The 71811-nt window shown below is 46.7% G+C and overlaps 2 protein-coding genes across 4 annotated transcripts; one reads left to right on the forward strand and one right to left on the reverse strand.

Moving 5' to 3' along the window:
- Window positions 1–12235: 12235 nt before the first annotated feature.
- TMEM203 (transmembrane protein 203) lies at window positions 12236–19542 on the reverse strand. The gene is made up of 2 exons (XM_040324600.1): window positions 19457–19542; window positions 12236–12817 (listed from the first exon to the last, which is right to left on the reverse strand). Exon 2 carries the CDS (start codon window positions 12735–12737, stop codon window positions 12327–12329), a length of 411 nt encoding a protein of 136 aa, XP_040180534.1. The 5' UTR covers window positions 12738–12817; window positions 19457–19542; the 3' UTR covers window positions 12236–12326.
- NDOR1 (NADPH dependent diflavin oxidoreductase 1) lies at window positions 19535–58509 on the forward strand. 3 transcript variants are annotated; one of them, XM_040324597.1, is made up of 15 exons: window positions 19535–19616; window positions 20042–20176; window positions 23039–23116; window positions 25625–25722; window positions 28373–28471; window positions 29103–29204; window positions 32064–32267; window positions 34367–34488; window positions 36909–37129; window positions 40590–40697; window positions 41925–42039; window positions 45449–45592; window positions 45676–45794; window positions 48024–48118; window positions 58057–58509. In XM_040324597.1, exons 1-15 carry the CDS (start codon window positions 19596–19598, stop codon window positions 58199–58201), a joined length of 1806 nt encoding a protein of 601 aa, XP_040180531.1. In that variant the 5' UTR covers window positions 19535–19595; the 3' UTR covers window positions 58202–58509. The 3 variants fall into 3 exon arrangements, with proteins under 3 accessions (XP_040180531.1, XP_040180532.1, XP_040180533.1); XM_040324598.1 differs by lacking the exon at window positions 19535–19616 and adding an exon at window positions 19647–19743; XM_040324599.1 differs by lacking the exons at window positions 19535–19616; window positions 20042–20176 and having other exon boundaries at window positions 23038–23116; window positions 25611–25722.
- The last annotated feature ends 13302 nt before the right edge of the window (window positions 58510–71811 follow it).

Consider the following 71811-nt stretch of genomic DNA (forward strand, 5'->3'; position numbering starts at 1 on the left):
CATAAGGGGTACCGACTAGCTTTCTTGACTGAGGTGTAGCCCCATGTCTTCGGTACCGACAGAGCCAATCCCTGGGTCAGTAGCATCGAAGGGCGCTGAGATATGGCCTCCAAGGCAGAGTGTGTTTTCCCATAGACTCCAATGTTAAACCTCTGCCAAACTGGCCATACTTTGGGAAGCGATTGACGGCCTTCCAGAGGTGGTACCGGGCCCAAACTCGGTGGGTGTCTTCCCCCATATGTCCCCTACAACACCCATAAGTTTGGTGAGTTTGTGACCCTTGGTTCCTTGGTTGCGAATGCATTGAGTGGAGGGTACCTTTCTGGTGGTTTCTTCCAAAACACCCAACTTTGCACGCCTGTATCTCCCGAAGCATAAGGGGTACCGACTAGCTTTCTTGACTGAGGTGTAGCCCCATGTCTTCGGTACCGACAGAGCTAATCCCTGGGTCAGTAGCATCGAAGGGCGCTGAGATATGGCCTCCAAGGCAGAGTGTGTTTTCCCATAGACTCCAATGTTAAACCTCTGCCAAACTGGCCATACTTTGGGAAGCGATTGACGGCCTTCCAGAGGTGGTACCGGGCCCAAACTCGGTGGGTGTCTTCCCCCATATGTCCCCTACAACACCCATAAGTTTGGTGAGTTTGTGACCCTTGGTTCCTTGGTTGCGAATGCATTGAGTGGAGGGTACCTTTCTGGTGGTTTCTTCCAAAACACCCAAATTTGCACGCCTGTATCTCCCGAAGCATAAGGGGTACCGACTAGCTTTCTTGACTGAGGTGTAGCCCCATGTCTTCGGTACCGACAGAGCCAATCCCTGGGTCAGTAGCATCGAAGGGCGCTGAGATATGGCCTCCAAGGCAGAGTGTGTTTTCCCATAGACTCCAATGTTAAACCTCTGCCAAACTGGCCATACTTTGGGAAGCGATTGACGGCCTTCCAGAGGTGGTACCGGGCCCAAACTCGGTGGGTGTCTTCCCCCATATGTCCCCTACAACACCCATAAGTTTGGTGAGTTTGTGACCCTTGGTTCCTTGGTTGCGAATGCATTGAGTGGAGGGTACCTTTCTGGTGGTTTCTTCCAAAACACCCAACTTTGCACGCCTGTATCTCCCGAAGCATAAGGGGTACCGACTAGCTTTCTTGACTGAGGTGTAGCCCCATGTCTTCGGTACCGACAGAGCCAATCCCTGGGTCAGTAGCATCGAAGGGCGCTGAGATATGGCCTCCAAGGCAGAGTGTGTTTTCCCATAGACTCCAATGTTAAACCTCTGCCAAACTGGCCATACTTTGGGAAGCGATTGACGGCCTTCCAGAGGTGGTACCGGGCCCAAACTCGGTGGGTGTCTTCCCCCATATGTCCCCTACAACACCCAGAAGTTTGGTGAGTTTGTGACCCTTGGTTCCTTGGTTGCGAATGCATTGAGTGGAGGGTACCTTTCTGGTGGTTTCTTCCAAAACACCCAACTTTGCACGCCTGTATCTCCCGAAGCATAAGGGGTACCGACTAGCTTTCTTGACTGAGGTGTAGCCCCATGTCTTCGGTACCGACAGAGCCAATCCCTGGGTCAGTAGCATCGAAGGGCGCTGAGATATGGCCTCCAAGGCAGAGTGTGTTTTCCCATAGACTCCAATGTTAAACCTCTGCCAAACTGGCCATACTTTGGGAAGCGATTGACGGCCTTCCAGAGGTGGTACCGGGCCCAAACTCGGTGGGTGTCTTCCCCCATATGTCCCCTACAACACCCAGAAGTTTGGTGAGTTTGTGACCCTTGGTTCCTTGGTTGCGAATGCATTGAGTGGAGGGTACCTTTCTGGTGGTTTCTTCCAAAACACCCAACTTTGCACGCCTGTATCTCCCGAAGCATAAGGGGTACCGACTAGCTTTCTTGACTGAGGTGTAGCCCCATGTCTTCGGTACCGACAGAGCCAATCCCTGGGTCAGTAGCATCGAAGGGCGCTGAGATATGGCCTCCAAGGCAGAGTGTGTTTTCCCATAGACTCCAATGTTAAACCTCTGCCAAACTGGCCATACTTTGGGAAGCGATTGACGGCCTTCCAGAGGTGGTACCGGGCCCAAACTCGGTGGGTGTCTTCCCCCATATGTCCCCTACAACACCCAGAAGTTTGGTGAGTTTGTGACCCTTGGTTCCTTGGTTGCGAATGCATTGAGTGGAGGGTACCTTTCTGGTGGTTTCTTCCAAAACACCCAACTTTGCACGCCTGTATCTCCCGAAGCATAAGGGGTACCGACTAGCTTTCTTGACTGAGGTGTAGCCCCATGTCTTCGGTACCGACAGAGCCAATCCCTGGGTCAGTAGCATCGAAGGGCGCTGAGATATGGCCTCCAAGGCAGAGTGTGTTTTCCCATAGACTCCAATGTTAAACCTCTGCCAAACTGGCCATACTTTGGGAAGCGATTGACGGCCTTCCAGAGGTGGTACCGGGCCCAAACTCGGTGGGTGTCTTCCCCCATATGTCCCCTACAACACCCAGAAGTTTGGTGAGTTTGTGACCCTTGGTTCCTTGGTTGCGAATGCATTGAGTGGAGGGTACCTTTCTGGTGGTTTCTTCCAAAACACCCAACTTTGCACGCCTGTATCTCCCGAAGCATAAGGGGTACCGACTAGCTTTCTTGACTGAGGTGTAGCCCCATGTCTTCGGTACCGACAGAGCCAATCCCTGGGTCAGTAGCATCGAAGGGCGCTGAGATATGGCCTCCAAGGCAGAGTGTGTTTTCCCATAGACTCCAATGTTAAACCTCTGCCAAACTGGCCATACTTTGGGAAGCGATTGACGGCCTTCCAGAGGTGGTACCGGGCCCAAACTCGGTGGGTGTCTTCCCCCATATGTCCCCTACAACACCCAGAAGTTTGGTGAGTTTGTGACCCTTGGTTCCTTGGTTGCGAATGCATTGAGTGGAGGGTACCTTTCTGGTGGTTTCTTCCAAAACACCCAACTTTGCACGCCTGTATCTCCCGAAGCATAAGGGGTACCGACTAGCTTTCTTGACTGAGGTGTAGCCCCATGTCTTCGGTACCGACAGAGCCAATCCCTGGGTCAGTAGCATCGAAGGGCGCTGAGATATGGCCTCCAAGGCAGAGTGTGTTTTCCCATAGACTCCAATGTTAAACCTCTGCCAAACTGGCCATACTTTGGGAAGCGATTGACGGCCTTCCAGAGGTGGTACCGGGCCCAAACTCGGTGGGTGTCTTCCCCCATATGTCCCCTACAACACCCAGAAGTTTGGTGAGTTTGTGACCCTTGGTTCCTTGGTTGCGAATGCATTGAGTGGAGGGTACCTTTCTGGTGGTTTCTTCCAAAACACCCAACTTTGCACGCCTGTATCTCCCGAAGCATAAGGGGTACCGACTAGCTTTCTTGACTGAGGTGTAGCCCCATGTCTTCGGTACCGACAGAGCCAATCCCTGGGTCAGTAGCATCGAAGGGCGCTGAGATATGGCCTCCAAGGCAGAGTGTGTTTTCCCATAGACTCCAATGTTAAACCTCTGCCAAACTGGCCATACTTTGGGAAGCGATTGACGGCCTTCCAGAGGTGGTACCGGGCCCAAACTCGGTGGGTGTCTTCCCCCATATGTCCCCTACAACACCCAGAAGTTTGGTGAGTTTGTGACCCTTGGTTCCTTGGTTGCGAATGCATTGAGTGGAGGGTACCTTTCTGGTGGTTTCTTCCAAAACACCCAACTTTGCACGCCTGTATCTCCCGAAGCATAAGGGGTACCGACTAGCTTTCTTGACTGAGGTGTAGCCCCATGTCTTCGGTACCGACAGAGCCAATCCCTGGGTCAGTAGCATCGAAGGGCGCTGAGATATGGCCTCCAAGGCAGAGTGTGTTTTCCCATAGACTCCAATGTTAAACCTCTGCCAAACTGGCCATACTTTGGGAAGCGATTGACGGCCTTCCAGAGGTGGTACCGGGCCCAAACTCGGTGGGTGTCTTCCCCCATATGTCCCCTACAACACCCAGAAGTTTGGTGAGTTTGTGACCCTTGGTTCCTTGGTTGCGAATGCATTGAGTGGAGGGTACCTTTCTGGTGGTTTCTTCCAAAACACCCAACTTTGCACGCCTGTATCTCCCGAAGCATAAGGGGTACCGACTAGCTTTCTTGACTGAGGTGTAGCCCCATGTCTTCGGTACCGACAGAGCCAATCCCTGGGTCAGTAGCATCGAAGGGCGCTGAGATATGGCCTCCAAGGCAGAGTGTGTTTTCCCATAGACTCCAATGTTAAACCTCTGCCAAACTGGCCATACTTTGGGAAGCGATTGACGGCCTTCCAGAGGTGGTACCGGGCCCAAACTCGGTGGGTGTCTTCCCCCATATGTCCCCTACAACACCCATAAGTTTGGTGAGTTTGTGACCCTTGGTTCCTTGGTTGCGAATGCATTGAGTGGAGGGTACCTTTCTGGTGGTTTCTTCCAAAACACCCAACTTTGCACGCCTGTATCTCCCGAAGCATAAGGGGTACCGACTAGCTTTCTTGACTGAGGTGTAGCCCCATGTCTTCGGTACCGACAGAGCCAATCCCTGGGTCAGTAGCATCGAAGGGCGCTGAGATATGGCCTCCAAGGCAGAGTGTGTTTTCCCATAGACTCCAATGTTAAACCTCTGCCAAACTGGCCATACTTTGGGAAGCGATTGACGGCCTTCCAGAGGTGGTACCGGGCCCAAACTCGGTGGGTGTCTTCCCCCATATGTCCCCTACAACACCCATAAGTTTGGTGAGTTTGTGACCCTTGGTTCCTTGGTTGCGAATGCATTGAGTGGAGGGTACCTTTCTGGTGGTTTCTTCCAAAACACCCAACTTTGCACGCCTGTATCTCCCGAAGCATAAGGGGTACCGACTAGCTTTCTTGACTGAGGTGTAGCCCCATGTCTTCGGTACCGACAGAGCTAATCCCTGGGTCAGTAGCATCGAAGGGCGCTGAGATATGGCCTCCAAGGCAGAGTGTGTTTTCCCATAGACTCCAATGTTAAACCTCTGCCAAACTGGCCATACTTTGGGAAGCGATTGACGGCCTTCCAGAGGTGGTACCGGGCCCAAACTCGGTGGGTGTCTTCCCCCATATGTCCCCTACAACACCCAGAAGTTTGGTGAGTTTGTGACCCTTGGTTCCTTGGTTGCGAATGCATTGAGTGGAGGGTACCTTTCTGGTGGTTTCTTCCAAAACACCCAACTTTGCACGCCTGTATCTCCCGAAGCATAAGGGGTACCGACTAGCTTTCTTGACTGAGGTGTAGCCCCATGTCTTCGGTACCGACAGAGCCAATCCCTGGGTCAGTAGCATCGAAGGGCGCTGAGATATGGCCTCCAAGGCAGAGTGTGTTTTCCCATAGACTCCAATGTTAAACCTCTGCCAAACTGGCCATACTTTGGGAAGCGATTGACGGCCTTCCAGAGGTGGTACCGGGCCCAAACTCGGTGGGTGTCTTCCCCCATATGTCCCCTACAACACCCAGAAGTTTGGTGAGTTTGTGACCCTTGGTTCCTTGGTTGCGAATGCATTGAGTGGAGGGTACCTTTCTGGTGGTTTCTTCCAAAACACCCAACTTTGCACGCCTGTATCTCCCGAAGCATAAGGGGTACCGACTAGCTTTCTTGACTGAGGTGTAGCCCCATGTCTTCGGTACCGACAGAGCTAATCCCTGGGTCAGTAGCATCGAAGGGCGCTGAGATATGGCCTCCAAGGCAGAGTGTGTTTTCCCATAGACTCCAATGTTAAACCTCTGCCAAACTGGCCATACTTTGGGAAGCGATTGACGGCCTTCCAGAGGTGGTACCGGGCCCAAACTCGGTGGGTGTCTTCCCCCATATGTCCCCTACAACACCCATAAGTTTGGTGAGTTTGTGACCCTTGGTTCCTTGGTTGCGAATGCATTGAGTGGAGGGTACCTTTCTGGTGGTTTCTTCCAAAACACCCAACTTTGCACGCCTGTATCTCCCGAAGCATAAGGGGTACCGACTAGCTTTCTTGACTGAGGTGTAGCCCCATGTCTTCGGTACCGACAGAGCTAATCCCTGGGTCAGTAGCATCGAAGGGCGCTGAGATATGGCCTCCAAGGCAGAGTGTGTTTTCCCATAGACTCCAATGTTAAACCTCTGCCAAACTGGCCATACTTTGGGAAGCGATTGACGGCCTTCCAGAGGTGGTACCGGGCCCAAACTCGGTGGGTGTCTTCCCCCATATGTCCCCTACAACACCCAGAAGTTTGGTGAGTTTGTGACCCTTGGTTCCTTGGTTGCGAATGCATTGAGTGGAGGGTACCTTTCTGGTGGTTTCTTCCAAAACACCCAACTTTGCACGCCTGTATCTCCCGAAGCATAAGGGGTACCGACTAGCTTTCTTGACTGAGGTGTAGCCCCATGTCTTCGGTACCGACAGAGCCAATCCCTGGGTCAGTAGCATCGAAGGGCGCTGAGATATGGCCTCCAAGGCAGAGTGTGTTTTCCCATAGACTCCAATGTTAAACCTCTGCCAAACTGGCCATACTTTGGGAAGCGATTGACGGCCTTCCAGAGGTGGTACCGGGCCCAAACTCGGTGGGTGTCTTCCCCCATATGTCCCCTACAACACCCAGAAGTTTGGTGAGTTTGTGACCCTTGGTTCCTTGGTTGCGAATGCATTGAGTGGAGGGTACCTTTCTGGTGGTTTCTTCCAAAACACCCAACTTTGCACGCCTGTATCTCCCGAAGCATAAGGGGTACCGACTAGCTTTCTTGACTGAGGTGTAGCCCCATGTCTTCGGTACCGACAGAGCCAATCCCTGGGTCAGTAGCATCGAAGGGCGCTGAGATATGGCCTCCAAGGCAGAGTGTGTTTTCCCATAGACTCCAATGTTAAACCTCTGCCAAACTGGCCATACTTTGGGAAGCGATTGACGGCCTTCCAGAGGTGGTACCGGGCCCAAACTCGGTGGGTGTCTTCCCCCATATGTCCCCTACAACACCCATAAGTTTGGTGAGTTTGTGACCCTTGGTTCCTTGGTTGCGAATGCATTGAGTGGAGGGTACCTTTCTGGTGGTTTCTTCCAAAACACCCAACTTTGCACGCCTGTATCTCCCGAAGCATAAGGGGTACCGACTAGCTTTCTTGACTGAGGTGTAGCCCCATGTCTTCGGTACCGACAGAGCTAATCCCTGGGTCAGTAGCATCGAAGGGCGCTGAGATATGGCCTCCAAGGCAGAGTGTGTTTTCCCATAGACTCCAATGTTAAACCTCTGCCAAACTGGCCATACTTTGGGAAGCGATTGACGGCCTTCCAGAGGTGGTACCGGGCCCAAACTCGGTGGGTGTCTTCCCCCATATGTCCCCTACAACACCCATAAGTTTGGTGAGTTTGTGACCCTTGGTTCCTTGGTTGCGAATGCATTGAGTGGAGGGTACCTTTCTGGTGGTTTCTTCCAAAACACCCAACTTTGCACGCCTGTATCTCCCGAAGCATAAGGGGTACCGACTAGCTTTCTTGACTGAGGTGTAGCCCCATGTCTTCGGTACCGACAGAGCCAATCCCTGGGTCAGTAGCATCGAAGGGCGCTGAGATATGGCCTCCAAGGCAGAGTGTGTTTTCCCATAGACTCCAATGTTAAACCTCTGCCAAACTGGCCATACTTTGGGAAGCGATTGACGGCCTTCCAGAGGTGGTACCGGGCCCAAACTCGGTGGGTGTCTTCCCCCATATGTCCCCTACAACACCCAGAAGTTTGGTGAGTTTGTGACCCTTGGTTCCTTGGTTGCGAATGCATTGAGTGGAGGGTACCTTTCTGGTGGTTTCTTCCAAAACACCCAACTTTGCACGCCTGTATCTCCCGAAGCATAAGGGGTACCGACTAGCTTTCTTGACTGAGGTGTAGCCCCATGTCTTCGGTACCGACAGAGCCAATCCCTGGGTCAGTAGCATCGAAGGGCGCTGAGATATGGCCTCCAAGGCAGAGTGTGTTTTCCCATAGACTCCAATGTTAAACCTCTGCCAAACTGGCCATACTTTGGGAAGCGATTGACGGCCTTCCAGAGGTGGTACCGGGCCCAAACTCGGTGGGTGTCTTCCCCCATATGTCCCCTACAACACCCAGAAGTTTGGTGAGTTTGTGACCCTTGGTTCCTTGGTTGCGAATGCATTGAGTGGAGGGTACCTTTCTGGTGGTTTCTTCCAAAACACCCAACTTTGCACGCCTGTATCTCCCGAAGCATAAGGGGTACCGACTAGCTTTCTTGACTGAGGTGTAGCCCCATGTCTTCGGTACCGACAGAGCCAATCCCTGGGTCAGTAGCATCGAAGGGCGCTGAGATATGGCCTCCAAGGCAGAGTGTGTTTTCCCATAGACTCCAATGTTAAACCTCTGCCAAACTGGCCATACTTTGGGAAGCGATTGACGGCCTTCCAGAGGTGGTACCGGGCCCAAACTCGGTGGGTGTCTTCCCCCATATGTCCCCTACAACACCCAGAAGTTTGGTGAGTTTGTGACCCTTGGTTCCTTGGTTGCGAATGCATTGAGTGGAGGGTACCTTTCTGGTGGTTTCTTCCAAAACACCCAACTTTGCACGCCTGTATCCCCCGAAGCATAAGGGGTACCGACTAGCTTTCTTGACTGAGGTGTAGCCCCATGTCTTCGGTACCGACAGAGCTAATCCCTGGGTCAGTAGCATCGAAGGGCGCTGAGATATGGCCTCCAAGGCAGAGTGTGTTTTCCCATAGACTCCAATGTTAAACCTCTGCCAAACTGGCCATACTTTGGGAAGCGATTGACGGCCTTCCAGAGGTGGTACCGGGCCCAAACTCGGTGGGTGTCTTCCCCCATATGTCCCCTACAACACCCAGAAGTTTGGTGAGTTTGTGACCCTTGGTTCCTTGGTCGCGAATGCATTGAGTGGAGGGTACCTTTCTGGTGGTTTCTTCCAAAACACCCAACTTTGCACGCCTGTATCTCCCGAAGCATAAGGGGTACCGACTAGCTTTCTTGACTGAGGTGTAGCCCCATGTCTTCGGTACCGACAGAGCCAATCCCTGGGTCAGTAGCATCGAAGGGCGCTGAGATATGGCCTCCAAGGCAGAGTGTGTTTTCCCATAGACTCCAATGTTAAACCTCTGCCAAACTGGCCATACTTTGGGAAGCGATTGACGGCCTTCCAGAGGTGGTACCGGGCCCAAACTCGGTGGGTGTCTTCCCCCATATGTCCCCTACAACACCCATAAGTTTGGTGAGTTTGTGACCCTTGGTTCCTTGGTTGCGAATGCATTGAGTGGAGGGTACCTTTCTGGTGGTTTCTTCCAAAACACCCAACTTTGCACGCCTGTATCTCCCGAAGCATAAGGGGTACCGACTAGCTTTCTTGACTGAGGTGTAGCCCCATGTCTTCGGTACCGACAGAGCCAATCCCTGGGTCAGTAGCATCGAAGGGCGCTGAGATATGGCCTCCAAGGCAGAGTGTGTTTTCCCATAGACTCCAATGTTAAACCTCTGCCAAACTGGCCATACTTTGGGAAGCGATTGACGGCCTTCCAGAGGTGGTACCGGGCCCAAACTCGGTGGGTGTCTTCCCCCATATGTCCCCTACAACACCCAGAAGTTTGGTGAGTTTGTGACCCTTGGTTCCTTGGTTGCGAATGCATTGAGTGGAGGGTACCTTTCTGGTGGTTTCTTCCAAAACACCCAACTTTGCACGCCTGTATCTCCCGAAGCATAAGGGGTACCGACTAGCTTTCTTGACTGAGGTGTAGCCCCATGTCTTCGGTACCGACAGAGCCAATCCCTGGGTCAGTAGCATCGAAGGGCGCTGAGATATGGCCTCCAAGGCAGAGTGTGTTTTCCCATAGACTCCAATGTTAAACCTCTGCCAAACTGGCCATACTTTGGGAAGCGATTGACGGCCTTCCAGAGGTGTACCGGGCCCAAACTCGGTGGGTGTCTTCCCCCATATGTCCCCTACAACACCCAGAAGTTTTGTGAGTTTGTGACCCTTGGTTTCCTTGGTTGCGAATGCATTGAGTGGAGGGTACCTTTCTGGTGGTTTCTTCCAAAACACCCAACTTTGCACGCCTGTATCTCCCGAAGCATAAGGGTACCGACTAGCTTATTGATGAGTGTAGGACCTATGGGCGATCCGGAGTTGCACCGGAAAGGACACACCTTTTTCAACCGGCCACCGGTAACCGATTTTCGGCCCTAAAAATCTGAGGGTGGTCTCATTTTGTTGGAAAGGCTTGGGGAAATCGAATGAGACCCCCTGGAGCTGTCTGTGGTAGACAGTTTTTGAGCTATACCGCTTCAAAGTGCGGATTACCAAATACCGGAAACTTCCAGAGGTGGTACCGGGCCCAAACTCGGTGGGTGTCTTCCCCCATATGTCCCCTACAACACCCAGAAGTTTGGTGAGTTTGTGACCCTTGGTTCCTTGGTCGCGAATGCATTGAGTGGAGGGTACCTTTCTGGCGGTTTCTTCCAAAACACCCAAATTTGCACGCCTGTATCTCCCGAAGCATAAGCGGTACCGACTAGCGTTCTTGACCGAGGTGTAGCTCCATGTCTTCGGTGTAGCTCCATGTCTACCGCAGACAGCTCCAGGGGGACACATATTTCATTTAGGTACAGTGTTGCATGACCGCGCAATTGTCATTTAAAGTGCAACAGTGCTAAAAACTAAAAAATGGTCTGGCAGGAAGGGGGTGAAAATGCCCTGTATGGAAGGGGTTAAATCCAGTATTTGGAAATCCAACGGACTGTTCACATGTTAAAATTTTAAAAGCAGCAGCAAACCTTACATGCTTGCTAATGTGACAGAACACCTCTGATTTTCACATTTAGTTAAATGTGAAAATCAGAGGTGTTCTGTCACATTAGCAAGCATGTAAAGTCAAAAGAAATGTAACATGTAAACAGTCCGTTGGATTTCCAAATACTGTATTTAAGCATATAAGCTCCATTTTGTGTTGAAAATAACTGTGAAATCTAAAACTCCGGTGGGTGTAACAAGATTACTGATGCGAAAAATTATCCGATCCGTGACTCTGATCCAAGGATCGATCCGATCCGTGAGTTTTTTGATTTGTTGCACCCCTATTTGCAGCTATCAACTTGTAGTTGTCAATGAACTACCCCAGTGTTGTGGAACGCTCTGGTAGGTCATTGTTTCTTCCTGTCAGTGCAAAACTGCCTGCCCCATGACAGCTTACAGTGCCAGTCTGCAGGAGTCCTGATCTGCTGATCGCTGGTGCAATGCTTTCCAGGCCCCTAAAACAAAAAATTGTAAATGCACATTTGTTTACCTTCAAAAAATGTGCATTTTTTGGGCCAGATTCAGGAACGTTTTACGCCGGCGTATCTATTGATACGCCGCGTAAGTTAAAAGATGCGCTGTCGTATCTTTGCGCGGTATTCTTAAAACAAGTTACGCCTGAATTTTGGCTTAATACGACCGACGTAAGTCTCCTACGCCGTCGTATCTTAGGTGCATATTTATGCTGGCTACTTCCGTTGATTTCCGCGTTGAATATGCAAATGAGCAAGATACGCTGATTCAGAAACGTACTTGCGCCCCAGTCGGATTTAGCTACGCCGTATGTCAGTAAGTTTACCCCTCATAAAGCAGGGGTAAGTCATGTTAAGGTATGGACGTCGGAAAAGCGTCAAATTTTTACGTTGTTTGCGTAAGTCGTACGTGAATGGGGATGGGCGTAGGTTACGTTCACGTCGACAAAGCATTGAGCCAACGTATCTTAGGGAGTATTTGCGACGTGATTTTGAGCATGCGCGGGCATGCGCCGTTCGTTCGGCCCCTCATTTACATGGGGTCACGGCTCATTGTAATACAACACGCCCACTGCCTTGATCATTTGAATTAAGCGGGCTTACGCCGGCCCATTTACGCTACACCGCCGTAACTTAGGGCGCAAGTTCTTTCTGAATACTGTACTCGCCTCTCTAAGTTACGGCGGCGTAGCGTATATGAGATGCACTACACCCGCCTAAAAATACGCCAGTCTTTCTGAATCTGGCCCATTGTTTTTTGTAAAAAGGTGAACTTATCATTTAACACTTATTGTGGTGCCCACCCCTCTCCCAAGTCATATACTCAGCCTGTCAAAATCCAGACAATGTGGCCCCCTCTGTATTATACAGCCTCTTTATTCCACCACAATCTCCACTCATTCCTATGGGGAACTCTCTCTCACATTTACTACATTTTAAGTGAACAAGCAGAAAAAAAAAGCACATTTAGTGTGATTCTATAGGTAAGGTTTTAATAAATAAACATACAGGAAAGGGTACTAGAGGGGAGGAACAATATAATACAACTGTGTTTCTCCCATTTAATTGACCCTACAAGCTCGGATCATGAGCAGCTGGAGAAGAATGAAGATGGGAGACATGATGAGTCCAAACCACAGTTCCTTGGCCTGCTCCACCAGCTTTTGGCATAACAGCATTTCAAAGACAAACTTGAGGCTGAGAATGGTGAGGATCCAGAAGAGGCGCAGGACAGCCTGGCGCTTCTCTCCTTCCTGGAACAGCCGCACGGTGACGATGGAAGTGAAATAGGTGCTTAGTCCATCGGCGGCAAAAAAAGGAATAAAGACGTTCCACCACCCTAGGCTGGGGACCAACCCATCCACTTTGATGGCCAGCAGGACGGTGAATATCAGCAAGGCCAAGATGTGGATGAAAATCTCAAACTGGGCAAACCCCAGCCATTGGACCAGCTCCCGCAAGGAGAACAGCATGGCGCTGGATCAGGAAAACGACCTCTCTGACTTCAGCATTGGAATACAGCGCCAGTCTGGTGTTCAGGTCATTGGTGAACCTAAGAAGACAATAACCAAATATGAGCATCTCCGCTAATATAACATACAAATACACAAATGGTGCAATTCTGGGCATTTCAGGGAACATGTAAACTATTTTCCCTGCCAAGGGATAAGAATTCTGCACAGCTGGTCTTATGGGTCATAGACCTCTGCCACACTGCACAGTACTAGTTTCTGGTTCAGCCTTATCGCTTCCTACTACATAGTCATAGGTAATTGACATTGTCTAACACAACCTTTTTCAACTAGGGTGCCTTGAGGTTTCTTCAGGGGCGCCTTGGCAAAAGGCCTAAAAATTGCCCAAAAAGTGTATACCAGCCGGCGTGCAGATGAGGGTTGTCTTTTAGTTACACAAAGACACGGGTTTTCATTGTGAACCATTACAACCTTCTAGCTGCCGGCGTCCCTACGTCCAATGGCATCATCAGCTGATAAAGAGGATGTCAGTCACCTGCACAGCATCCTTGTATGCCCCTTTTCTGCCCCTCTCCATCAGCTTTGGGGTCACATTAGCTGAGTGATGGAGAAAAGTTGAGGGAGAAGAGAAACATTGGGACACTAGTCAGTACCAGTTTGCAAAAGTAGATTTGCTTTAGAAGAATAAATGACATCAAACGTTGGGTGTCCTACTTTGTGTGGATGTGGCTGCATTATGTAAAACTATTAAAATCGTTTACATTTTAGAATGGGGCGCCTTGAGACTGTCCATCATTTTAAAAGGGTGCCTGGACTGAAAAAGGTTGAGAAACACTTGGACCGGCCCAATAAGCAGATAGGTGGGAAGTGACAAAGCAAGCTGCAAAGATAAACCATAACAGTAGAGTGTCTGGGCACAGCCGCTGGTCCCAATCTGACATCTGTGCCAGACAGTGTGCGTTTAACCGCTTGCCGACCAGCCGACGTCATTATACTGCGACAGGTTGGCTCATTCCTGCGAATCGCCGTAGATGTACGTCGGGAGTCAATCGCAGTGACAGTACAGGGATCTTGTGTAAACAAGGCAGATCTCTATTCTGACAGGGGTGATCACACAGATCCTGTCTTTCTGCTATGGAAGACAGATCTGTATGTTGTCCCAGGCAGCCCATACAGTTAGTAAACACACCCAGTTAACCGATTAAAGACCAACGCGCAACGATATACGTCGGCACATTGGCACAGCTGGGCAGATTGATGTACCTGTATGTCCCCTTGACGGCTACAGCGCGGACCCCAAATGCCAGGAGAACATCAATAGACGTTCTCCCCCTCGCGCACCCCCCGTGCCCCTGCAGGGCGCGCGCTGTGATCACCCGAGTCACTGAGACTCAGGTGATCACATATCAGAGTAAGGGGCCTCCTCTGTGCCGCCAGTACCCCCTGCAAGTGCCCACTATCAATGCCCACCAGTGCCACCTAGCAGTGCTGCCTATCAGTGCCCGTTACTGCCACTTCTTATGCCTTGTACACACGATAGGTTAACCAGAGGACAACGGTCTGAAGGACTGTTGTCCTAGGTTAACCTATGAAGCCGACTGATGGTCCGTCGTGCCTACACACCACCAGTTAAAAAAACGATTGTGTCAGAACGCGGTGACATAAAACACAACGACGTGCTGAAAAAAACGAAGTTCAATGCTTCCAAGCATGCGTCGACTTGATTCTGAGCATGCATGGATTTTTAACCGATGGATTTCCATACGAACGTTCGGTTTTCGGTTACTAGTCCATAGGTTAAATTTTAAAGCAAGTTCTCATTTTTTTAACCTAAGGTTAAATAACCTATGGGGCCCACACACGATCGGTTTGGACTGATGAAAACGGTCCTTCAGACCGTTGTCCTCTGGTTATCCTATCGTGTGTACGAGGCCTTAGTGCCCACCAGTGCCACCTATCAATGCCCTTCAGTGCCACCTCTCAGTATCACCTCTAAGTGGTGCCTATCAGTGCCCACCAGTGGTGCCTTATCAGTGTATATCAATGAAAGAGAAAAATTACCCATTTGCAAAATGTTATAACAAAATATAACAAAAAAATATAATATAAAAAAAAAAATTGTATTTAAATCTTTTTTTAACAAAAAATAAAAACCACAGAGGTGATCAAATACCACCAAAAGAAAGCTCTATTTGTGGGGAAAAAAAATAAAAATGTCATTTGGGTACAGCGTTGTATGACCGCGCAATTGACATTCAAAGTGCGTCATTGCTGAAAGCTGAAAATTGGTCTGGGCAGGAGGGGGGTTTAAGTGCCCATTAAGCAAGTGGTTAAGATGCAGCATTGTGGGCGCGCGCCCGCCATGAGCTCCGCGAGTCCACGGGGATACCTGCGATTGTCTCACGGTGAGGTAGAACAGGAAATGCTGATGTAAACAAGCATTTCCCCATTCTTCCTAATGACAGGACACTGATCACAGCTTCCTGTAATCGGGAGCGGTGATCAGTGTCATGTCATGTCACGCACAGTCCATTCCCCCTACAGTTAGAAGCACTCCCTAGGACACACTTAACCCCTTCAGTGCCCCCTACTGGTTAACCCCGTCACTGCCAGTGTAATTTTTACAGTAATCATTGTACTTTTTTTAGCACCGATTTCTGTATCAATGACAATGGTCCCAAATGGCATCAAAAGTGTCCGATGTGTCCGCCATGTCGCAGTCACAATAAAAAAATAAAAATAAAAAAATTGCTGAAAATCTTGCAGGTGTTACTTTTTCTATTTTATTTCAAAGTGTGTTCAAAGTGGAGGTCCACACAATATGGAACCTCCGCTTTTCGGAACACTCCCCCTTTCCGGTGTCACATTTGGCAACTTTCAGGGGCGAGGGGGGTGCAGATATCTGTATAATACAGGTATTTGCACCCACTTCCGGTCATAGAACCTGCAGAATCTACAGGGGTCTACGTCACTCCCCCCCCCACCAGTGAGGATGCGCAGCGCGACTCACACATGCGCAGTAGGGAATCGGGATATGAAGCCACAACGCTTCACTTCCCGATTCCCTCACCGAGGTTGGCGGCGGGGGCAGCAGAGAGACGAGCGATTGTTCGGCTTCGACAACCGACATCGCGGGCGCCCTGGACAGGTACGTTTTCATTTATTAAAAGTCAGCAGCTGCAGTATATTAATATTTTTTTTTAGGCGGATCTCCGCTTCCTGCATTTACACACAGAAGTTTTATCCCATAGATCTAAGAAGGAAGAGTTACAATGTTTCTACTTATCTTCTAGCACAGACAACGTTGTTAAAAGAGTGAGCAGAGAAGTCTCTACACTTGTTACATGAAAGAATCGGGAAACTCTGCAATAGAGATCATGATGGGGGTTCAATCGAGATCGCGATTTTTTAACGATTAATAGTTCAGCTCTACATGCCATCCAACATTTGTCCGTGGAAAACCCGACACCAATTGTCCGATGGAGCGTACAAACAGTCAGATTTTACACCAACAGCCTGTCATCACACAATTCCCTTCGGAAAATCCGATCGTGTGTATATGGCTTAACCCTTTCACGCCCACGGAACGCATATATGCGTCCTCGGCTTTCAGGGGTTATACCGGGATGATGCCTGCAGCCGCAGGCATCATCCCGGTACCGTTGTTTAGAGCGGGCGATCGGCTTTCCAAACATAACAACCGATGCGGCTAAAAGCCGCTCGGTTGTTATGCCGGAGGAGCGGGAGGGGACATCCCCCCCCCCTCCCGCCGCCCTGACCGGGCCTCCCGTCCCACCGGGAGACCCGATCCACGATCCGGCGCCTCCAGCGTCTCGGCGTCATGACGTCACTTCCGGGTTTCTCAGATGCCAATGGCGCCGGATTTAAAAAAAATACACAGTATTCAGAATCGCCGTTTTCGGCGATCTGAATACTTTGAAGTGCAAAGGAGGGCTCGGGGGTCTTTTAGACCCCCGATCCCTCCATAAAGAGTACCTGTCACCACCTATTGCTGTCACAAGGGATGTTTACATTCCTTGTGACAGCAATAAATGTGATCAAAATGTAAAAAAACAAAAAAAAAAAATTTAATATTAGAAAAAATAAATAAATAAATAAATAAGAAAACAAAAAAAAAATTTTTTAAAGCGCCCCCCTCCCCGCGAGCTTGCGCAGCAAAGAAAGCGCATACGGAAGTCGCGCCCGCATATGAAAACGGTGTTCAAATAACACATGTGAGGTATCGCCGCGATCGTAAGAGCGAGAGCAATAATTATAGCATTAGGCCTACTCTGTAACTCTAACCTGGTAACCGTAAAAAAAGTTTAAAGCGTCGCCTATGGAGATTTTTAGTTACCGTAGTTTGTCGCCATTCCATGAGTGCGTGCAATTATAAAGCGTGTCATGCTTGGTATCTATTTACTCGGCATAACATCATCTTTCACATTATGCAAAAAAATTGGGCTAATTTTACTTTTTCATTTTTTTTAAATTCATGAAAGTAAATTTTTCCCAAAAAGTTGTGTTTAAAACACCGCCGCACAAATACCGTATGACATAAAATATTGCAACAATCGCCATTTTATTCTCTAGATTCTCTGCTAAAAATATATATATAATGTTTGGGGGTTCTAAGTAATTTTCTAGCCAAAAATATGGATTTTAACTTGTAAACACCAAATGTCATACATAGGCATAGGCATGAAAGGGTTAAAGCGGAGGTTCACCCTAAAACAATTATATACCGTTACATCCAACATACTGCTGACATCTACAGTATGCTGGTATTTTTTTTATTTCCGCTGTACAAACCTTCTTATAGTTCTTTTCACCCGGCTTCTGGGTTCTCACTGCCCCGGGGAGTAGGCGTTCAAAGAAGATGCGTAGATGATTGACGTGCGGATAAGGCGCGTCACGAAAATAGATGAACTGGGACTCGGCTTTATACAGTGCCTGCGCAGTCAGCTCTACACGGCAGGCGCCGTATAGCGCCGAGTCCTAGCTCGTCTATTTTCGGAACGCGTGACGCGCCTTATCCGCACGTCAATCATCTATGCCTCTTCACAGGAACGCCTATTCCCCGCGGGAGTGAGAACTCGGAGCCGGGTGAAAAGAAATATAAGACGGTATGTACAGCGAAAATAAAAACCAGCATACTGTAGATGTCGGCAGTATGTTGGATGTAATGGTATATAGATGATTTTTAGGGTGAACCTCCGCTTTAAAGTGGAGATTCACCCTAAAATAACTATGTACCATCCCATCCAGCATATTTGCGTCAGCTACAGTATGTTTTTTTTTTGCGCTGTATTTACCGTTTAATCATTCGGTTTCTTTTCAGACTCCCGCGGGGAAATAGGCGTTCCTATGAAGAGGGGAACATGATTGACGTGCGGCTATGGCGCGTCACGCGTTCCGAAAAGAGCCGAAATAGGACTCGGCTGTATACGGCGCTTGCCCAGTCAGCTCCTAGTCTGTGCGCAGGCGCCGTATAGCGCCGAGTCCTAGTCCGGCTATTTTTGGAACACGCGACGCGCCATAGCTGGATGTCAATCATGTTCCCCTCTTCATAGGAACGCCTATTCCCCGCTGCAGTCTGAAAAGAAACCGAACGATTAAACGGTAAATACAGCGCAAAAAAAAAAAGCATACTGTAGCTGACGCAGGTACGCTGGATGGGATGGTACATAGATGTTTTTTAGGGTGAACCTCCGCTTTAAGGCTCCATTCGCACTTGTGTGACTCCAAAGTCACACGATTTGGATTGCGACTTTGATCCGAATTTACACTCTCTGGCGCTCACTTTAAAGAGGAAGTAAACCCTCCTGTCCAAAAAAAATTAAAGACAACCTGCAAGACAAAGGCATAATGAGCTAGTATGCATAGCATATTAGCTCATTATAAATTACTTACATGAGATCGAAGCCCCCGCAGCGGCCCTCGTTCGCCTCCTCCGACGCCGCCATGATACCCGGACTGACTTCCGGGTATCGCTGCTCCGGCGCTGTGACTGGCCGGAGCAGCGATGACGTCACTCCCGTGCATGTGCGCGGGAGCCACCACTAACTGCATGATGCCGTTAGTAGCGGCACGCTCAGTGCGCCCGATGGCATGCGCCATAGACATCTGTGCCGCTATTTTTTGCAAATATCTCCTAAAACTTTTCGGTCTGTGAGATATTTCTTGCACCTACAGGTAAGCCTTAATCTAGGCTTACCTGTAGGTTAAAGTGGTTGTAAAGAGTTTACAACCACTTTAAAGGTTTGCATCAAATTTGTGCAGGCACCTTTTCTAAGTCACACCGATCAGGTGCCATTAATAACAATGGGGTTGTGACTTGCCATGCGACTAAGTGTCCAAAGCTGCATGACAAGTCGCACAAGTGTGATTGGAGCTTTACTAGAATAAGCCAAATGTGGTGCAGCTGTGCATGGTAGCCAATCAGCTTCTAACTTCAGCTTGTTCAATTAAGCTTTGGCAATACAACCTGGAAGCTGATTGGTTTCTATGAAGAGCTGCACCGCATTTTGCACTCCCCAGTATTAGTAAATCTCCCCCAATGTGTGCTGGGGAGGAATATACACTGGTGAGGGGGAGCTCTGGAAAACCTCCAACCCTGAGCACATGCTGCCTGTACAGAGGGAAACCCTCCCGCCACACATTACTGTACAGACAGCACCACGGGAGTTCTCCGGCTACACCGCAATATTCCTTCTCACCGATCTGCAGAGCCGCTCCGCTCCTCTCACTTCCGCCATCACTGGCTCCCTACGTCATCTCTATGCGCCGGACGGCGAAGTCAGCGGCTATGCAGGGGGAGGGGCTAGTGTCATTCTGGGTGTACTGAGTGTGTGCGGCATGGAGGGGTCAGGGGGACAGGTAAGGGACAAGGAGAGAATGGGAGAGGACCGAGGGAGCTGTATTACAAGGAAGCTGTATAACAAGGGAGGAATAAGGTGGGGTACAGGAGGAGATTAAACCTGGAGAAAGGGAAACACGAGTACAGGTGAGGGGTACAGGAGGAAGGGGGGAGAAGACTGAGGTGGAGGAAGGGTGACAATAGAAGAATGGGATGGGGTAGAGTGAAGGGGGCACTAGAGAGGAATTGGAGAGAGGGAGACTTGAGAACTGGAATGGGGAGAAGGAAAACATGGGGGGGGAGGGAGGTTGCAGTTTTGTGGGCCAACAAAAATAATTTGACGCTTGAAGCAGACATACATCTTTTTTGTTAAAGTAGAACCCCCCCCCCCCCCCACCATAAATAACTGTTGTCTGTAACTGTTTCTTATTTCCTGGCACCTCAGATGGCGGAGAGGAAGATCCTGGTACTCTTTGGAAGTCAGACGGGGACGGCGGAGGACATGGCAGAGCGGATTGGTAGAGAAGCCCAGCGCAGACACTTTGCCTGCAGAGTGGAGGCTTTAGATAGCTACAGTGTGGTTAGTGCTGAATCCTGATATCATACCGGGGAGGGGGGCAGAACCTCCTCCTTACAATGGAATGTACTGCGATAATATTTGGTGGGGTAGACATGTTACATAAACTTGGTGCCTGAAATCTGAATGTTTCCAAGGACACGTCCCTTAGAATGATCTTCCATATCTCAGCCCTGATATCACACGCCAAGGGAGTCCAAACAAAAACATTCCACATGGAATACTATAGATCAGTGCTTTTACTGTGCTCTGTGATTGACACCGGTTACTTCTTGCAACAAACATTTTTCTGTTCAACAGCGAATTCTGTAATACAAGGTGATATGGTGGTTAGTCTGTGAAGGTTCGCCCAGGTTTTGAGGGTTTCCACCATCACAAAGATCAGTCAGTCTTGTGATTGGCTATGGCCGGCCAAAACATTCTGGACAACAAATTGGTTCTTTGTGCAATCCTATTAAATTTCACATTGGGGTCTCTAGTAGAGGTCGGCCGATATGGGTTTTTCTCTGGCCGATGCCGATATTTAGAAATCTGGGCGGCCGATATATGATGCCGATATTTTAGGCCAATTTTTTTTTTTTTTTGGTGGCACTGGCTCATGGCACTAATTGGCACTGGACAATGGCACTAGCAGAAGGCACTGATTGGCAGATGGCACTAATTGGCACGTGGCACTGTCAGGTGGCACTGACTGGTAGGTGGCACTGAATGGCAATAGTAAGCACTGGCAGATGGCACTGGTTGGCATTAGCAGGTGGCACTGATGGCTTTAGTTGGCACTGGCAGGTGGCACTGGATGGAAGGTGGCACTAATTGGCACTGGTATTGGCACTGGATGGCAAGTGGCACTGGCACAAAAAAAAATGGTGTCAGACCCCCTCTCCCTCCAGTATAGACACCCCCCCTGCCTCCCGTAGTACAGACACCAGAGAGCGGTGTGTGTCCCACGAGCGCAGGCCCCTCCTCCTCTGTGGGTGTAAACAGAGAGGAGGGCCGCCGCGCTGGGTGTACCAAGATGGCTGCTGCTCCGGAGCTAGGCCGAAGCCGCGGCCTTTCTTGATGCTGTGACCGCTGAAGGCCGCCGCGGTCACCGCATCAGGAAAGGCCACGGCTTCGGCCTAGCTCCGGATCCGTGGCACCGCTAGCGGCCATGTAAAATATCGGCCTAATTTGGATAAAAATCGGGCAATGCCGATTTTTTTTTCAAACGGCCAAATATCGGCTGATATATATCGGCCTGCCGATATATCGGTCGACCTCTAGTCTCTAGTAAGGGTGAGCTCTGGTGTGTTCGCACACTCCATGTGCAGAGCCCGCCAGGAAGTCGGCACAGCGCTAATCACAGGCAGGGAGACATTTCCCGATCTCTGCACCGGGACAATGTCTCCCTGCCTGTGATTAGCGCATCGCTGTGCCGACTTCCTGGCGGGCTCTGCACTTGGACTGTGCGAACGCACCGGAGCTCATCCCTAGTCTCTAGCAGCAATCTGTCAATAGCAGATCCTGTAATTTGTGAGCATTCGCTTGTTTTCCCGGCACATCCCACAGATTTAATTGAGATTTGGAGAATGTGAAGGCCAAGTCAAAACCTCAAAATCATTGGGGTTATTTACGAAAGGCAAATCCACTTGTAAGTGCAGTCGCTGGAGATCTGAGGGGGACATGCAGGAAAAAAAAAAAGCATTTTAGCTTGCACATGATTGGATGATAAAATCAGCAGAGCTTCCCCTCATTTCAGATCTTGCCCTCAGATTTACAGTGACTGCACTTCCAAGTGCACTTGTAGTGCAAAGTGGATTTGCCTTTCCTGAATAACCCCCAGTGTATTCCTAAAATCATTCTTGAATAATTTTTGCAGTGTGGCATGGCACATTATATTGCTGAAGGAGGCCACTGCCTATAGGGAACACTGTTTCCATGATGGGGTGTACTTGGTCAACAACAATGTTTAGGAAGGTGGTACATGTCAAAGTAACATCCACATGAATGGCAGGACACAAGATTTCCCAGCAGAACGTTGCCCAAAGCATCCAGCTTGCCTTCTTCCCATACTGCATCCTGGTGCCATCTCTTCCCCAGGTAAAGGACACACACGCACTCAGCCATCCACGTGATGTAAAAGAAAATGTGATTCATCAGAACAGGTCACCTTCCATTGCTCTGTGGTCCACTTCTAATACTTATTTCCAGGTGCTTTTGGTGTGGACATAGATCTGCATGGGCACTCTGATGGGTCTGCAGCTACACTGCAACATACACAACAAATTGCGATGCCTTTTTTTTTCTGCTTCCAACACATCAACTTCAGGGGCAACCTATTCACTTGCTGCCTAATATATCCCACCAAATTCCAGATGTCATTGTAATGAGATGATCAATTTTATTAACTTAACCTGACAGTGGTCATAAAGGTATGACTGATCGGTGTGTGTATGTGTGTGTGTGTGTGTGTGTGTGTGTGTGTGTGTGTATATATATATATATATATATATATATATATATATATATATATATATATATATATATATATATATATACACACACACCGATCAGTCATACCTTTATGACCACTGTCAGGTTAAGTTAATAAAATTGATCATCTCATTACAATGACATCTGAAATTTGGTGGGATATATTAGGCAGCAAGTGAATAGGTTGCCCCTGAAGTTGATGTGTTGGAAGCAGAAAAAAAAATAGGCATCGCAATTTGTTGTGAGGGGCAGGTCAAAATGTAACCTTGCACGGCTTTCCTTTCTCCTGCTGCTTTTTTTTTTTTTTTAATGCTTCAATATGTCTTATTTATCTCCGATATTTTCCTATTTATTAATTTTTTCTTGCAATGATTTACTTATCATTTTCTGCAGGTAAATCTCATTCATGAAACACTTGTCATCTTTGTTTGTGCAACAACAGGGCAAGGTGACCCACCAGATAATATGAGGGTAAGTGTCTTGATGGTATATCCCAAAAAAAAAAAAACACATTATTTTAACCACTGGATGGTTTAAAAAATCCCCCCCCCCCTTATGACCAGGCAGTTTTATGCGATACGGCACTGCGTTACTTTAAGTGACAATTTTTACCACAAATATTTTATAAATATTTAAATTATATAAATTCTTGATCGGTTTAGGCCAATGTGTATTCTGCTCCTTATTTTGGTAAAAAAATAAATAAAAATCCATATATATATATATATATATATATATGACTGTGTGTGTGTATGTGTGTGTGTGTATATATATATATATATATATATATATATATATATATATATATGATTGGTTTTGCGCAAAAGTTATAGTGTCTACAAAATATGGGATATTTGTATGGAACTTTTTTTTTTTTTTTTATACTAGTAATGACGGCAATCAGTGACTTATAGGGGGACTGCGACATTGCGGCGAACAAATCTTACACAAAGTGACCTATTTGGTGACCAGTGACACCAATACAGTGATCGTTGCTAAAAATATTCGCTGTCACTCGACTAATGACACTTGCAGGGAGGGGGTTACCATCAGGGGGCGATCAAAGGGTTAAATGTGTCCCTAGGGAGTGCTTACTAACTGTGTTGGGGTGCTTGTACTGTGGGAAGGCAGAGAGCCATGGACAGGATCTCTGTCTTCCCTTGTCACAGAATGGCGATCTTCCTTGTTTACATAGGCAGACTGCCGTTCTGCCTCTGACGTGAAGGATTGGCGGGTCCCGGCAGACTTCGGGTCAGCTGGACCCACTGATTGGCTCCCGTTGTGTCCAGTCATAGCAGGAGCTGGTTGCAGATGGTGCGCACCGCAAATCTGTAAGTAAAGATAACGTACAGGTATGTAATTTCGTCTGTAGGAGCCACCGCCCGGCAGTACTTTTACGTGGGATGATCGGCAAGAGGTTAAACTAGAAGTCATTGGAAACCTTTTTAAGCTGAACTCCAGACATAACAAAACACAATTTGGTCCAGTTACTCTTTCAATCAAACACATTTTTAAGCAAAATGAGCCGGGCACCCGCGATCGCTCGTGACAGAGCGAGAACCAGGGGGAAAAATGACAGATCGCTGTTCATACTTTGTTTGAACATACGATCTGTCATTTTCCCTAGTCAGTCCCATCCATCCTTTAGTTAGAACACACTTTAGGGAACAAAATTAACAAAATTAACCCCTCGATTGCCCCTAATGTTAACCCCTTTTCTGCCAGCGACATTACAGTAATCAGTGCATTTTTATAGCACTGATCGCTGTAAAAATGCCAATGGTCCCAAAAATGTGTCAAAAGTGTCCGATGTGTCCGCCATAATGTCGCAGTACCAATAAAAATCGCAGATCGCCGCCATTACTAGTAAAAAAATTAAATTATTAATAAAAATGCCATAAAACTATCCCCTATTTTGTAGACGCTATAACTTTTGCGCAAACCAATCGATAAAAGCTTATTCCGATTTTTTTTTTTTTTTTTTTTTACCAAAAGTATGTAGAAGAATACGTATCGGCCTAAACTGAGGAAGAAAATTGTTTTTTAATATATATATTTTTGGGGGGATATTTATTATAGCAAAAAGTAAAAAATATTGCCTTTTTTTTTTTTTTTTTCAAAATTGTTGCTCTATTTTTGTTTATAGCGCAAAAAATAAAAAACACAATCAAATACCACCAAAAAGAAATCTCTATTTGTGGGGAAAAAAAGGATGTCAATTCTGTTTGTGAGCCATGTCGCACGACCGCGCAATTGTCAGTTAAAGCGACGCAGTGGCGAATTGCAAAAAGTGGCCTGGTCTTTGGCCAGCCAAATGGTCCGGGGCTAAAGTGGTTAAAATGCGATTTCCAGTACCCACTGCCTTTAACACAAGGTTATTTATAAAAGCAGTAAAGGTTGTTCACTTGGCAAAATAAACTTTACCTGAACTTGGTAAATAGGGTGAAGCTGTGTTCGCTGCAATAAATCAATCATGTCCTAGAAAAAACTCTTAATTGAATTCCCCTCAAGCATGATTGAATATTTGCTTTGAATACTAAAATGTGTGTTCCCCTTAAACAGCCTCTTTTTTTTTTTAATAAATCAGCTTCTATAGGGGGTTATTTACTAAAAGGGAAGGGTGCAAAAGCTGGTGCAGTTCTGCATAGAAACCAATCGGCTTCCAGGTTTTATTGCTAAAGTCTAATTGAATAAGCTGAAGTTCTAATTGAACAAAGCTGACTGGTTTCTATGCAGAACTGCACCAGATTTTGCACCCTCTTGGTTTAGTAAATCTCCTGCTATGTGTCTGTGACTGCACACCTGTCTCAGCTACAGAGCTGAACATTGGGCCATGGTGTGTTTTGTCCAGCCAACCTAAAAGTGACATGGCTTTGCTTTACAATATGGCAATAATGTATGAAAGGAGAGGAAACTTTAAGTTACTATGAAACCTGTTGGTGCCAATCTTTTGATATCTTATCAGCCGTCTCATTTCAGAACTTCTGGAGGTTTATTTTCCGTAGAAATCTTCCTCAGAATTCCCTATGTCGGATGGATTATGCTGTTCTGGGTCTTGGAGATTCTTCCTATCCAAAGTAAGATTGCAGGTTTTATACGTGCCAATAGTTCAAGTGATTGTAAAAATAAAAACAATTAAAGATAAAAAAAAATAAAAATTCGAAATAACAAACATGAAACACTTGCATGCTCTGCGCAGTGGTTTTGCACAGAGCAGCCCCGATTCTCTGGGGTCCCCCACCAACACTCCTGGCTCCTCCCTCTTGCTGTGTGCCCTTATAGCAAGCCACTTGCTATGGGGGCATTGGTGCTTGCTTGCTCCCGAACCCCGCTCTGTGTGTCCATAAGACACACAGAGTGGGACTTGGTCCCACTTCCTGCTCCCTCTTCACTGGCTGTGATTGACTCCCGCTGCTGTATTTGAGCCAATGAGGAGGGGGAGAGCTGAGAGAACCTCTGCTCTCGTGCACATCACTGGATCGAGATCAGGCTGAGGTATGTATTTAACCCCTAATCGTCGAGCACACAAAACTATGTCGCCTCTCAGTGGCCGGGCCTTAGCCCTGCATATTTGCATGCATTAGCACTGATCGAGCTGTGATCGGCGGCTCAAGAAAAACTCCTGATCGCTTCTTACCATCAGGAGTTTTCTGATCATGTTACAGCCAATGACGGCGGTCACATGGACACAAACCCCACATCCCGGAATGCCAAAACCCTTAAAGGGGTTGTAAAGGTTTGTTTTTTATTTTCTAAATGGGTTCCTTTAAGCTAATGCATTGTTGGTTCACTTACCTTTTGCTTCCATTTCCCTTCTAAATGTATTTTATTTCTTTGTCTGAATTTCTCACTTCCTGTTTCTTCTCAGTAAGCTTGCCCCCATCACCCGAGCCGTTCTGGCTGGGGGGTTAGTCAGCCAGAACAGATTACTGAGGAGGAACAGGAAGTGGGAAATTCAGACAAAGAAAAAAAACATTTAGAAGGGAAATTGAAGGAAATGGTAAGTTAACCAACAATGCACTAGCTTAAAGGAACCTATTTAGAAAATAAAAAACAAACCTTTACAACCCCTTTAAAGGTCTGGCAGGAGCCAGCGCAAATTAATTAAAGGGGGGCTGCGGGGGGATCTGCATGCAGAAGTTTTTTTTTACCTTGCTGCATAGACTGCAGTAAAATAACAAAAATCCTTTACAACCAGTTTAATGCTGAACTCCTGGTACAAAAAGACAGCTTAGCTGTAAAGTGGAAGGTCCATAATAGCTAAAATATATTGTGATCATTTTTACAATGCTGTAGGTACCCCAAAAACTTCACAGCTGTAATACCGTCTCAGGACTGACCCATTTTAGAACCACAACAGATCAGGACTTTGTGTGTGATAAAAGATGGGCAGTGGCATGACAGTCAGCACTGTGTAGTGCTTTTTTTTTTTACCCTGTCGTGCCCCATGCTTGGCGATTGACCTCTAAACCAAGCTGCTGGGCTCTCAGGTCCACCCAGAAGTAATAAAAAGCAGTAACAGGAATGTTTTCTGCTGTCCCATCAACTTCCTCTCACCACCCACATCTCTTCCCCCCAGAATGGCATGGACCTAACAGATTCCAGGATGTTGTAGTCTTGTAGCTGGAGGCTACATCACTAAACAGTCACCTAGCCCTTTCATCCTTGTCCCCCCCATCCAGCGGTGCTGTACCAAAGGACAGTCCCTGAAATTCATAAAGACAGGCACAGATAAAGTGGCGCAGTGTGCGCCGAATTGATGTACCTGTCTGCAACTTGTTCTTGGATTTTGGTGCATGCTGCACCACTGTTAGAACATATGTAAGACACTTTTGCAAAATCTGTCTCTGTACCCCAAAAAGAAAGTTGGCCTTTAAAGAGGTTCTAAAGACAAAAGGTTTTTTAACCTAATGCATTCTATGCATTAAGATAAAAAACCTTCTGTGTGTAGCAGCCCCCCTCCCCAATACTTGCCTGAGCCCCATCTTGATCCAGCCATGTTGCATGAGAGCCATGAAGTCAAAGGACCCTCCCTCCTCATTGGCTGAGACAGCAATGGGCACCATTGGCTCCTGCTGCTGTCAATCAAAGCCAGTGAACCAATGAGGAGAGAGAGGTAGTAGGCCCGAGCTGCGGCTTTGTGTCTGAATGGACACACAGAGCAGCGGCTCGGGTCCCCCGATAGCAAGCTGCTTGCTGTGGGGGCATTTGGGCTGCTCTGGGTAAAACCACTGCACAGAAAAGGCAAGTATAACACTTTAATTAGCTCCACTTTTGTAAGATACAAACTGAGTGTTCTATTTTGGATTTGGTGCAGCTGTTGCGCCACAATGTAAAGTGCAGCAAATTAGAACTACCGGTACCTGAATTTGTCCCTTTCAGAACCAAAACTGTTACAGATGTTTTTTGAATTGGGCACAATACATTGGCACGGCAGCTTTATTGAAACCCCCCCCCCCCCAGTGCTTGCAATCAATTGCTGGTATATGTAAAGTGTTTTTCAGAATTTAAACATATTCAATTATATTTCCAAGAATGGGTCAACAGTATGGCTGGTTACTGGTACAGAGTTTGGGTTTATTTCGTTTTTCTTGCTTTGTCTTAAAGAGTTAAAAATACAAGTTCCTATAAGAATTGAGGTCCTGTAGAAACCAGTAGAAGATCTGATGTTGGCATTGTTTGTCCCTTGTCAAAATTTAATATTTATACCATTTCATAATACACCAGGTTCAACTTTATCGCCAAGAAACTACACAAGCGGCTTCTCCAGCTGGGTGCTAACCCAATTCTCTCACCTGCTTTAGGAGATGACCAGCATGATCTGGGGTAATTATCAGACGCTGGGTTATATATGCTGTGATCTGTCCTTGGGGGAAGGAACAATGGCATGCTTACTTTGGAGTTCCAGAACAACGGCCTTAAGGTGTGCAAAATACTACTTTAGGACACTTTAGCATGCCTTAAGGTTTAGGATATCCTAAGTACTATTAGCGTTTGATGACCCAAAGTTAATAATACAGTTGTAGTTGAAATCTCAAAATGATGACACGTTTGGTGACAGAAATACTTGAAGGTTGCAGAAGGGTGACACACTGACACTTGAGGGCAGCACAATGTAAAACTGATGCTTGGAGGTCCCAGAACAATGGCACACTGACCCTTGGGTGTCCCAAAAAAATGTTACATGTAGGTTTCGAGAATATGAACACAATTACAGTTGATGGTCGTGACTTCCTGACATTTGGGATCCCAGAACAATGACACCTAGCACTTGTAGTCCCAGAACATTGACGCGCTGACACATGGGGGTCCCAGAACAATGACACATAGCACTTGTAGTCCCAGAACATTGACACACTGACACATGGGGATCCCAGAACAATGACACCCTGAAACTTGATGTCAAAATCGGTGTGATTATTATGACTTGATACTTTGTGACTGCTTTCTTCTATAGTCCAGATGCTGCTGTGGATCCATGGCTGAAAAATCTGTGGAATAAGGTCCTCTCTCTGTACCCCTTACCTCCTGGCCTCAGCCTAATCAGTGAAGATATCAGGTCAGTTCCACCAGGCAGGGGAATTTCTATTGTAGGATATGAATCGGATCTGCTGGGTATTCTTCATAGGATTGTGTTGAATTCAGGGGCAGATTTTTGTTGTTTTGCCTTGATGATGACTTCGTTTTTCAAACTTCATTTTCAAAAACGATGGAGCATACACACCATCGTTTTTTTCCAAATGCTCTAGCAAAGCGCGGTTACGTTCAGCACGTACGACGGCACTCTGTTCCCTTCAAACTCGCTTCATAACTTACTTCTGAGCATGCGCGGGTTTAAAAACGTTGTTTTAAACGTCGTTTTGCCCACACACTATCATTTTAAATGACACAAAAAACGAGGTTTTGAAAAACGACACAAAAAATTCAAGCATGTTCGAATTTTTTTTTTTTTTGTTGTTTTTCAGAAGACATAAAACAACGTTTTCCCCACACACTGTCATTTTAAATGACGTTTTCAAAAATTTTGGTTTTTTTTCATCACAAAAAACGACCGTGTGTACGCAGCATTAGGTGCCGAATTGGAGAGTGATGGTGGGGAGTGTCATGTGTTCACAGCTACCTGGATGTATTGAAAGATTTACTGGGGTGTCTGGTGGTGGGTTGGGGCATTGCATAGAGTTCAAATATCATCATTGCTAGCATACAGTACAGTACAACCTTGGTTTGAGAGTAACTTGGTTAAAGAGCGTTTTGCAAGACAGGCAAATTTTTTTAATACATTTTGATTTGATATACAAGCGATGTCTTGATATAAGAGTAGCATCATGTCACAACTGAGTATAAAAAAGAAGAGAGGCGCCTCTAAGTGTAGCAATATGGTTACATTTATTGAAGGTACAACATTTAGCATCTTATTGCTACACTTAGAGGCGCCTCTCTTCTCTTTTATACTCTGTAGATTCTGTTGGATTTTGCTTCTAATCCCTTCATGGAGGCTTCCATTTGTGGATGGACATTTTATGGTTACACAACAACCAATCACATTGCTATAATCGTTTTATATGGACAATAAACTGAAGGACCTATGAATAAATGGTTGTGGAACAAATTATCTGAGTTTCTATTATTTCTTATGGGGAAATTCACTTTGATGTACAAGTGCTTTGGATTACAAACATGTTTCTGGAACTAATAATGCTTGCAATCCAAAGTTTTACTGTATATGTATCTAAGGGCAAGCATAGAGAATATTTTTTTTTTCAAACATCTTTTTATTTAATTTAGATATAAAATATAAACAAAATTAAGGATAAAAACAAATGATGCAATTTCTCTAGAAATAATTAGGTGGTCTGTAGAGTAAGGCCCCGTACACACGATAGAATCCATCCGCAGATAAATCCCAGCAAATGGGTTTCTGCGGATAGATCCTATGGTGTGTACACGCCAGCGGATCTGTTTCCGCGGAGAAATCTCCTCTGGGATGGATTCCAGCAGATCGGATATTTGCTGTGATGCACAACAAATCCATCTGCTGGAATCCATTCCAACGGATGGATCCGCTCGTCTGTACAGACTTACCGGATCCATTCGTCCAAAGGGATTCCCCGCACGCGTCGTAATGATTTGACGCATGCGTGGAATTCCTTATATGACAGCGTCGCGCCCGTCGCCGCGTCATAATCGCGGCGACGGCGCGACACGTCATCGCCAGAGGATTTCCGCGCGGATTTCAATGCGATGGTGTGTACACTCCATCGCATAGAAATCTGCGGAAATCTTTGAGAGGATTTATCCGTGGAAACGGTCCGCTGGACCGTATCTGCGGATAAATCCTCTCGTGTGTACGGGGCCTAAGGCTGCTGTCAGTTGAATTGTAACTGAACTGTAAATTAGAAATGGGTTTAATAATCTTGTTTTCAATTTATTTATATTGGTTATTTTCTTAAATACAAAAACATTTAAATTTATTCAAGATTCTGTCACAGTATATATCTATTTTCCTGCTCATTATCTAGTAGTAGCACTGTAGTACCACTCCACTCAGTATATATCTATTCCTTCCTATTTTTCCAATATACAGAATCTGATCAATGCCTATAAACCACCTTTATAAAATAAATCTTCACCATAAATACCTCCATATATTCTACTATCGTACCTTCTCATTCATCCTATCTCACATTCATCACCATCAACCACACCAAAAAAAAAAACAACCCTCTCTAATCTCTCCCTTTCGATACCTTTTTGAAACCTTCAAATTCTTCCTGATTTTTCCATTTATAAATATTCATTCATTCTATTTGAGAGCCGAAATTCATCCAATTTTTGCCATAATTCTGGCATCTGATTATTTATATATCCTTCTTCTCTTATCTGTCTTTCGATATATTGTATTTCATTCACATCACATATCCAATCTGCAATGTTGGGGCTTTTATTTTTTCTCCAATTACGAAGCTATTATTATTTTAGCTGCTGATGTCATATGGTGAAAGATATCCTTCTTAATACTTTTTATTGATTCTGGCATCCGGGATAACAATGAGATATCTATTGTAATAAATAAGTCGTGCTGCGCTGTGTGATAGGGTAGATGAATTAAAGAAAAGACAGTTGCTATAACTGATATGTAAACATCAAAAAATATTATTATTGATTAGATATCTGATATAATATATAATGAGATATCTATATTTAAATTCCTTTCTATTCCTGATACTTTTTCATATATCTCATGTATTATTTTCCAGAATTCTCTCACCTTTTTAATAATCTTGTTGGCTATTGGAGCCAAATTCCCAGAGTAATATTGGATTTTGTATGTTGTCACCTGTAAGGTCACAAGCAGCATATGAACTATTTAGACTTTAGAATTTTAAACCAAGAGTATAATGTATTCTTGCTTTTGCAGGTTACCTCCAAAGTTTGTTCTCCGTTTCTTGGACCAAGAAGTGACAACAGAGGACAGTATTTTAAAGAAAGTTGATGCTCATGAGATTCCAACAGAATTGCACCCATTCCAAGCTCCATTGGTGTCCAACCAGCAAGTAACTGCAGCTGACCACTTCCAGGATGTGAGGCTAATTGAGTTTGACATCAGCAGGTCTGGCATCCAGTAAGTTACTAAACTGACCAATCATGGCTAATTAGCATGCAACTGTCATTTGGTGTCTAAGTACCTCGATCAGTGCTTGGATATTGTGTTAAAAGAAGGAGCTGCTAATATAACTAACTGCCGCAAAATAGTTCTTACCGCCTGTGGTAAAGATGCTAATGGCAAACCTGGTTTAACCACTTCCCGTCTGCTGTACGTTTATAAACGTCTTCGGATGGTGTGATATCTCGGTCACAGCTATAGCAATGATCGAGGTATTCTTTAGGGTCATAAATTCTGCACAAAATAAAAGTAATCCAAGCCACTGGATTACTTTTACAGGAGGTAAAAGGGGGTCCAAACTCTTGCGATCGCACAGGAAAGCCCAGTAAGGATGGGACCAGTGGTATCCAGCTCTGAGCACAGAATGAGAGGAATGATTGTTGTTCCTCCCACTGTGTGATGTCTGAAAGGAAGCAACAAGAATTGTTTCACTTCCTGTTTCTGTTCTTTGTTTTCTGTCATCCTTGTTATAAGGAGGACATGTCAGCCCATGCTTTTTACAAAGGATGTTGTTCATCCCTTGTAATAGCAATAAAGTTGAAAAAAAAGTTAGATACAGTGGGAAAAAAAGAAGTAAACAAAAAAAAAATTGCCCCTGTCCTCACGTGCAAATGCGAACACGCAGGTAGGTCCCGCACAAATATATAAGCAATGATCCCACCGCACATGTGGGATAACATCAGGACGAGTTTTAGCAATCAGACTACTGTGTAACTCTAAGTTGGTAAGGCTTTGAAAACGTTGCCATGGGAGATTTTTAGGTATTGTAATTTGGATCCATTCCACTGGCAGACACAATTTTTTAAGCATGAAATGTTTGGTATCTACACGGCGTAACATCATCTTTTATATTTTACCAAAAAATTGGGTAATATATCATGTTTTTCTGCAGTAAAATCCATTAAAGTGTATTTTTTCCCAAAAAGTTTAATAAACTGCTGTGCGAAAATCGTGTGACCTAAAAGAAAAAAAAAATGCAATGCCCAATATTTTATTTTTTAGATCAGGGGTGTCAAACTCCATTTCATTGTGGGCCGCATCAGCATTATGATTGCCCTCAAAAGGGCCGGTTGTATCTGTAAGGCCTTGTACACACGACCAGTTTTCTCGGCAAGAACCAGCAAGAAAACTGCTGCCGAGAAAACCATTCGTGTGTACGAGGCTTTCAGGTTTCTCGTCGGGAAATCTAGCCAGAATCTCGACAAGAGAAATAGAGAACCTGCGCTCTATTTTCTCACCGAGATTCTTATCGGCCTGTTTCCCGAGAATGTGTATACTTGCCTGTCGCTGTGGAAACCCGCGCATGCTCAAAATGACTTTGACGCATGCGCGGTAGCTTCCACGGCATAGGTAGGGTGAAGCAAGATGGCGACGACAGCATCGAATGTGACGAGCGCATGCTCGTCTTAGGCGATGACGTCACCGCATTCTTGTCTTTCAAGAGAACTGCGGTTCTTTTGAAAAGGTCAGTGTGTACACTCGGGCGACAAGAGATTCTTACCAAGAATCTCGTCGGGAAAAACTATGTTTTTTTTTTTTCCTGACGAGATTCTTGCCCGTGTGTACGAGACCTGAGATTAGATGTCCAGCGCATCCCCTTCCCATATATTAGATGTCAAGAGCCACCCCACCATCAGAAGTTGAGTCCCCCACTCTCCCTTACATCACAGTGCCATCCCCCTTTCCTTATGCTGCTGCTGGGAAGAAGCTGGATGCATTGCTTGAAAGCAGAAAGTAAAGCCTTGTGTTTGACACCTGTGCTCCAGGGCCTCTGCTTAAAACAATATACATTGTTTTGGCAGTTTTAAGTTATTTTCTAGCAAAATAAATTAATGATTTTTTTTTTTTACATGGCGGAGAGGAATATCAGAATTGGCCTGGATTTGGTTAACGCCCCCACCCCTGCTGCATTGTGCTAGTTGACAGCATGAGTTTAGTAATATGGGGGACATTTTATTCCTTGTTTGATCGTGACATGCTGAAGAAGAGCACTTGACACACATTCAGCTACAAATAAAATGTGTCTAGTTGGTATATAATGATCTCTCTCTCTGCAGATTTTCTCCTGGGGATGTGGTGATGATCCAGCCACAGAATTCTCCGCAGGATGTAGAGAAATTTTGTACACTTCTTCAGCTTGATCCAAAAAGAGTGTTTCTTCTGGAGCCCCAAGATTTAGGTGAGCATTGACCCTGGGATTACAAAATTAAAATAAAGTGTTTGTGATTTTAATAAAAAGGTAGTGTGTCCATTTCTGGGGTCACCTTTAAAGTCTCTTATTCATGGTTTCCCTTTTGGTATTTACTTTCAATTTTGGGATGTGGTGCCATTTAAATCCATGTTGCATCTCTTGCTTGTATTTGAGTCTGTGATTGAAGCAGGGCAGCCTAGGAGAAAATAAACAATTTTACAGTCAGTGGACAATTATCTGACAGTGCATTCCAGTTATCTCCTAGATGGATGTGCCTACAGTGGCTTCTTGGGGAGCCTATGGGGCAGTGGCACATGTATAAGCTTTGTTCTAGACCAGGGGTATCAAACTGGCAGCCCTGCAGCTGTTGCGAAACTACAAGTCCCATCATGTCTCTGCCTGTGGGAGTCTTGTTTTTAGCTTTCGGCCTTGCAATGCCTCATGGGACTTGTAGTTTTGCAATAGCTGGAGGGCCACCAGTTTGAGACCCCTGGTCTAGACACTAGATAAGCATCACTCAATCCAGCCAAATACGTGTGTGTGTGTGTGTGTGTGTGTGTGTGTGTGTGCGCACAGATTGAGGCCTAAGGCAGGCAATACAATAATATATATATATTTTTTCATTCAACCAGTGGGATGAACGAAAATAAATGACCTGAATTCCCCACCCACACACTCAATGTGGATGGAGGAATTCTTCCCACTGAGCTATTGTATTCCTACACCTGGGAGAATTCCCCGCTGTCAGAGTACACTGGTCAGCGCTGCCGGCCATAACAAGTGGCACTGATCAGTCAGGAAAAACCCAACAGGCTGGTTGTACAGAAGTCAATCGGTAAATCAACTTCTGTATAACCAGCCTACCTATACATTTTTTTTTGGGCTGCATTTTCGATTTCCAGGTATGGCTGGCTCAATAATTTGAAGGAATGCCAGCTCTATTCTAAGGTATTGTTGGACCACTAATATCATGAAGCCAAAGCCCATCAATTTTATGGAGAAACCCCTTTATATCGCTGGCACCTGCCTCACTTGTATAGAGAAAAAACAAAAAGACGGCTTAATCAACCTGTAACTGGTCAAGGTGTACACAGTTGGGTAACTGGTTGTAAATAAACAATACAAAAATTCTCCAGGAACTTTTTCCATCCTTCTAGCAAGCAAGGAGATACGGTACCTTAGACATTAAAATAAGGGTTTCACTTGCATACATTCCATAAAAAAGTGAAATTCTTATGCTCCTCTGTGGTCCTGAGCAATGTTTTTTTGTAATAATATATGACTTGCTGGTATTGGACTTTAATGGAATCCCATGAGACACAGACTATTTAAATAAAAAATATTTAATATTTTATTAGTAACAGTTAACATCCAAAACGGGATATAAGGAAATACAAAAATATTAAATCATCAGGAGATTTATACTATGATGTGATGCAATAAACCATCTAACACCTTCTATAGTGCATAGCATATAAGCTTGAGGTGTAGAGGTAGCTCAATACTGAAAGGGTCAATCCTACCTCTACACCTTACAGTGGATGTAAACCCACTCTCTTCCTTTCTAAACTACTGCCATGGTGCTGATCTATAAGGATATACACGCCTCCTGCATGCATCCTTACCTGTCAAATGTCTCCCCTCTGTCTGTTATACAAATTGAAAAACTGCTGATTCTGTGGGTGGATCTGTTGTCTGGAGCTCGGTGGGTGGAGTCGTGATGTCAGTTGACTCCCCACCCACCTCTGCACTCCCCTTGCACTAAATTCTGCTATGATCACCAACATCCAGTCAAAATCCAGAAAAGTAACCACATGACTTCAGAAAAGGAGTGGGGGTGGGAATTAAAAAAATAATGCCTGTCTCCAGGCTAGTGCATGAGATATGTAAATTACCTGTCACTCACAGCAAGGGGGAAGAACGGACAAAAGTTTTCTCCTGTTTATTTTACTGAAAAGATAAGAGGATTGCTCAGAGCTGGATTAACTCTTTGTGGCAAGACTGGGCACAGATGAGAGGAAATCTTATACTCTACATTGCGACAGCAAAAAAAAAAAAACATTTCGGGTTTACATCCACTTTGAGCTTATATGCTATGTACTATAGAATGTGATAGTTTATTGTATCCCATCATAGTATAAATCTGATGATTTTTTATTTTTTTGTTTCCTTATATCCCATTTTGGATGTTAACTGTTAATAATAAAATATTATATATGTTTTATTGAAATAGTCTGTGTCTCATGTCATGCCATTAAAGTCCCAATCCCAGCAATCCATATACTTGCAAGCCTTTTTCCCTCTTCACTCATTTTTGGATGTGGCGTGGGTAGAGGTCATCTTTTTTGTAATTAAAGTAAGAATTGGCTTGTGTATTTATTGCAGTGTGTTCTTCCGATGTCTTGCAGATACCCCGCTTCCCCCACAATTGCCTCAGCCCTGTACAGTGCGCCATCTGGTGGAGCGGTATCTGGATATCCGCTGTGTACCTCGCCGCTCCTTCTTTCAGCTGCTTTCCTACTTCTCACTCGATGAACAAGAGAGAGAAAAGCTGCAGGAATTCAGCTCTGCTGCTGGGCAAGATGAATTGTATACCTATTGTAACCGGCTCCGGCGCACCACCCTGGAAGTACGCATAGCATGGAAACAGCAACATTGTTTTTATTTTTTATTTATTCATTTTTGCTGAGCTTGCCATATTCTACCCCAACTGGAATATGTGCTGTAGTGGGGATCAGTTAGCTGGCCTAATCGAACAGTTCAAATTTTGCAGACATCGTAGTTGTAGGGGCTGTTTTTGATTGGTCATTAATATCTCTAAACTGGCCTGTCTCAGACAGCTGTGAAGTAATCCTTCAGGCTGGATTCACATGTGCAGCCGCAGTATCCAGCATGGGCTCAGGTGCAATTCAGGTCCAAATTCTCACCTGGTCCGGCCCTAAAAACCCACAGGACCCTTTTGGAATTTGCACCGCGGCCCCCTTGGACATGTGTGAACCACCTCCATTGAGAGACGGTCACACACGCATGTCATGCTAATTGGATGCAGTGAAAATTGCATTCAATTCGCACATATGTGAACCTGGCCTCGAACTGGAACTCCCCAAGGTGACACAGGAAGCTGGATTGCTGAACCAGGAAGATGTATTGCTTATGTATGCTGCCTGTCTGGTAGGGTTGTCCCGATACCAATACTAGTATCGGTACCGATACCGAGCATTTTCCCGAGTACTTGTACTCGGGAAAATGCTCCGATGCTTCACCCGATACCTGGACAGTCAGGGTAATCGGTGCGGTGGGGGCGTTACAAGCACTGAGTCTGACAGCCGATCGTTTCTCTCCCCCCTCCAGTCCCCCTCCATTCTGCTGTGTCCTTCCCCCATGCTGGTGTCCCCTCTCCGTTCTCTTCCGTGTCCCCTCTCCGTTCTCTTCCGTGTCCCCTCTCCGTTCTCTTCCGTGTCCCCTCTCCGTTCTCTTCCGTGTCCCCTCTCCGTTCTCTTCCGTGTCCCCCTCCATGCTTCTCTGTGTCCCCCCCCCCCTCTCTTCTCTGTGTCTCCCCCCCCTCTCTTCTCTGTGTCTCCCCCCCCCTCTCTTCTCTGTGTCTCCCCCCCTCTCTTCTCTGTGTCTCCACCCCCTCTCTTCTCTGTGTCTCCACCCCCTCTCTTCTCTGTGTCCCCCCCCCTCTCTTCTCTGTGTCCCCCCCCTCTCTTCTCTGTGTCACCCCCCCCCCTCTCTTCTCTGTGTCACCCCCCCCTCTCTTCTCTGTGCCCCCCCCCTCTCTTCTCTGTGCCCCCCCCCCTCTCTTCTCTGTGTTCTCTGTGCTAGTATGCGGTGCTTACTAGCTCATTATGTCTTTTGCCTTGCAGGTGTAAAAAAAAAAAGTGAGTCTGACAGCCGATCGTTTCTCTCCCCCCCCCTCCAGTCCCCCTCCATTCTGCTGTGTCCTTCCCCCATGCTGGTGTCCCCTCTCCGTTCTCTTCCGTGTCCCCTCTCCGTTCTCTTCCGTGTCCCCTCTCCGTTCTCTTCCGTGTCCCCTCTCCGTTCTCTTCCGTGTCCCCTCTCCGTTCTCTTCCGTGTCCCCTCTCCGTTCTCTTCCGTGTCCCCTCTCCGTTCTCTTCCGTGTCCCCCTCTGTTCTCTTCCGTGTCCCCCTCTGTTCTCTTCCGTGTCCCCTTCCGTTCTCTTCCGTGTCCCCCTCCGTTCTCTTCCGTGTCCCCCTCCGTTCTCTTCCGTGTCCCCCTCCGTTCTCTTCCGTGTCCCCCTCCGTTCTCTTCCGTGTCCCCCTCCGTTCTCTTCCGTGTCCCCCTCCGTTCTCTTCCGTGTCCCCCTCCGTTCTCTTCCGTGTCCCCCTCCGTTCTCTTCCGTGTCCCCCTCCGTTCTCTTCCGTGTCCCCCTCCGTTCTCTTCCGTGTCCCCCTCCGTTCTCTTCCGTGTCCCCCCCCGTTCTCTTCCGTGTCCCCCTCCGTTCTCTTCCGTGTCCCCCTCCGTTCTCTTCCGTGTCCCCCTCCGTTCTCTTCCGTGTCCCCCTCCGTTCTCTTCCGTGTCCCCCTCCGTTCTCTTCCGTGTCCCCCTCCGTTCTCTTCCGTGTCCCCCTCCGTTCTCTTCCGTGTCCCCCCTCCTGTCCCCCTCCGTTCTCTTCCGTGTCCCCCTCCGTTCTCTTCCGTGTCCCCCTCCGTTCTCTTCCGTGTCCCCCTCCGTTCTCTTCCGTGTCCCCCTCCATTCTCTTCCGTGTCCCCCTCCGTTCTCTTCCGTGTCCCCCTCCGTTCTCTTCCGTGTCCCCCTCCGTTCTCTTCCGTGTCCCCCTCCGTTCTCTTCCGTGTCCCCCTCCGTTCTCTTCCGTGTCCCCCTCCGTTCTCTTCCGTGTCCCCCTCCGTTCTCTTCCGTGTCCCCCCCCCTCTCTTCTCTGTGTCCCCCCCCCTCTCTTCTCTGTGTCCCCCCCCTCTCTTCTCTGTGTCCCCCCCCTCTCTTCTCTGTGTCCCCCCCCTCTCTTCTCTGTGTCCCCCCCCTCTCTTCTCTGTGTCCCCCCCCTCTCTTCTCTGTGTCTCACCCCCTCTCTTCTCTGTGTCTCACCCCCTCTCTTCTCTGTGTCTCACCCCCTCTCTTCTCTGTGTCTCACCCCCTCTCTTCTCTGTGTCTCACCCCCTCTCTTCTCTGTGTCTCACCCCCTCTCTTCTCTGTGTCTCACCCCCTCTCTTCTCTGTGTCCCCCCCCCCTCTCTTCTCTGTGTCCCCCCCCCCTCTCTTCTCTGTGTCCCCCCCCCCTCTCTTCTCTGTGTCCCCCCCCCCTCTCTTCTCTGTGTCCCCCCCCCCCCTCTCTTCTCTGTTTCCCCCCCCCTCTCTTCTCTGTGTCCCCCCCCCTCTCTTCTCTGTGTCCCCCCCCCTCTCTTCTCTGTGTCCCCCCCCCTCTCTTCTCTGTGTCCCCCCCCTCTCTTCTCTGTGTCCCCCCCTCTCTTCTCTGTGTCCCTCCCTCTCTTCTCTGTGTCCCCCCCCTCTCTTCTCTGTGTCCCCCCCCTCTCTTCTCTGTGCCCCCCCCTCTCTTCTCTGTGCCCCCCCCTCTCTTCTCTGTGTTCTCTGTGCTAGTATGCGGTGCTTACTAGCTCATTATGTCTTTTGCCTTGCAGGTGTAAAAAAAAAAAAATTGCATATGCGGGTATACAACAGCTTTAAGACCCCTGATATCTCACCATAGCCCCCCAACAGGGCTAATAAAAAAATAAAAAGAATTGCAATAAATAATAAAAAAACACTGACACTCCCCCCACCCCCTTAAAAAAAAGAAAGCATTGTAAAATGAATTTTTTATATATATATATATACTGACACATGTGCCACTGTCACACGAGATTTAATAAAAGTATTGGTAATCGGTATCGGCGAGTACTTGGGGGGAGAAGTATCAGGACAACCCTACTGTCTGGTTGTGCAGTGGGAAAAATGTGTGTACATCGGTTACTAGCGGCTGTCGATATTTTTTTTTTTGCCCTGATTTTTGAAATATTTGCTGATTTTATTCAACCCAATAACCTAATGATTGAAATAAATCGGTATACTGTATGTAGCAGGTCTGATCTTAATCCTTCTGTGATCTTCCAGGTCCTGGTGGATTTCCCACAAACCACCTGTAACATCCCAGTTGACTACCTCCTGGACCTCATTCCTCGCATTCATCCCAGAGCTTTCTCCATAGCCTCCTCCTTGCAGGTGAGAGCCCCATTCATCTCCTGGTGAGCATTGATGTTGGTGGGTAAGTTGAGATCTTTTGAGAGGGAGAAAGAGATAGACGACACAAGCCTCAATATCCTTCTCCTCTGCAACCCCGCAATCACTAACACTGACTTTGGTGTTCATTCAAGAACTGAAGAGATCTTCTACACGCTATTCAATACTATCTCTTAGTTCTGAATAAACACCAGAGCGCTCAATACTTAGAACTTTGTGTCCGGTCAGGAAAGTAAAGGATCTGAAAATATGACAGACATAGTAACCAATCCTGTTTCCATCCTGAGGTGGCCATCGCTCAGATTTTTTAGTTGATGGATGTGATCAGCTGATTTTAAGCCGCTGAACACAGCTATTCATTAATCGGCATATTTGAGTGGACCCGTCTGCTATAAGTTTTTGTTTGCTGCAGTGACCATGAGCCTATAGCAGAAGGGAATCCAGCCAACATGAGCCTTAGGCCCCTTTCACATTGAGGCGTTTTTCATGCGGTACATCGCTAAAAATAGCGCTGCTATACCGCATGAAAAAACCTGCCCTGTAGTGTTCAATGTGAAAGCCCGAAGGCTTTCACATTGAAGCGGTGCGCTAGCAGGAGCACTCCAAAAGTCCTGCTAGCCGTATCTTTACCGCGGTATAGGAGCGGTGTGTTCACAGAGTGCTACAGCAGGTTTAGGCTAGGTTCACACTAGTGCAGCTACGACTTCATCCGATTTTTAGTGCGATTTTTGTAGTACGCTTTTTTGTGTTTTTTCATGTAGATGCATTTTTTTTGTAGGCGAGGGAGACTATACAAAACGTTGCCAAAAATGCATGTACACACGCTTTACATTCGTTTTGAAGTCTATGGTGCAAAAAATTACACTGCATTTCACCAAAGTAGCACCTGTACCTTCCCCAAAGTCGCATTGCAGTTGAGTTGCATTGATGTGAATAGGCACCATTGAAATCAATGTGTTTTCCATTGTCATACAATTCTTTGCACAACTGAAATCAGGCAAGTTGTGTAAATTATAGGAAGGCTTTTTTTTTGTCAGACTGGTTAGTATTGAGGTAACAAAATAAAAGTGAAAACATAACTTGGATCTGTATTGGAAACCTCTTCTATTGATCATGATTGTAATGCTGTGTGGTATCCAAACATGTGATAGGCATGTTGTGTATGTTCTGATATGCTAGTGATATGTCGTATTGTTCTACTTTGTAAAGGCCCATCCCGACAGATTGCAGATCCTGATGGCTGTAGTCCAGTATAGAACTAAATTACATGAACCTCGTCGAGGCCTGTGCTCAACATGGTTGGCTTCTATCAGTCCCAGCGATGGTAAGTTCACTTCCTGAATGGGAGGAATTTACTTTTCTGTAATGTAGAGTTCAAATTTTGTACTGGGGTTTTTTTTGTTTTTTTTTACAAAAATGACATCCAAAGCTTAGTTATAGAAAAATATTATTTACATTGTGTTAATTCACTCTTCAGAAGACACTATATGATCACTTTTTATACAGATACTACAAAAAGTGTGCCTGTTTGGTGAACTGAATGACCTTTTTGGTGCCAAAAGCTTTGCAGTCATCATTTGTTGGTAACGTTTTTTTTTTTGTTTTTTTGGTGCGTTTCCATTGAAGTCTATGGGGCACAAAATCACACTGCCTTCCACCTGTCACACATGCCGTCCACTGTATAGTTTTGGCACTAAGTCAATGGTCGACTGATCCACCAAGGCTGACTGTGTCCACCAAGGCTGACTGTGTCACTGCAGGCATGTGGAGTTATGCATCAACAACGCTTTTGAGCCAACATGTTGCCAGGGACTTACTATAAAATATATACAGTGGGAAAAATAATTAATCCCCTGCAGATTTTTTACGTTTGCCCAATTACAAAGAAATTAAGGGTCTATAATTATTATCATAGGTGTATTTAAAATTATAGAGACAGAATATCAACCAAAAACCCAGAAAAAACACATGATACAAATATTATATAATGAGTTGCAGTTCAGTGAGTAAAATAAGTATTTGATCCCCCAAGCAAATCATGACTTGGTACTTGGTGGAGAAACCCTTGTTGGCAAGCACAGAGGTAAGACGTTTCTTCTAGTTGGTGACCAGGCTTGCACTCCTCTCAGGAGGGAATTTGGTCCACTCTTCTTTACAGATCTTATCTAAATCCTTCCAGGGGGCTGTAAAGGTTTTTTCTTTTTTTTGTCTTGTTTTTTAAATTACATACCTAGGGTTTTGCACAGAGTGGCCCCGATTTTCTTCTGTGGTCCCCCAGCAGCGCTCCTGGCTCCTCCTCTCTTCGAGTGCCCCCACGGAGAGCCGCTTTCCATGGGGGCACTCGTGTCTCCATTGGGGAGATTTTCCCTCATTTCTGGTCTACTGGGGACAGGTGGCCCCTGAGACAGGAAGTGAGGAGAAATCCACCCAATAAAGATACAAAGGATGTGACCCTTCCACACTGCAGAGTGCAAAATCTGGTGCAGAGTAGAAACCAATCAGCTTACATGTTTTTTTGTCAAAGCTTGAACAAGCTGATTGGCTACCATGCACAGCTGCACCAAATGCAGCATGCTCCAGTTTTAGTAAATCTCCCCCGTTTTTTTTTGTTTTTTTTTAATGACTGGATGTCTTTTGTGTATATAAAAACAAAGTTATAAAATGTTAGGAATTTTCAGCTGTAAGGCCCCTTTCACACGGGGCGGATTAGTATTGATCCGCCCCGTGAACCTCCGTATGCTCAGCGGGGAGAGCTCCGTTGATCCCCTCTGTGCAGGGACCGCCCTGTCTTTTCTCCGCTCTCCCCTTTGGGGGGATCGGATGAACACGGACCGCATGTCCGTGTTCATCCGATCCGATCCGCAGATGGAAGAAAAAATAGGGTTTTCTTCCGTCTGTAGAATCGAAGCATTGCGGAGGCGGACGAGATGGGGTGTCAGCGGATTACCACAACCTCATAGGGACCAATGTGTGTCCCTTTTTCATCCGCTAACAGATGGATGAAAAAGCGGACATATGGTCCGCAGGTGTGAAAGGGGCCTTAAAGCGGAGGTTCACCCTCAAATTGAACTTTCTACCTAACCTGTCTCCAGCCTTAGTAAATAACTGCTGCGTTGTAATTTTTTGTCATATGTTTACACTTACCTGTATTCTTTCTGACTTCCGGGTCTTCTTCCTTGCGGGGAGTGGGCGTGTCGCTCCTTTTCCCCCACGGGGAGCTCTGCGCAATGTTTCCTGGGAGTGAGTGTTGATCCTCCCAGGAGACACGCTGTGCGCGTCATGCCTTCCGAAAATAGACGATGTGAGACTCAGCTGTTTACGGCGCCTGCGCCTGCCCTGTAGAGCTGACTGCGCAGGCGCCGTAAAAAGCATAGTCCCACTTTGTGTATTTTCGGAAGGCGTGACACGCTTTACCAGCACGTCATCTTCGCCTTGTCTTAGGAACGCCTACTCCCCAGGGCAGAGAGAACCCGGAAGCCAGGGGGAAAAAAAAACCCAGCATACTGCAGATGTCAGCAGTATGCTGGATCTAATGGTATATAGATTTTTTAGGGTGAACCCCCGCTTTAAGCAAAATAAACTATATTAGATTTTTTTTCTGCCCCTCCTGAGATCCGCTATATTTTGTGGAATTGCAACAATGGCTGATCACACTAATATGTCTACTTCATTTAAAAGTATAGAGAACTTGGCAGTGTCTAGTGCAAGGATAGAGGCCATGGGGGAGATCAACTTTTCTGGATCTGACCTTCTATGCTTTACAATAATTTGGCTTAATAATTAGTTCTGTGCCCTTGCAGCACTGGGTTCAATAAAGTGTAAACACACCTTCCCCTTTCTTCTCTGTGGCAATGTCAGTGATCGTCTGTTCCCTGATATAGGGAACGACGATCACTGACGTCACACATCCAGCCCCTACAGTTAGAAACACACATGAGGTCACACTTAACCCCCTATTATAGCATAAAGTAAAAAAAAAATCATTTTTTTTTAAATTGACACTATTTTTGTTTATAGCGCAAAAAATAAAAACCGCAGAGGTGATCAAATACCACCAAAAGAAAGCTCTATTTGTGGGGAAAAAAAAGAACGTCAATTTTGTTTGGGAGCCACGTCGCACGACCGCGCAATTGTCAGTTAAAGCGACGCAGTGCCGAATCGCAAAAAGGGGCAAGGTCCTTAACCTGCATATTGGTCTGGGTCTTAACCGGTTAATTACACGCAGCAGTCTCAAATACTCTAGTTTTGTAGCGGATTCTCTGGATGTTTTTAACCTATCTAGCCCAATAAAGAAGAAACCAGTATACATACCTTTTCTGAAGCCGACCCGATCCCACGCTGAGCTGTCAGTTGCGGCTTCTATGTGGAGGCGGGTGCAGAGGACACTGCTGACAATGGAAGCCTCATAGTAATTTTATGGGTGAAGTCACTCCCCATTCATTTCATAGTCGTTGTCTGTGTCCTCTGCAGAGCTTCCGCCGCTAGAGACCGGACCAAAACGGCTTAAAAAAAAGGTATGTATACTGATTTCTTCTTTACAGGGCTAGATAGGTTAGTGTTAGATCGTGAATGTCTGTAGATGTAGACATTTAAGTGTTAGGGTGGACTTGCACTTTAAGGGTCTTCTGTAAATTTTTCTCTCCTCACTACAAAGTACTCCATTTTATTTGTTTTGTGACTGAATCGGCATAAAAAAAACGTATCTTATACAGAGTGCTGTTTCTCTTGCTTAGGAGTAAAGATCCCCCTTTGGGTTAAAAAGGGTAGTTTGAAGTTCCCCAGCGACCCAGACACCCCGTTGATAATGGTGGGGCCTGGAACCGGAGTAGCCCCCTTCCACGCCGCCATTGAAGAAAGCGCAGCTCTTAATAAGACAGGTCTGTGACTGTTCCTTCTGATGAGAGGTACAGCAACACCCTCTACTGGAAAAATTACGTTTTATAATTTGGGTCTCTTGCAGGCAGATGTCTGTTCTTTGGCTGCAGAGGGAAGAACACAGATTTCTATTTTCATGAAGAGTGGGCAGAGCTGGAGAAGAGAGGGATCCTGACGCTATTCACAGCATTCAGTCGTGACCAGGTCAGTGTAGTCCCAATGGACGGGATTAATCAAGTGTAAATGTGTCTGTAATCAATATTTTTTTTTTATAGTAAAAAGCGAGACTACTAATATTACACCATTACAGCTCTTCTGTTTCTACCAGACACCTCCATTTGTCTGCAAAAATTCTCATTGTCAGCTGGAAGTTTTGCTTTAAATATTTTATTTTCTTCTTTTCCTATGTGGTCTGTTGCGATTATACGTCTCTCTTGTTATCACTGGTATGGAACTGCTTAGTGCCCCCCCTTTATTTTGCTGTCCTATTGTGGAGATTTCTCTGCTTTTCCTTTCCTGGTGTGTCTGTGCCCAGGCTTTGGACTTTATTGTCTACACAAGCCCTCATTCAGCTGGGTACCTTTATAGCGGTGTCCCAGGGGTTGCGAGAACAAGCATTCCTGCTTGCGATTTTAAAAGCGTTCCCTTTGGTGATCTTTGAGAATGAATTACTTCGCAGTACATGTAGCAAGTGTTCTTTTACTGTGTGCTATGAATATATAATTCATTTAACCACTTAAGACCCGGACCTTTAGGCAGGTAAAGGACCCGGCCAGTTTTTGCGATTCGGCACTGCGTCGCTTTAACTGACAATTGCGCGGTCGTGCGACGTGGCTCCCAAACAAAATTGGCGTCCTTTTTTTCCCACAAATAGAACTTTCTTTTGGTGGTATTTGATCACCTCTGCGGATTTTATTTTTTGCTCTATAAACAAAAATAGAGCAACAATTTTGAAAAAAAATGCGATATATTTTACTTTTTGCTATAATAAATATCCCCCCAAAAAATATAAAAAAAATGTTTTTCCTCAGTTTAGGCCGATACGTATTCTTCTACATATTTTTGGTAAAAAAAAATCGCTATAAGCGTTTATCGATTGGTTTGTGCAAAATTTATAGCGTTTACAAAATAGGGGATAGTTTTTTTTTTTTTTTTCATGACTGCGACATTATGGTGGACACATCGGACAATTTTGACACATTTTTGGGACCATTGTCATTTTCACAGCAAAAAATGCATTAAAAATGCATTGTTTACTGTGAAAATGACAATTGCAGTTTGGGAGTTAACCACTAGGGGGCGCTGAAGGGGTTAAGTGTGACCTCATCTGTGTTTCTAACTGTAGGGGGGTGTGGCTGTAGGTGTGACGTTATTTATTGTGTTTCCCTATAAAAGGGAACACACGATCAATGACGGTGCCACAGTGAGGAACGGGGAAGCCGTGTTTACACACAGCTCTCCCAGTTTTTCAGCTCCGGGGACCGATCGTGGGACTCCAGCGGCGATTGGGTCACGGAGCTTCGGACCGGGTCGCGGACGTGCGCGACCCACAGCTGGGCACTTAAAGAAGACGTACAGGTACGTGCTTGTGCCCAGCCGTGCCATTCTGCCGACGTATATCTGCAGGAGGCGGTCCTTAAGTGGTTAATGTGCATAATCTGGGCACAGGGGGTAGTTGGCTGTACTTTTTGTACCTGAGGGCAGCCATTTTTGCTTGTTAAAGCGGAGTTCCACCCTAAAGAATAACTTTCTATTAACGGCTTGCCTTTAATGTAAATTTTTTTTTTTTTTTAAATATATATTTTTTTTACTCATTTTCTATGTGGCTGTTATTAGGCAGATTTCGTAATCTGCCTAGTTCCTGGTCCTAGGTGGTTCAACTTCCTGTCTTAAGACGCCATTGCCTCCTGGGAAATGATGACACTTATTTCCCAGGAGTCTCTGGGCATTACTGTGCCTAAAAATCGCCCAGCATGCACCTCTCCCTGAAAACCAGGAAGAAAAAGGAACTGGGCTTCACATGCCCACACATATGATGGATATGGCCACAAAAGGAGCTGGAGGATATAAGGCAAGTGTTTGCAATGATTTTTGGAACGATTGGGGAGCTTTTAATAATATGTTTTAGGGATTATCTAATGTGATTAATTTTAGCTTGCAAAAAAAATTAAAAAATGATGCCCGGTACCCCGCTTTAACTATGCAGGCTCTGCCTCCTGCTTGAGTGCAGGAGAATGGCTGCACTTTATGGCTTCTTTTGATAATGTGTCGCTGATACATTGTAAGGATAGCTGTGAGTGCTCAATACAGTTTTTTCTGCTTTGGTTAGCTTTATTTATTACCACAATTGGAGGGGGATAAAATGTGCTAATCTCTTAACTTTGTCCAATGTCCTGCATTTATGTTACTTGGTTTCCTAATTTATTCACACAGGAGGATAAGATTTACGTTCAGCATCGAATTAAGGAAAATTCAGCGTTTGTTTGGGACCTGATCAATACAAAACATGCCTACTTCTACCTCGCTGGGTGAGAATTTTAAATCTGCAGTTATTGTTAAAAGAAAACATTTCAGTTCTTGTGCTATAAAAAAAAAAAATGAAAATGTTGAGAAAAAAAAACAATATTTTTTTCTTTCTGCTATAAAACATTCCCAAAAAAAATTTTTTTCATCAATTTAGGGCAACTTGTATTCTGCTACATATTTTTGGTGAAAAAATCTCTAATCTCTAAAAAATTCGATGGGGCCTACACAGGATCGGAAATTTCCGACAAAAGTTTGATGTGAGCTTTTGGTCGGAAATTCCGACCGTGTGTAGGGGCCATGGGACTTTTTCTGTCGAAAATTCCAATCGTCTGTATTCAATTTCGACACGCAAAAATCCTACGCATGCTCGGAATCATTGAACTTAATTTTTCTCTGCTCGTCGTAGTGTTGTACGTCACCGCGTTCTTGACGGTCAGAATTTCTGACAACATTTGTGTGACCGTGTGTATATTGTATATTGATTGGTTTGCGCAGTTATAGCGTCTACAAACTATGGGATAGATTTATGGACTTTTTTATTTTTATTGTTTTTACTAATAATGACGGCGATCAGCGATTTTTAGCGGGATTGCGGCGGACAAGTCTGACACTAAGTGGCGCTTTGTGGGGACCAGTGACACCAATACAGTGATCAGTGCTAAAAAAAATGCTCTGTCACTGTATAAATGACACTGGCAGGGAAGGGGTTAATACCAGGGGCGACCAAAGAGTTCAGTGTTTTTCTAGGGAGTGCCTTGTAACTGTGGGGGGGACGGATGCACTGGAGAAAAAAGGGAGATCTTTGTTTCAGCTTAGCTGAAACACAAGATCTCTCTTTTACTCCCTGACAGAACAGAGGCCTGCCTTGTTTACATGCCGTTCTGCCTTCCCTCCGTATGAACAGTGGGTGTCGGCGGCCATTGGCTGATTGGCTCCTGCTGTGTCCAATCACAGTGGGTGAGTGTGCCCCCTAGCACAAAATCACATACAGGTGCGTGGTTTTGCGCAGCTGGGCCCTCTGCCGAAGCATATATTAAAGAAACCCTGTCACCACATTATTTATTTAAAGCGGAGTTCCACCCTATTTTTCAACTTATCAGCATTAGTTTTAACACTGCCCCTTTAAATACATTTGTTTTTTTTTAACTCACGTTTTTATCCCTGAGTGTCTCTTTCCCCCGCCGCGGCGGAATGGCCTCCCCGCCGCATCTAGCGCTGCTATGCCTCCTGGGAGATGTGTGTCTTCAATCCCAGGAGGCTGGGCTGAACATTGCAGCCGTGGTTGAACATCTCGGGGGGAGGGAGGGCAGTGCCGCCCATAGAGTTGGTGTCCTTCCTCTTCTCCCTCTCTAACTCCTCCCCCGTCCTAGCACCGCCCCCATCCTCCCCCCTCCACCACCCGCCCACCTGCCATCTGTCTCCGGTGCACGGAGATACAGATCATCAGACAGACAGCGAATCTCTGTCTGATAGATCTGTATGTGAGAGCACCGAATGTAGTACAGCCCCGCCTCCCTGTACATTGCAACATCGCTCTGCACTGTCTGTTACAATTCTAGTGCAGGGAGGCGGGGCTGTACTATGATCAGTGTACTCAGATACAGACCTATCAGAGATCCGCTCTGTATGCCTGATCATCTGTACCTCCCCCACTCTGCACTGGGCACTGATAATGTTGTCACCGCACCAATGTTGTCACCGCACCAATGTTGTCACCGCACTAATGTTGTCACCGCACTAATGTTGTCACCGCACTAATGTTGTCACCGCACTAATGTTGTCACCGCACCGATGTCACCGCACCGATGGGCACTAATGTTGTCACCGCACCGATGGGCACTAATGTTGTCACCGCACTGATGGGCACTAATGTTGTCACCGCACTGATGGGCACTAATGTCACCGCACTGATGGGCACTAATGTTGTCACCGCACTGATGGGCACTAATGTTGTCACCGCACTGATGGGCACTAATGTTGTCACCGCACTGATGGGCACTAATAATGTTGTCACTGCACTGATGGGCACTAATAATGTTGTCACCGCACTGATGGGCACTAATTTTGTCACCGCACTGATGGGCACTAATTTTGTCACCGCACTGATGGGCACTAATAATGTTGTCACCGCACTGATGGGCACTAATAATGTTGTCACCGCACTGATGGGCACTAATAATGTTGTCACCGCACTGATGGGCACTAATAATGTTGTCACCGCACTGATGGGCACTAATAATGTTGTCACCGCACTGATGGGCACTAATAATGTTGTCACCGCACTGATATAAGGCACTGGTGCCACTGCACAGATAATGAACTGGTGTCACCGCACTAATGGGCACTGATAATGCACTGGTGGGCACTGACATTTGGGTGTGGTTCTGGGGCCGATGCGGGCTGCTGGGGCCGATGCGGGGTGCTGTGCCGGGGATGATGCGGTGGGCAATGTTATGGTGGCAATGTGCTGTGCTGGGGGAAGAAGGAAGCAGGAGGAACTCAGCACAGGGATGGTGGGAACTCCTCATAATGGGCACAGCGGGTGTACAGACCCAGGAACTCAGCACAGGGATGGTGGGAACCCCTCATAATGGGCACAGCGGGTGTACAGATCCGGGAACTCAGCACAGGGATGGTGGGAACCCCTCATAATGGGCACAGCGGGTGTACAGACCTGGGAACTCAGCACAGGGATGGTGGGAACCCCTCATAATGGGGCACAGCGGGGGGTACATACCTGGGAACTCGGCACAGGGATGGTGGGAACCCCTCATAATGGGCACAGCGGGTGTACAGACCCGGGAACTCAGCACAGGGATGGTGGGAACCCCTCATAATGGGCACAGCGGGTGTACAGACCCGGGAACTCAGCACAGGGATGGTGGGAACCCCTCACAATGGGCACAGCGGGTGGTATAGACCCGGGAACTCAGCACAGGGATGGTGGGAACCCCTCATAATGGGCACAGCAGGAGTACAGACCCGGGAACTCAGCACAGGGATGGTGGGAACCCCTCATATTGGGCACAGCGGGGGGTACAGACCTGGGAACTCAGCACAGGGATGGTGGGAACTCCTCATAATGGGGCACAGCGGGGGGTACAGACCTGGGAACTCAGCACAGGGATGGTGGGAACCCCTCATAATGGGGCACAGCGGGGGGTACAGACCTGGGAACTCAGCACAGGGATGGTGGGAACCCCTCATATTGGGCACAGCGGGGGGTACAGACCTGGGAACTCAGCACAGGGATGGTGGGAACTCCTCATAATGGGGCACAGCGGGGGGTACAGACCTGGGAACTCAGCACAGGGATGGTGGGAACCCCTCATAATGGGGCACAGCGGGGGGTACAGACCTGGAAACTCAGCACAGGGATGGGGAGAACCCCTCATAATGGGGCACAGCGGGGGGTACAGACCCGGGAACTCAACACAGGGATGGTGGGAACCCCTCATAATGGGCACAGCGGGGGGTACAGACCCAGGAACTCAGCACAGGGATGGTGGGAACCCCTCATAATGGGCACAGCGGGTGGTATAGACCCGGGAACTCAGCACAGGGATGGTGGGAACCCCTCATATTGGGCACAGCGGGTGTACAGACCTGGGAACTCAGCACAGGGATGGTGGGAACCCCTCATAATGGGGCACAGCGGGGGGTACAGACCTGGGAACTCAGCACAGGGATGGTGGGAACTCCTCATAATGGGGCACAGCGGGGGGTACAGACCTGGGAACTCAGCACAGGGATGGTGGGAACCCCTCATAATGGGGCACAGCGGGGGGTACAGACCTGGGAACTCAGCACAGGGATGGTGGGAACCCCTCATAATGGGGCACAGCGGGGGGTACAGACCCGGGAACTCAACACAGGGATGGTGGGAACCCCTCATAATGGGCACAGCGGGGGGGTACAGACCCAGGAACTCAGCACAGGGATGGTGGGAACCCCTCATAATGGGCACAGCGGGTGTACAGACCCGGGAACTCAGTGCAGGGATGGTGGGAATCCCTCATGAAGGGTTCCCACCATCCCTGTTCTGTGCTGACTTCCTGTGGCTGTACTGCTGCTGTGCCCATTATGAGCTGTGATACATTTGCCTATATGTCTCAGTTTACTGCTCCCTGCTAGCCAGGTTATTGATGTGCTAATGTCCCCTCACTATTTCTAAAGGTTAATTGATCTATTGTGTTGTGTGAAGGAGAGCTGGGTTTAAGTGGCTTGTGTTAATTATTCTGATTGCTTCATTGTGGTAATTATCTCTCTATATGCGGGGTCGAGCGGTATGGTTGATGTATTCAGTACAGCTAGTGCTCAGCGTCATTGATGTCATTGTCTAAAGAAAATGTGTTTCAGCATCGGCCCCGTCGTGTCTACCTACTCTCTATCTGTATGGAAGCCCCAGTGTGAGGGGGGCGGAGATTTGTCATTGTAACAGTTTTGGAAATGACATATAAGCTGTGTGTGTTATAACATTAAAGTCTGTGTTGTTCAAGCAGTAAGCTGGTCTCATGTGTGGCTTTCTGGGCGACTCCAGGGATATCCCTCCTCGTGGAATATTGGGGTGATTTTCGTTATGGGAAGAAGGGAACGTTGACGGGGATATCATACCGATACCGTGACAATTGGTTGGTAGCAGTGGGATTTTTCCCTTCTATTCCCCTTCACACCCGGATTCCAAGCAGACACTGGAAGAACTACTGGAAGTTCGTGGAAGGATTGCTAGCAACAAAACCAAGCGGGTCATCATAGCAGAATCAATGGAGCTAGACCAGGAGGACGGGATTGCAGCAACGCCAGCAGTACAAGAGATGGAGACACCAGTGATTCAGGAGGAGGAATCGCCAGCCAACAAGCTAATGAGAGAGAAGCTAGCGTGGTTCGGCCCGAACCCAACGCCAGATGTGGTACTGAAAGTGATGGACCTGTTAGTAAACGCAGAGCTACAGAAGGATAAACAAATAAGGGACGCAGAACTACAGTTAAAACTGGCAGCAGTCCAACAAGCAGCCGCACCTTCTCCAAACAGTGAGTACAGCACAGCAGACGCAAGGAAGATTCCGTTTAGCGCTTTTAAAGCTTTTGATGAAAAGGACTGTGAGATTGATAACTTCCTGGCGGATTTTGAGCGACAATGTAACCTGCACCGAATAGCTAGAAGAGAGTGGGTTGCAATATTGTCAGGCAAACTGTCAGGCAAAGCTTCTGATGCTTTCCGGACCGTGCCAGATCAGGATATCCATAGCTACGCCCGGGTTAAAGAAGTGCTCCTGGCTCGTTATGCAGTAACCCCAGAGTCCCACCGACAGAAGTTCAGGGACTCACGCAAAACCACGAAAGACTCTTATGCGGAATGGGCATGCCAATTGTCCCGGTCGGCCTCTAACTGGGCTAACAGCAGCCAGGCCACCACCGCAGAGGACATTTTGCAACTAATGCTCCTGGAGCAATTTTACAATCACATCCAGACGGACGTCAAAGATTGGGTGAGAGATCGCAGGCCCATGACTCTACCAGAGGCCGCAAAGTTGGCGGATGAATATGCAGATACTCGCAAGACGAACCAGGTCACACCACAGGAACAACCTCCACCACAAACGGTGCCCTCACACCCACCAACCGCTAGATACCAACCTCCTAACAGACCGGTGACATCTAGCCCTCGCTATCATCGCCAGGAGGGCAACGAACAACGCTGCTTCCGGTGCAAACAGCTGGGTCACTTCAAGCAGAATTGCCCCATGAATGACAACACCAGGTCAAATTGGTCTCAACCTGGGTACCGCCCACCAGCAGCAGCCCATTGTGTAGACTCGGCTTGGGATCCAAAGGAGCTGGGTCAGGAAGAACCATTGGGCACCCCTTACGAAGCCCTCATGGTACAATCTGTTATTACGGACAACAGGGAACACCATTGTCAGCTGGTCATGGGCGACAGCCCTGAGCCGGAGGGGCCCTGGAGGGAGCTGGGCAGAAAGAGGCACCGCCGGCCACCCTTCAAGAAGAAGAGGTCCTGGAAGCCGTATAACAAGCTGACCTGGGAGGAGAAGAAGCGACTGGAGGAGAGGGAGTCGCAGCGGGCGTCCCAGATGCGTGCCGAGATGTTCGCCAAGGGCCCACCGGTGGCCCCTTACACCACCACCCAGTTCCTGATGATGAAGGACCACGTGGAGAGCCTGCAGGACATGAGCAAGCAGGAGCTGATCCGTGAGTACATAGAGCTGGAGGAGTGCATAAGCCGCATGGAGGAGGAGAACAACCACCTGAGGTCACAGCAGCATGAACTGGAGATGGAGCTGGAGAAGCTCCAAGAGGAGAACCGGCGGCTGCGGAGGGAGCAGGGGGTGGCTGACCTTATGGGGCTCTGATTCCCCTTCCCCCCCCCCCCCCCCCGGACTCTGAGCACCAGTGCTACAGCATTTCAACAAATATAACTTTTTCTTTTTATGAATCTCCTGGGATGGTCACTTCAGAGCCATAACCTGCCCCCTCCCATAGCGGGACACCTAGACGGCGGCGCACAGGCCCATTCGCTGTCTTCACACTGACTTCTGGTGACTTTGCAGATCGCACAAAGACTTGGGGACTGACCGGCGGGTGATCTGACGACCCGGTGACATACCTGAGTCTGAAGCAGTTGCCAAGGGAGGTCAGTCATGCCAAACGGAGTTAACCTCTGACTAATAGCTCTGAACCCGTCAACCCTACTGGACCAGGGAAGGTCCAACCGGGTTTGCCGGAGCAGGGAGCAAAAGGGGGGCCATTGTGATACATTTGCCTATATGTCTCAGTTTACTGCTCCCTGCTAGCCAGGTTATTGATGTGCTAATGTCCCCTCACTATTTCTAAAGGTTAATTGATCTATTGTGTTGTGTGAAGGAGAGCTGGGTTTAAGTGGCTTGTGTTAATTATTCTGATTGCTTCATTGTGGTAATTATCTCTCTATATGCGGGGTCGAGCGGTCTGGTTGATGTATTCAGTACAGCTAGTGCTCAGCGTCATTGATGTCATTGTCTAAAGAAAATGTGTTTCAGCATCGGCCCCGTCGTGTCTACCTACTCTCTATCTGTATGGAAGCCCCAGTGTGAGGGGGGCGGAGATTTGTCATTGTAACAGTTTTGGAAATGACATATAAGCTGTGTGTGTTATAACATTAAAGTCTGTGTTGTTCAAGCAGTAAGCTGGTCTCATGTGTGGCTTTCTGGGCGACTCCAGGGATATCCCTCCTCGTGGAATATTGGGGTGATTTTCGTTATGGGAAGAAGGGAACGTTGACGGGGATATCATACCGATACCGTGACATGAGCGTACGAATCCGAATTGAGTTTCGGGCACAAAATACGAAATAACGGGAGGGGAGAGGGGAGGGGAGAGGAGAGGGGAGAGGAGAGGGGAGAGGGGAGAGGAGAGGAGAGGGGAGAGGAGAGGGGAGAGGAGAGGAGAGGGGGGAGAGGAGAGGGGGGAGAGGAGAGGGGAGAGAGGAGAGGGGAGAGAGGAGAGGGGAGAGAGGAGAGGGGAGAGAGGAGAGGGGAGAGAGGAGAGGGGAGAGGAGAGGGGGGAGAGGAGAGGGGAGAGAGGAGAGGGGAGAGAGGAGAGGGGAGAGAGGAGAGGGGAGAGAGGAGAGGGGAGAGAGGAGAGGGAAGAGAGGAGAGGGAAGAGAGGAGAGGGAAGAGAGGAGAGGGAGAGAGGAGAGAGGAGAGAGGAGAGGAGAGGAGAGGAGAGGAGAGGAGAGGTTTGCATAGATAAGGGGCGGTAACTTCCTCTGACACTCCCGTTGCTATTGAAACCTGATCTGAAACCTATTACACTGCTTGTACAGCACTGAGCATGTGCGAGGCTGAAATCCAGGAAGTCATACAGTCTGGCTTCATGATGCCCACACTTAAGATGGCCCCAGTCAATTTCTGTTTTATAAAGTGTCTAAATGCTGTAACAACCTAACAAAACGGACCTTAGTTTACAGACTAACTGTAGTAGAATACATTAAGCTTGTGTATTACAGGGGTTTTCATATTTAAAAAGTTTTTATTTTTAAAATTGTGGCCGGAACTCTGCTTTAAGTGCACAAAATTATTTTCTTAATAATAATGTGCGTCTAACATATTGTATGCATTTTATTTGAATTCAAAGCCTCCCTTGTTGTAGACGTCCAAAACCTCTGAAGCTACTGCTGGATGCTGCCATCTTGGGTGGGATGTCATTTTTTTGGGCAAAACAAGTCTGTCCATGACTGAATCTTGTATATCTAAGCAGCTCCAGTGTTCCTAGTTCTCCCTTCTTAAAGTCCTCATCCCGTTGTATTCTCTCCAATGTAAAATAAGTGTGAGTCCAGCAGATGGGCAGGACTTTGAGGCCCCCTTTACCTGAGACATGTAACAAATTAGACAGTGTTCCATCCAAAACTAAAATGTGGGTTCTGAGCAGATTGATGTCTTATAGAAGTGTATTGTGTTTTTTATTTTTTTACTAGGAAAAAAATATAATAATAAACAAAATGAAAAATATATCGTATTGATTTTATTCATGTCACAAAATGATCCCTAAACAAAAAAACTTTGCTTATAAAAATACCTTGTACTAGCTGGACCATCTCTCATAAATGTACTGTTCTGACTATCAGCGGCATCTTAGATGAGTTGGCAAGTAAATTGCTACAAACCTCAAGTACCTCGATATGACGGATGCATAAACAGTACATCAAATCTCCTAGACTCATAAATAATTATCTCACATTCTTATTTGTTAATAAAATATATAGTTTATGCACAAGCAGTGGTTCGAAGTCCAAGATATATTTTTTCCAAATTTTTATTGTATGCCAGATACTGAACCACTGCGAGTGTATTTGTAATTAAAGTGGACTTCCAGGCTAGAATTAAAACGGAGCTCCACCAAGAGTTTTTTTTTTTTTTTTTTTAAATGCTGCAAAAAATAATATATATTTTTTTATACATACCTGAAGTGCCTGTTGCTAGGCAGATCGTCCTAATCTGCCACTTCCTGATCCGAGGTCCGTCTTCTTTCTTCTGCTCCTCGGTTACCTACTGTGGAATGGGGGAGTGGTGTCTTCTGGGACCTTGTGTGTGTGTGTCCCAGAAAACATCATCCATTCACGTCGCGACCGCACGGCTCACGCATACGCAGTAGGGAATGGGGCGGTGAAGCCGCAAGGCTTCATTTCCTGATTTCCTCACCGAGGATGGCGGCAGGAGAGCCGAGACCTGAGCGTTTGCTCGGCTTCGGGCTGCCGTCATCGCGGGAACCCTGGACAGGTAAGTCTCTTTATTAAAAGTCAGCAGCTACAGTCATAGTAGCTGCTGACTTTTAATTTATTTAATTTTTTTAACCGGACCTCCGCTTTAACTAATAATAAAACTGCTCCCACCCCTTTCTACACCTAAACTAACTACCCTGTAAAAGGAAGATGCTTATACTCATCCATTCTCGGGGCGCTCCAGTCTAGTCACATGATTGGCTCCCAGCGGGCGGCATCAGGGGAGAGGAGGGCCTGCCAACAACGGATGCACCATAGTAAGCCTATGGGTGACATCACCGCCCTGGTATCTGTTGTTGGCGCTTTCTCCTCTTCCCTGATGCTGGGAATATCACGTGACCGGGCAGGAGTGTTTTGAGAATAAGTAAGTATAAGCACCTTAACGCTACAGTGTAGTTAGGATAGAAGTTAGAAGCAGGGTTAGAGCAGTTCTAGGTTTTCAGCTTAGTTCTAGCCTCGAATTCCACTTTAAATAATTTAAGATCATAGTAAATCTTGACTTATTCAAATAGATTTGTTCACAATTGGACAAAAGCAGTATGTTTTTTTTTTTTACTATAATATATATATATATATATATATATATATATATATATATATATATATATATATATATATATATAAAATATAATCTATACTAATCATTATCTATCTCTCTGGTAGAAACGCTAAATCAATGCCAACACAAGTGACTGATGCCCTGAAAGAGGTCTTCCAGAAGGAAGGCACCATGTCCTCCGAGGAGGCTGAACAGTATCTGATCATGTTGGAGAAAAGTGGCCGCTACCAGACAGAGACTTGGTCCTAGAGAACGAACTTCTTCCTGCATCCTCACAAGAGCGCTGAGATCTTTTACCTCATATCAATCCGGAAACACTGGACAGGGAATGGACAATGGAAACTTTTGGTCTCATCTTCAAGTCATCCGCTGCAGGTTCTACATTGTGGCCTTTTAAGTGATAGTTAATTTATTGATAGACACTAATGCCTTGTACACACGGTCAGACTTTTGACTGTGCAAAAGTCCGCGTGAGTCCGTCAGAAAGAAAGAGAACAGGTTCTCTATCTAAGGTCCGTCGGGCTTCAGACAAAAAAAGGTCCAATGGAGGCTACACACAGCCGGACTTCCCAAGAAAAAAAAAGTCTGTCTGACTTTTTTTCTCGGAAAGTCCAGCTGTGTGTACAGTGCAGTAGAGCACAGGTGTCAAACACAAGGCCCACGGACTGAATCCGACCCTTCAGGCCATTTCATGTGGCCCTCGCACCTCTCCTGCAGCTGCAGGAGAGCTCCAGCCCTCCTCTGGTCCTCCTCCAGACCCTTACTTTCTGCTTTCAAGCAATGCATCCAGCTTCTTACCAGCAGCAGCAGCATAAGGAAAAAGGGGGGTGCACTGTGATGTAAGGGAGAGTGGGAGGACTCAACTTCTAATGGTGGAGTGTAGGAGTGCAACGGATCAAAAAACTCATGGATCAGAGTCACAGATCGGATCAAAAAAAGACAAATCTTGTTACACCCACCAGAGTTTTAGATTTCACAGTTCTTTTCAACACAACATGGAGCTTATGTGCTTAAATACAGTATTTGTAAATCTGACGGACTGTTTGCATGTTAAATTTAAAAAGCAGCAGCAAACCTGCTGACCTTACATGCTTGCTAATGTGAAAGAACACCTCTGATTTTCACATTTCACTAAATGTGAAATGTGAAAATCAGAGGTGTTCTGTCACATTAGCAAGCATGTAAGGTTTGCTGCTGCTTTTAAAATTTAACATGTAAACAGTCCCTTGGATTTCCAAAATGAAGCAAAAATTAGATAACAGTCTCAGGTTTGCTCCGTAAAGTCAAGGCAGCAACAGAAGTTCCAACATTTCTGCACTGCATTTTAGCACTGATGTATTCCTTTAAGCCAAGGCCAATTACTGCACTGCAAATTTAAATCTTATGATGATGAAATAAAAAAAATATGATTTATTGTTATCCTTATGTTATTAAATTCCATATTTTATTATCTTAATCTCCTGCTTCTTACTAAGTTGCCATTGTTATCTTTTATAAAGCTCAGGGGGCTAATCAGATGGATAATGTATATAACTTGAAGTTGACTATATACCTGTGGGCTGAACAAAAGAAAAATGCAACAGATTCCTCCATCTACTGCTCTGCACCGCTGACAGCTGGCAGAATACCCAATCATTTGCTGCATTTTATTGGATGCAGTCACTATGCCGCCAATTTTTTTTCTATCCAGACACTTTAATTTTTCATTCAAAGGATGTGGTGTTCTAAGGTGGCATCGGGGCCACACACTGAGCACATTTTGATCAGTTCATCAGAAACTGGCTGAAATTCGCAGTTTATGGAAAGCTTTAGCAATGGATGTTAAATGTTTTTCAAAACTTTATGCATTGGGGCAACCAATTTTTTTTTTTTTTTTTTTATTAGATGAAATATGTCTGCTCACTTCGGTGTTCCTAGGTGGTGATTGTACTTCACTGCTCCTCCCTTTTGGTGCAACTTCATGGGTCAGATGTGACCTGACAGAAAACAGACTAGCTGAGCTTATCTCAGCAGCCATTAGGCAGGGATGCTAAACACATTCCGTGATGTAAAGGTGACCACTAAAGTAAGTACTTGTAATTTGTAATAAAATTAAATTAAAAATATGGCATAAAAATGCTGAGATTCTGGCTTGGTTTCTGTGTGTTCCTGCTCATCCTGTTTTATATTCTCTCTAAAATACCGTAAATACAAAATTCAACATAAACAATGGTAGTGCATCATAATGGTGACCGCAGATGTGCAGTTGCAGAAAGGCTTCTAAAAGTACCAGTGTTCCCCAATCTAACCACAAGAGACCAGGTTGTGCAAATCATTCCTGTCTTTGCAGAAGCCACATCCCTTTACAAGGCGTTCTTTTTGGTTGCAGTCTTTTGTTTTTGCAGTCTTTTTTTTTTTGTGTTTCTTTTCTTGGATAAGTCACTGATCATTAATCAATTAATTAATTGATCAAGTATTTGTGTATTGGAACAATGCAGGCCTGAAAGTTTCAGCTGTGCTTTTAGCCCGGGATACCGACTATTCACAATGTCATGGAAGATTCAAAGTTATTGTATCACTTATTACTGAACGAAGATAGGCATACGAGGGTCCCGTTTGAGCAAATACAAGTGAGCAGTGACTGTTTTTTTTTTTTATCTTGGTACACGCTAAAAACTGTTTGAGTTAATAAGTCTCTGATGAATTTGTAAAATTACAGGTTTTCCTGGCTTTACCTGTGCTCCTTCGCTGCTCCGCTTTTTCTTTTTTTTTTTTCTGGATATTGGGGAGTATGAGACCTACTGCAGATTCTCCCACAATGTCATGTAGGACTCCTGGGTGTCAGGTCCAGAATTGTCACATGGTAAGGAATCTAGGTCCCTAACCCTAGGGGCTGTCACATGGCAGTGGAGCGAGGTTGCTTAACCCTTGGAACTGTCACATGGGGATAGAGCTAGGTTCCTTAATCCCTGTAATTGTCCCATGATGGTGGAGCTAGGTTTCTTAACACCTGGAACTGTCACATAGTGGGTGGAGCTAGGTTCCTTAACCCCTGGAACTGTCACATGATGGTGAAGCTAGGTTCCTTAACCCCTGGAACTGTCATAGTAGTGGAGCTAGGTTCCTCAACCCCTGGAGCTGTCACATAGTGGTGGAGCTAGGTTCCTCAACCCCTTGAGCTGTCACATAGTGGTGGAGCCAGGTTCCTCAACCACTTGAACTGTCACATGGTGGTGGAACTAGGTTCCCTAACCCCTGGAGCTGTCAGATGGTGGTGGAGTTAGGTTCCTTAAGCCCTGGAACTGTCAGGTGATGGTTGAGCTAGGTTCCATAACCCCTGGAACTGCCGCATGGTGGTGGAGATAGGTTCCTTAACACCTGTGTACAGCTGAGTAAGCTTCAACATCACAAGAGAGTGAGAGAGAGAGCCGCCCAGATGATCAGAGTGCAGCGCAGGAACACAACGATAACGCCTTTCATTTCACATTATTAATAAGAAAGACTGCGCTAGATAAAACCTAATAACAAGCTGCAACACAATGTGGGATACACACAAATACAATAGGAAATAAAAAATAGTAAATAAATTAAAGTGTAAATACACCAAACGCATAAGTAAAGACAATACGTGAATGTGTCCCAACAAAGGTAAATACCGTATTTATCGGTGTATACCGCGCACTTTCCCCCCCTGAAAATAGGGGGAAAATCACGGGTGTGCGCTATACGCCGATAGCATACCTTGGAGGGGAAGGAGGGGGACGAGGGCCCGCCAGAAATCACCGAGCCGTCATCTCCTCTCGGCTCTCACTCGGCTGTCACGTCACACACGCACAGTCCCGCCTCCGCCACCAGCATTGGACCAGTGTTCTGTCTGTCACAGGAGATGGTCCAATGCCGATGGCGGAGGCGGGACTGTGCGTGTGTGACGTGACAGCTGAGTGAGAGCCGAGTGGAGATGACGGCTCCCTGATTTCCGGCGGTAAATTCTGGCGGGCGCTCATCCCCCTCCTTCCCCTCCGAGGTATGCATTACAGTCTCGGCCCGCGTTTAAGGGTTTCCTCACCCTTCCCCTCACCACAGACTGCTGAACATTTGGGTATAGAAGCCCCAAGCCGCGCTACAGTCCCGGTCAGCACTGCCTGCGTCTGAGAGTTCCAGCTCCCTCCCTTCCACCATCGAGTGCTGACAGCTAGAAGCCCTAAGGTACTGTGTATCTCCTTGAACATAGGAGCTGCTCTCTGAGTTGCTTGCTGTACATTGCTGCTTATCTTATTTTTATTTTTAACTGTAATTACTATTTGGACAAAAAAAAATTGTTTTTCCAGAAAATACCCTCTTAAAATTGGGGTGCGCGTTATATGCCGATAAATACGGTAATATGAATAATCCTGTGAAAATAAATATATTGAATGTCCAAATAGTGATTCTAATTGAATAAAATAACTCAAATGTAAACAGGTGAAATATTGCAAAAGTCCTGTGAAAAAAATCATGTACAGTATATCCAAAGTAAATGTTCTTTTGCAAGAAGAGACTCAAATACAGAAGGTGAATCAATATGTGAATCATTCTAGCTTCATGTGACTCTCATTGGACAGACACCGTGAATCGTTCACCGAAAGAAATGTGCGCTTATCAGCTGCACAGACCAGTGAAGCCTGTGGCTAATGGCCCGTACACACGATCTGAATATCGTCCGAGGAAGAATCGTACGATAATCGGATCGTTAGTATAGACCAGTGATGGCGAACCTTGGCACCCCAGATGTTTTGGAACTACATTTCCCATGATGCTCATGCACCCTGCAGTGTAGTTGAGCATCATGGGAAATGTAGTTCCAAAACACCTGGGGTGCCAAGGTTCGCCATCACTGGTATAGACCTTTTGAGAGCCGATCACAGTTCATCCGATATTATTTTATCAGACATGCATGAAAATTTTGCTCGTACGACACCAGATCGTACGATTTTCATTAAGTCAGTACAGTTGTCGTTCGAAAATACAATATGAATACATTGCAACACATGACATCACTATTTTTTTTTTCTGTCGTACGAGAATTTTCGTGACTTTAATAACCTATTTTATTTCTACTTGCGACTATTAAGCGAAAAAAGTTGTGCGATCTGTGGAACGATATTCGGATCGTGTGTATGGGGCATAAAAGCCAGCCAGGGTCTTTTTTCCTCACGGTTGTTCCAACGGTCAATCAGATCGCTCCGCCAGTAAGGCCGTCTGAGCAGGGTCACAGCAGGACGATCCTTCTCCCCCGGCCCGTAGATGGTTTAAGGATAGCAATATGTCTCAGAAAAAAACGCCATAGGTGAAACTTCATACATTCAATATATTTATTTTCACAGAATTATTTATATTTATCTTTGTTGGAACATATTCACTTATTGTATTTACTTATGTGTTTGGTGTATTTACACTTTAATTTATTACTTAGTCAGAGCGCAACAATTTTTCATTTCATATTGCCGCGTTCCCCGCTGCTCGCGGTCAATAAGTTTATCTTGGTCTCATCAGACCACAGGACACGGTTCCAGTAATCCATGTCCTTACTCTGCTTGTCTTCAGCAAACAGTTTGCAGGCTTTTTTGTGCATCATCTTTAGAAGAGGCTTCCTTCTGGGATGACAGCCATGCAGACCAATTTGATGCAGCGTGCGGCGTATGGTCTGAGCACTGACAGGCTGACCCCCCCCCCCCACCCCTTCAACCTCTGCAGCAATGCTGGCAGTACTCATTTCCCAAAGACAACCTATGGATATGACGCTGAGTACACTCAACCTCTTTGGTCGACCATGACGAGGCCTGTTCTGAGTGGAACCTGTTCTGGTAAACTGCTGTATGGTCTTGGCCACCATGCTGAAGCTCAGTTTCAGGGTCTTGGCAATCTTCTTATAGCCTAGGCCTTCTTTATGTAGAGCAACAACAATTTTTTTCAATAAAATGAACAAAACGCAGCACTAATGAAATGATAGTGCACACACCACGATACAAAGTAAGGGGGATATTTTGTATAGTGGTGTGTGCACGATCATTTAATTAGCGTTGCGTTTTGTTCATTTTATTTAGTCTTTGGCTCAATTTATGAGACGTGTTTTACGCTAGCAGCTTTATTTCTATACCTTAGCTGATAAGAGTGGTGGCTTGCAGGATTGTTGCATTATTTTTTTTTTTTTTTTCAGATCCTCAAAAAGTTCTTTGCCATGAGGTGCCATGTTGAACTTCCAGTGACCAGTATGAGAGAGTGAGAGCGATAACACCAAATGTAACACACCTGCTCCCCATTCACATCTGAGAACTTGTAACACTAATGAGTCACATGACATCAGGGAGGGAAAATTGCTAATCGGGCTCGATTTGCACATTTTCACTTAGGGGTGTACTCACTTTTGTTGCTAGCGGTTTACTCAATGACTGTGTGTTGAGTTATTTTGAGGGGACAGCAAATGTACACTGTTCTACAAGCTGTACACTCACTACTTTACATTGTAGCAAAGTGTAATTTCTTTAGTGTTGTCACATGAAAAGATAGAATACAATATTTACAAAAATGGTGTACTCTCTTTTGTGACATACTGTATATATACAGTATATTTTTTGTTTATTGCTAGTGACCATTTCTCACCCAAACCTTGTTGGCTATTAAGCCAACAGACTCTTTGGCCACTTTCACACTGGGGATGCTGGCCGCGTTGACTGTTTACTGTTTACTGTTGTTTTAGCAGCGTTTTTTGACCGCTAGCGGGGTGCTTTTAACCCCTGCTAGTGGCTAAAAAAGGGTTAAAAGCGCCACTGCCGAAGGGCTTTGCAGGCGCTTTGGGCAGTGCTGCCCATTGATTTTAATGGTAGGGGTGGTTTAGGAGTTGTGTATACACGCTCCCGCACTAAAGATGCTGCTTGCAGGGCTTTTTCCCCCCCGCTTTGCAAGCACACACCGCCCCAGTGTGGAAGCACTCGGGCTTTCACACTGTGACATAGAAGAGACAGTTTACAGACGCTTTTCAGGCACTATTTGTAGAGCAAAAACGACTGTAAAACGCCTCAGTGTGAAAGTAGCCTTAGGTTTTTCAGTCTCGGTGTTCTTCCCTTAGGTAATGTAACCAGAGTACTCCAGCTGCCAATAACATCCAGTTCAGGCTGAATTTACCCGGTTTTATCTCAGTGTTTTTCCACAGGGTAAATGTAGCTATGCAGAACGAGCCCTGCTAAACAAAACAAAAACTATTTCACAAGTGACCAGGATTTCACATACAAAGTCATGTGTGGCCAAGGAAGGACAGACCCACAACATGCTAATCGGAATATACTGTATTGTCTTACATGACCTAGGATAACCTTCACACCCTCCAGGAAAAGTGTCATGTCTGTAGCCAGCAGTGGCATATTTTTTGAAGGGGGGAGGCAAGCAATGCACCCGTATCATCCACCCCCCCCCCCAGAAGCTCCTATGTGTGGAAATGACTAGATCCTGGCTCTGACCCCTCTGACATAGTCTCACTCCTCCCACTGCATTCAGCTCCCATCTGCATCTGAAAAAGCCACATCACATAATAAATATGTTTTGAAAACAACGCACTTACCCCATCTATAGCAGGGGCAGCGCTTCCCTGCGGCCGCGACTTCCCCTGCGTCTCCTCCTCCTCACAATATATAAAATTTTTCATAAATAAAAATCACATTTACCTTTAGAATTTCATTAGTTTGAGAAAAAAATTCCATCCTGCTTCTTCAAATTTTCTCATCAATATGGTTGAAGACCTGTGACCCAGCCCCGGTGTGCAGGGCGAAACATGTTAGGGGCGGTGACTGGAGCGGCACTGGCTGAAGCCACACTCATTCACATATTCATGCACTGGGTCAGTGAGCAGTGCTCCTTCCTTTTTTTTAAATATGGTTGACAATGTTTTGACTACTCTAACCATTAGAAAAGCGATCAAACATTCTGAAAAGGGTCACAGACAGCACAAGTTCAGGAACATGCAACCGCACAGATGTCAAATTGACATGAATGAGACTGTCTGCACAGGGATGCACAAAACACCTGTGCAACCTGTGCTGGCAAACAAGACCCTCACATTAATGTGCGCTTTAGTATGCCCATGGAATAAAGCTCTAGGTAGCTCATAGAATATAAAAAAAATTTCCCTCCACTATGTGTTGATGAAGGAATACCTTCCGCAGAGCTTTTGTGTTTTGGGGGACGGGAGCCTCCCAGCCGTCAGGACTCAATGATTCCTGCTAGGGGCTATAGACGCCAGCAGTAATCTCATGTAAAAAATCTGACAGGCTGGTTGTACCCAAGTCGATTTATAAAATAAAATACAATAAAAAATATCCTAAAACAATATAATCTACTGTATTTGCTTAAAGGCATAATTGTAAAATCTTGGCGTTTAAAGTGGTTGTAAACTCAAAAGCCAAAATAAAAAAAGACATGCAAGACAAAGGCATAATGAGCTAGTATACATCACAAACTAGCTAATTAGGTAATACTTACTTTAGATTGATGCTGTTGCAGCGGTCTCCGCTCACTGCTGTGACTGGCGGGCTCCGGCGCTGAGATTGGCTGGAACCGCAATGATGTCGCTCCCACACATGTACACAGGAGCCACCTGTCACGGCACAGGCTTTGAAGAAATGGCATGAGCATCCCGTTTCTTCAGTGCGCATGACTGCTTTACAGTCGGTTTAGTGCCTCTTTTTGGCTGCTAGCGGGGCGATTTTTAACCCCCCACCAGGGGCCGAAAAAGGGTTAAAAGCACCGCTGCCAAATCGCTTTGCAGGCGCTTTGGCAGCGCTGCCTATTGATTTCAATGGCAGGGGCGGTTTAGGAGCAGTGTATACACCGCTCCCGCGCCACCACAAAGATGCTTCTTGCAAGCGCACCGCCCCAGTGTAGCACTCGGGCTTTCACAATTGGACTTAGAAGAGACAGTTTACAGGCGCTTTTCAGGCACTATTTTTAACGTCAAAATGCCTGTAAAACACCTAGGTGTAAAAGTAGTCTTAGGTTTTTCAGTCTCTGTGTTCTTCCCTTAGGTAATGTAACCAGAGTACTCCAGCTGCCAATAACATCCAGTTCAGGCTGAATTTACCCGGTTTTATCTCAGAGTGGTAAACGTAGCTATGCAGACAAAGCCCTGCTAAACAAAACAAAAACTCTTTCACAAGTGACTAGGATTTCACATACAAAGTCATGTGTGGCCAAGGAAGGACAGACCCACAACATGCTGATCGGAATATACTGTATGTCTTACATCAGCCTTCAAAATTTACACTTGCCTGCTCGCATTTTGCAAGTAAATATTTTTTTTTTTTTTAACAAACAGGTTGGTCTTTATTGAGAAGACATTACAATACAGATAACATGTGTACATAGCTCAGTAGAGAATATTACAGACAACATCACCAAAGCAAGTAGGGGTGTAGCGTCGAGCGCAGTCCAGTGGCAGTCCATAACAGCAAACCATCTACCCCACGTTTAGAATAGGTATTACAAACTTTAGAACTGTTGTGTCCATGGGAGCCAGATCCTGTCGAATTTTTGGGGACATCCCCTGTTGACATAGGTTAGTTTATACATTGGCAGCAGTGCATTTACAGAAGAGTCCCAGGCCTCTACCGTGGGAGGCCGGGGAGAGGACCACTTCACGAGAATCTCTTTTTTAGCATAAAACATAAGTAGAGAGATAAGTATCTTAGTGTAGCGAGGGCGCTGTTCATCATCATGAATCCCCAGCAGGGCCAGCTCAGGCCTCACCGGGATGGACAGCGAGAGACGGAGATTCACACACTCAAACACCTTCCCCCAGAATGGCACCAGCATCGGGCAGGTCCAGAACATATGGAGAAACGTGCCCTCCAGGGACCGACAACGAGGACAGCCCGGGAACCTGTCAGGGTATATTCGATGCAGCCTCTGAGGCGTGTAGTAGACACGATGCATAAACTTGGTATGGACGAGTCTATCCCTGGACGAGATCAATATCCTAGCTCCATCCTCAAAACACTCCTCCCAATCCTCCCTATCTAGATCCGGGTTGTCAGCGTGCCACCTGTCCCAGAGGGCACTCATCTTGGGGGAGTCTACCTGCAATAACGCTATGTAGAGTGTGGACAGCGTCTTCTTAAGAGACTCCTGAGCCAGGAGCTCCTCGATGGGATCAGCCTTAAGGGTGATATTCTGCGGGAACTGTGCCCTAGCTGCATGCCTCAGCTGATAAAACCTAAACAGCATTCGCCCCGGTAGTCCATGCTTGACAGTTAGCTCCTGGAATGACATCAGTGAACCGGAGCGCATGACGTCTCGCAAGGTCTTGATCCCGTATCCCGCCCACAGCCGAGGGTCAGGGATAGTCCTGAAGTGAGGAAGAGATGGATTACCCCACAGCGGGCAGAAGGGGGAATAGTGATGGGGGTGCACCAGTCGTTTGCGGGCCGCAGTCCATACTAGCAGGGTGGTCTTAGTGGGCTCCGGCAGGGAGGGATACGCAGCGGATCCCCTGTATACCAGATTTCCTAGTTCTTTGAGCGACCCCAATATCGCCGCCTCCAGACAGGTGGCCGCATTAGCTCTGGATTGCTCGAACCACCACCTCACAGTCACCAATACCGCTGCACGATAGTACACCAGGAGATTGGGAAGCGCAAGGCCTCCACAGCGGACCGGTAACTGCAAGGTGGATCGCGCCAGCCTAGGGGATGAACCCCTCCACAGGAAGGATCCAATGTAGGCATCGATATCCTTGAAGAAGGAGGGAGGTAACCTAGTCGGACACTGTCTGAAGATATAATTAAACCTCGGTAGATAGAGCATTTTCAGAACGTTTATGCGCCCCAGTAGATTAAGAGGCAAGTCCCTCCACCTAGAGCAGTGTTCCTTAAGTCTCCTAACTACAGGAAGCAGATTAAGATGGCGGAAATCCTGGAGGTCACGCGAGACCACTATCCCTAAATATTTAAATTCCTCAACCCACAGCAGCGGGGACGAAGTCCCCACTGCCCTGGCCCCAGGATCCAGAGGGAACAGGACCGATTTGGCCCAGTTAATCCTAACCCCGGCGAAGCGTCCGAAGTGGTCAAAGATCCGCAGGGCCGCCTGCAGAGATGTGCTAGCGTCCTGCAGATACAACAAAGCATCGTCCGCGTAAAGGGATATCCTCTCCTCCAGGGGGCCGATCTTAAGCCTGTATACCTCGTCCGACTCCCTAATTAGGATCGCCAGGGGTTCCAATGCTAGAGCAAACAAGCTGGGCGACAGGGGGCAGCCCTGCCTGGTGCCCCTCTGGAGGGGAAAGAGCTCCGACAGCGCGCCATTCGTGCGTATTCTAGCCTTGGGGGATGCGTATAGCATGGATAGCCATTGCAAGAACTTGGGCCCGAAGCGCCTCAGTACCTCCCAGAGATAGCCCCACTCCACCGAGTCGAAAGCCTTTTCGGCGTCGAGTGAGGCTATGACCCGACCCCCGCTGTTGTCATGGGCGGTATCCAAATTGAGGAACAGTCTTCTGATATTGATATCGGTGCCTTTACCCGGCATGAACCCTGTCTGATCCTGGTGAACCAGGTCCTCCAGTACCGTGACCAGCCGCAAGGCCAAGATCTTCGCCAAGATCTTAGCGTCCGCGTTGATTAGAGAGATGGGTCTATAAGACCCGCACTCCTCCGGGTCCTTACCAGGCTTAGGCACCAAAACCACCACCGCCTCAGACATGGAGCCCGGGAGGGCCCCCTGAGTAAAGAACTGTGCAAAGAGTGAAGTCAGTTTAGGGGCCAATAATTCTTGATGTTCAGAATATAAATCCGTGGGCAACCCATCTAATCCCGGTGCTTTACCCGATTGCATACACCCCAGGGCCGCCTGCACCTCCTCCAGGGTAATATCTTTCTCCAGGTCCCTACTCCTATCTTCGGCAAGCGTGGGGAAAGGGATTCTATCAAGGTAGTCAGCAAGTTCCTCCGGGGCATAGGACACCTTAGTGGAGTAGAGGTCCTGATAGAAGCGGAGAAACCTAGAGTTAATGTCCTCTGGGGTGGTCAGTAAACTCCCGTCCACCTCCCTCACCCGACCTATGTGTGTAGTGGGGTTTTGCCCCCTAGCAAGCCACGCCAGAAGTCTCCCGTTCTTGTCCCCAAACTCGAACACCCGTTGTGCACTGTCAAGCATGGACTTTTTAGTAAGATCAATCCTCCGGAGGGAGAGCTCATTGAGAGTACGCTGCCATGGATAGTAATAATCTGCGCCCGGCGATTGGACGTAGGAGCTTTCCTGCGCCATGGCTCGATCCTCCAGCTGCCTCAGAGACTGCATCGACCCTCCCTTCCGTGCTGCGATGCGCTTAATGTATGTGCCCCTGAGCCAGGCCTTAAAGGCATCCCAGACTACCAAGGGATCCGTAGATCCCTCATTCTCCAACCAAAAATTGCATACCTCCTCGGGCATATTCTCCCGAATCCCCGGGTCAGCAATCCAGTATTTCGAGAGCTGCCAGACCCCCCGACCTCCCGCAGGAGCCGCCCCCACCGAGACCAGCACAGGAGCATGATCAGATATGCCCGGGATAGGATCTCGGTGGAGACCACCCCACCCAGAAGAACGGAGGAGGCAAATGCCAGGTCAATGCGAGACAGCGTTCGAAAGGTAGTGGACAAGCACGTGAACTGCGTATCAGAAGGGTGAAAGTGACGCCATAGGTCTGTCATACCAAAAGTAGCCGCCCAGGCGGCCAGGCCGGGGGAAGGGGACTGGGAGGGCCGAAGCCTGTCCTCCGTGTCAGACATGACCAAATTAAAATCCCCCACCAGCAGCACTCTTTCCACCCCATAGTGTGTAACATTCTGCATCACCCTGTGGAGGAGATCAAGATCCGCAGGGGGAGGCAGATATATCCCCACTATCACATACGGGGTACCCGCTATTAAGGCGTGTACTATCACGTACCTACCCCCAGGGTCAGTACTAACAGCCTGGAGCTGGAAGGGCAGGGTCCGGTGCACCAGGATGCTCACACCCCTGGCATAGGTTGAATAGGTTGAATGATAATGTGCAGCGACCCACGCCCTCCTCAGACCTAAAACCCTTGCTCCCATCATGTGAGTCTCTTGTAGAATGCATATCTTAGGCCCATGGCGCTGTATATACTTAAACACCACGGACCTCTTAATGGCAGAATTAAGGCCCCTGACGTTCCACGACATCACAGTAAAATTAGCCATACATCGAGTGATACAAGTTGAAAGAAGGACCGCATGCCTTGCCGATCTGCCACCTCCAAGGGCGCCCCCGCACCCCAATACCAGCAAGATAGGTCTGGGCACAGAACCCCCTCAGAGGGACAGACGTGACACCCCTACCCTCCCCCGACTGAGCTGAATGAGCAAAGACCAACATTTTAGAGCCAAAATGCATTATAAAACAGTGAACCAAAACCCGGAGGACAACGGTCCCCCAACCCCCTCCCCCCACCCCATGCCCTCCCAACCGAGAAGAGCACATCATCCCCAAACAGGTACTAACCAATAGTCACGCCGTGAAGGAGGCATGGAACTCCTCAGAGCAGTCCGTCAAACCCCGCCAAAACTCGGCAGCAAAGAAAGAGAGAAAAAAAAAAAGAAAATAAAGAAAAAGGGGCCACCTCGTGACCTGTGGCACGGTAGTGAGGGAAGCCGAGCAGCCTCTCTACGGGGTTCAACGTAAAAAGTACAAACGGGCCAAGAACAAAACAAAGGGAAACAGCACGGCACCTCTGCTGGGTACCAGTTCAAAAATAAAAACTTGAAAATGTCAATAGGGGTAAATGAAGGTGACAATAAGGGTAGAGAAAAAGTTAAATCAAAGAACACCCGGGGCAGGCATTCAGTAGGGGA

This window comes from Rana temporaria, chromosome 9 (genome assembly GCF_905171775.1).
Source record: "Rana temporaria chromosome 9, aRanTem1.1, whole genome shotgun sequence".
In the NCBI taxonomy this organism is placed as follows: domain Eukaryota; kingdom Metazoa; phylum Chordata; class Amphibia; order Anura; family Ranidae; genus Rana; species Rana temporaria.

What these genes read in the sequence shown, in the direction of transcription:
- NDOR1 (XM_040324597.1), top strand. Translation starts at nt 19,596, where the DNA reads ATGGAGGGGTCAGGGGGACAG. An exon ending in TCTGGAGCCCCAAGATTTAG is followed by an intron (nt 34,489 to 36,908) that starts GTGAGCATTGAC and finishes GATGTCTTGCAG; the next exon opens with ATACCCCGCTTCCCCCACAA. An exon ending in GCCTACTTCTACCTCGCTGG is followed by an intron (nt 48,119 to 58,056) that starts GTGAGAATTTTA and finishes TCTCTCTGGTAG; the next exon opens with AAACGCTAAATCAATGCCAA.
- TMEM203 (XM_040324600.1), bottom strand. Translation starts at nt 12,737, where the DNA reads ATGCTGTTCTCCTTGCGGGAGCTGGTCCAATGGCTGGGGTTTGCCCAG.